The sequence below is a fragment of the Lactuca saligna genome, chromosome 6, assembly GCF_052625555.1.
Source record: "Lactuca saligna cultivar CGN05327 chromosome 6, ASM5262555v1, whole genome shotgun sequence".
Lineage (NCBI taxonomy): Eukaryota > Viridiplantae > Streptophyta > Magnoliopsida > Asterales > Asteraceae > Lactuca > Lactuca saligna.
This window is the reverse complement of record NC_136422.1, coordinates 170,579,337-170,651,425: the sequence shown is the minus strand read 5'-3', so window position 1 is coordinate 170,651,425 and position 72,089 is coordinate 170,579,337. Positions and strand designations below refer to the sequence as shown.

Genomic DNA, 72,089 nt, shown 5'->3' with positions numbered 1-72,089 from the left:
TTTTAACCGAATTAGGTTTTAGATGAAATTCCTAGATCTTTTGAGATTCATTGAACTTTTCAATGGCATGTTTAATCTCGATTATGTACTTCAAGTTTGTGACTAGGATACCGAGGATCACAAACAAGGTGTGAATAACCATGCAAATTAGCTTGGTATTCTCGATATCATTTATCACCAAATCAGTGTGCCGGTTAGCCACACACGCTCCATCGATCTATGATAATTTACGAGTTACCCATTGTTACCCTTCATTAGTCCATATTAGTGTGTCGGTTAACGACACACACACTCCACTAACTGACCAATAAGGTGCAATGTGCAATTTCATAGGTTAGCATCAAATTCACATTTTCCTAAAGTAACTAGGATTGAGAATTTATAAAAGCGTTTAGTTACTTTATAATTCATTATAATTTTAATAAGAGTTTAGAGTCCTATCCTACCCGTTTGGCTAACAACCGTCCACTAGTCAAGAGTGCGGTAAGTAAAAGTAGATACCTAATGGCGGTCATTTTACAAGCGTTCCTTAAATACCCCTTATAGACCAGCTTTGTGAATGAGGCCTACTAATTGTAAGACTGACATTTTCTTATACATATATATAAATTAAACTTTTAATATTATAATAGTATAAGGGTGTATTTTATAGATTTAAAATACTAAGTTGTTTAACTTTTAATAAATTAATCTTTTAATTTAATTAAATTTAAACCTATTTATGGGTTTATTAATAGTCTTTTAATTAAAATATTTAATTAAATAACTAACAAAATCCATGTGTGTGTACTTTTAAACCTTTAAAATGGTAGGGTTTTAGAATTTTATATCTCAAAATTAAATTTTTTAATCAAATTTTAAATTTCAAAACTTGAAGGCAAATTTTGGAGCATTTCAAAACTTCTAAATCAAATTTAAAACAATTAAATTAATCATATAGTTTTATCTTTATCATAAATTTGACCTTTTCTATCTTACTTGGTAAGAAAATTCAAATCAAATTTTATAAATAATTGATTTATCATAAAATCTCATGATTATCTTAAAATTTGACAATTATCTTTCAATTAGATGAGGATATCCTTTACCATATCAAAAAAATCGAATTTAATTAGTAAAAACAACATATGGTAACTATCCAAATCAAATTTACACCAAAAAATCCGAAAATTTGACAACGGAGGAGTCTCCACGTCATGTCATGCCATAACACATCGTGGAAGACAAACACGTTTTGTTCATCTATGAACACATCATGTTCATCAGGAAGAGAAAAAAACGATTTTTTTCTTTCAGCTTTGAACAAATCATAATGTATCAAATATAACAGAAAAACACCCTAGGCTCTAATACCATTGGTGAGTTTTGAGCATTACAACATTCCTATGGTGAACATGCAACCCTAATGCTTTGGATCTAGGTTTTTCTCAATTTATACATGAAAATCAATTATTCAAAGTAAAACCCTAGGTCTAGTATATACAATTCGAAATTCGCATATATATTAGGGTTAGAAGATTACCTCACTTCTTATATTGTAATAACAAGAACAATCCTTGCAGTCCTTGACTCTTGAAAGCTTAATACCCCAAGTGTTGCACCTATAATGGAGTCAAAAACATTCAACACAACAGGGATGACTTGGAGAGACTATGATTTTCGGCCAAGGAAAGTATAATATGCTTAGATGCGAAAATTCTAGGGTTTGAGGGTTTATATACGGCTAGGTTGCTTAGTCTTGAAGTTGGACTTGAATAAGTAAACCCTAGTTCCTAATTTAAGTGCAAAGCAACCCATGGACCTCCATAAGATACCTTGGACGAAATCTTATAAGTCCAAGCTATAAATTTCATCCATTACCATGTAGGCCCAGTTTCATAATTATCAAATGTTTTGCAAAACAACCCCTCCATTATTAATCGGTTCCTTTAATCCCAAAATTAATGTCAAATTAATTTTTGATTAATCACCAATCAATAATATGATTTCCAACTAATATATTAATCTTATAATTTATTAATAAAATCATTCTGAGTACCAATTTATTATTCATATAATAAATCATACTCTCTCTCCCTCTCTCTCTCTCTCCTCTAATCATCCTATCAAGTTGCATGAGTGAAGGCAACCCAAAAGGACCATGCTCATAATCAAATCAAGTACAAACCAAATATAGTTATGGCCTTAGACACCTATTCAAACAGTCGTGACCAAATCCGTCACCACATCATGGCAAACATGTTACCATGCCGTTTTAGCTACCTAACAAAACAGTCGTGAAATCCTCCTTTACCACGTTGTGGCAAGCAATATGTCATGTCGTGATTTCTGGATGAAAATAGCTTAACTGATTAAGATCTTAATCTATTAAGACCTTTGCTTAATCTTTCTAGAAGGCTTGTTAGGACCCTAAAAGCTTATAAAAGTCCAAACTTGATGGACATGAATGATCCATTAATATCCTCCACTCCAACTAGGTCAAATGATAAGAAAATGACCTAAAACTCATGCATGGCCTTCAAAACACTCTCAACTTTTAGATCCAGAAGATATGATACTCTAGGGATATTGGTGAATCATAAATTTCGTAACTTTTGTTACACCCATTCATTCAAACATCAACAATGAACTAATATATGCTAACTTTCTTCGATCTACAAGAAATGAACCATAAAGATTAAGGTCCCATTTGATAGATGCTGTCTCGGAAAGTGCTTTCTAGAAAAGTCTTGTCTAGGAAAGTTTTTTGAATGGGAAAGAAACCATGTTATTTGATTGTACATCTGACTGAATGTGCTGAATGATGAAAAATATTACCCTGCTTTTCTATAATGTGATCGATGAAGTTCCTGAATAATTATAAAAACATACAAAATCAAATTACAAAATAAAAAAAAATCAACATGCATCTTCTTTTTTATTTAAATCAAGATTACTGATAAAAAAAAGTTATACAACTAAAATAAAACACAAAAATGTCTATTTTTTTGTTACAAATTAACAGAGAGAAAAGGGCATCAGTGGAGTAGAAAGGAAAAAAGGAATGAAAAGTGTGTCTTTTTTGTAGGGAACAATTGTACAAAGTTTCATTCAGCCTATAAAGACATGGTTTGGGGCTTTTTGGAAAAGACATATCTTATCGGGTAAGACACGTTTTTTGTGCAAATCAAACAGTCATTCCGACCCATTCATCCAGAAAGATATGTGTGGACCTAAGTCTTGAAGACTTACAATGGTCCGGAAAATGATCACAAAGGTGGAGATGAGTTGCTTGATGAATCCTTGCACTAGAAATCTTTTTCTTCTTCCTTTAAAGATCACTAAATCAAAAATTAAGCTCAAAAGCTTAAAAGGATGCTATAGTTTGATCTTATGCACATAGAGGAGTGATGGAGGCTGAGGGTGGACAAAGCCTAACCATCACATCCTTTAAATAGGGTCTTAAGCCCAAAAAATTAGGGTTTGAGCCTGGGATGCCACCATATCGTGGCTACTTAAAATGTTTGTGGACAAAAATGGTTTCCATGTCATGGTGATCTTCCCCACCAAGTCGTGGCCACCAACTTGCACAAGATTTAAGCATCAAACCTCATACTTGAAAATTGAATGTTACAACTATCCCCTACTTGAATCAGATTTCGTCCTTGAAATCCGATGTTGTAAATAACTCGGATAATGCTCTCTCATCTCATCCTCGTGTTCCCAAGCCCAATCAAAACCCTTCCGGTGTTGCCATTACACCTTGACCAAACCCAACACCTTGTTGCGCAAGGTCTTTATCATTTTGTCAATAATGGCAATTGGTCGCTCTATATAATTCAAGTGCTCATCAATCTAAATGTCATCCAAGGATACCACGACAAAATCATCAGTTAAACACTTCCATAATTGGGAAACATGAAAGGTGTGGTGGATATGACTAAGCTACACAGGAAGATCCAACCGATAAGCATCCTTTCCCACCCGAGCAATAACCCCGAAAGTACCGATGTTATAACCTCCGTTATCCAAAATGGATCAGCTAATGACTTAAATAGATCAAAATTATGGTTTTTAAGAGAAAACCACATGCAACAACATGGTGGGTTGATGACTACATCATGGAATGACAAGTGAACGAAAAACATGACTGGCTTGTTTGCCACTGCATGACAGAGTGTTGTCCATGGAGTGGCAGTTTTTGCAGCCCAAGCCCATGATTTTTAGGGTTTTCCCCATATTTAAAGGCTCTAACTTTTGGTTTAGGGCATCTCCTTCAGTCTCCACCTCACTATTTCGAAACCTTTGGAGGTAAAAAGCTTGCACCTTGAACTTGTTCTTTCGAGATTCATGTTGTTGGTCATCATTGGTTGGTTTTGGTCCCATTTTTGGATGCTCTTGGAGTTTGAGGAACTTTAGAGCTTAATATGACATTCCTATGGTCATGGACTTTTGTTAAGTAAGAAAAAGGACTTAGTTTGAGAGTTCTTGGTCCCATATGCAAGTTGCGGTCATATTAAGGACTTAATGGACTTAGGGTTGGAGATATTACCTTGATGTGAAGTCCTAATGGATAAAGTTGGAAACTAATTCCATTAAGTCATTGAGAAGGATTACATCTAAATTTTTTAGCCTTGATATGTAAGGATTAAACTCTTAATGAAGATTTGAGGAAAACTGCCAGTAACCATGACGTAGCCAAGGACTGACCACGATGAGGTGAAGTTTAAAATCATGATTATATTGTCCTGATATTCCCACGATATGACCAAGGAGGCCCATGACATGGAAATTTCCTACATGTCAATTGTTTTGTCCCCACATGCCAACGACATGGCCAAAATGTCTCCACGTCATTGTGGCTGTTGACCTGGTTGACCATTAATTTTTTATGTCCGTTGATCGTTGACTTTTGACTAGTGTTACTTGAGATCAAAATTGGAGCATTTTTTGTGTTTCTTCGGTTTAGGTGAGTTTCTCACTATGCCACATATCCTATTGTATATCTTTTGCATGGTACGATAGTGTTACTGTTAGAGTAAAAGTATCCTAGTTTACTAGGATAACTCCTTATTTTGCATGTGTAGTGTAAGACACATAGTGTCATGGTATGATAGACTGGTAGCTGTTGACCGTATGATACTGTTAGGAGTTAATTTTGGCAAGGGTAACTGGGGAAGGATAATTAGGGAAGGCTAGTTAGGACTTGATTCAGAAGTTTCCAGTGGAAGGATAATTAGGGAAGGCTAGTTGCTAAGGTTATGTAATATGCTAGTATATGTTATGTGTTATGTTTCATGATAATGCGATAAAGGTTTCATCGATTATATTTAGTTTAGGTTGGATAGCCTAAGAACTCTTGTTCTAATGCCTGATTGTGATGTTTTTGTCTGATTGTTCGCTCTCGGGTGGACCATCTGTTCGATTGTCTTTCTGATCCATGACTACATATGACTTCATGAATTATATGGAATACCTGATCTAGCCCTTGACAGTTATATGTAAGAGCATGATCCATCCGTTGGCAATTGTAGAGAAGACTAGAATATGGCGCCTGGTAGTTGCATGTAAGACCAAGATCTTGATGGGTTTTGAGCACTATAACATCCCTATGGTGCATATATAAACCTAATGCTTTGGATCTAAGTTTTCTCTAGTTATACATGCAATTTTCATTTTCCAAAACGTGAAGCCTAACTAGCATACAACATTGATAATTGAAACATAAAAACAAGTAAGATGATTACCTTTTTGTTGTAGCTTGTAGAACTTGACCTTTCAAAAGCTTATCACCTCAAATGTGATGCCTCTAATGGAGTCACAAAACACCAAAAGCAAATGGAGGATAATGAAATAGAGGCTAGGAAGCACCAAAAACAGATAGGGTTCTTCTTTGAACTCTTAGAAGACTTTTTGGTGATGCTATGGGTTACATATATAGTGTGGAATTCCTAGGGTTTCACTTGTAAACCCTAATTCACTTCCTTGGGCCATTAGTGCAATAATCCATATGATAAGCCCTTTGGACAAACTCTTCATGGACTCCCACATAAAATTAGTCCATCCTAATCAGCATGGATTATTAGCTCAAACTATATGTATTACTAATTTACTTAATCAATCCCTGTTAATTTAATCAGTCTCTTTTAGTCACTAAATTAATTCCAACTTAATTCTTGACCAATACCAATTAAATTACATTATTTCTCAATTAATATATTATTATTATAATATATTAATAAATCACAAATAACCTATTTCTTAAATATCCATCTTATCAAATTGCTCTGGTGAATGCAACCCAAAAGGTCCATGCTACCATCGGGTCAAGTACATACCAATTATAGTTACGGGCTTAGACACCTAATCTAATAGTCTCCCACTTGGGTAAGTCTAATAACTATTATTTCAAGTATGACTTCAGAATCCGATTAGCAATCATAGCTCTCAAAAACCGATGTTGAACTTTGATCAATAACGCGTCCGTTAGATAAGGGATCAAATATTCCTCCATTCTACAAAATATCGTATGGAATGAGACATAGATTATAATCATTCTCTTTGTCCATGTGTTGTTTCCTGACTTCCGATTTTTGACGACTAACAACAGACTACATTGAACACATCAACTTCGTCCAGGCTTGGACAAGCACTTAGGGTGTCATCAATAAATCATCAAGGGGCTCATAGATATCGCTTTTATCACACATTAGGTAAAAGGAACGGATAAAATTCGACTCATATGTTTGCTTAATTTACTCATCAAATCACACATAACAATATGTTTTATAACACCAAGTTACTGGTGAATTTATGTATCATCAATGTGCAACCGACTTGAAAACTACAACTCATATGTATTTGTTTCAAGAATATAAGATATTATTGTGTCACAATCACTCATGATAAAATCCATTGAAGTGATTCAGATGAGCATGGGTTTAATCTAACACTCAAATCTTATTACTTGAGTATACATAAACACTGCAACAAACTTGTGTTATGTCTAAACACTTTAGACAATCTACAGTCAGATTCATGACGGTCATACCTCATTACTTACTTCCAAAGTATGATTGATTGTGGATGTTTGAATAATCTTATCATTCGGGTAGTCAAAACATGCAAAGTGAAACGCAACAATAAACTAATCCACTATGAACTCAACCATATTGATTATACATCATTCATTGTATAATGTTTCGAGTAATCAACTTAATACTTAAATTAAAACAATAGGTATCCTATGCTCCAAGAATGCACACTATGTTCGCCTATGGTCCTTACCTTGTGAAATAAATCAATTGAACACATTTCCAATGATCCTCATTTCACAATTCCCTAATCCTTATTATAAGTGTAAGAATACAAAATTCTTACCACTACTAGAATTTGTTCGAGTCTAAACTTACATGCAATGATCCTTTTGTAATGTCAAGGTACCAAAATCATAGAGACTTGGACAATGATATTACAAAGCATTACATTGGGGATTGGTTACAAAACAATTCCATGGAAATGAAGTCCCATATTCAAAGTACATTCCTTTGAACATCCTTCTTGCATTAAAGTTTCTAACTCATACAAAGATTCTTAATATCCAACTCCCATTATGGAAACATTTCCATAATTTCCATATAATTACCCATTCTAAATAGAACTCTATCTATTCATAATCATATCAATACGGTCCATCCATTACGATACTTCCAACTATCCATAAGCGAACTTCATATTGTCCTTGACAGTTGCTTGAAATTTTCAGTCATATCATGTTCTAGTACTTTCCCTCTTAATACCCTAGGTATTTGGAAATTAGAACCATCGAATGTTATAGCATATGTAATCGATCCTATATCCGAAGCACATGGGATACTATTCATAATGTCTTACATAAAGACATGATCCTAGCCCAGTCCTTTACTATAACATTCCTATACATATAGAATTTTTTATGTTGAAAACATTTCAACATTACATTCATATATATATATATATATATATATATATATATATATATATATATATATATATATATCCATGAATAAATAATTTTAATCTAACGTTTTAGACTCGAAATGAAGTATGAGCTCCTCTCCCTTAAAACTTTCTATAGCGAAACAACTTTTCGAACTCTACAACTTTGCAAGTTAAAACTTTGTTTCCTATTAATAGTATTGCTAACTCACAACACTTGTGTAATAATTGTGCTCCCATTAGCATAATAATTACATTAGTTATAAGCATAACACTTATGCTCTCACTAGCTTTGACATGTATTTAGAAATCAGCTGGACTTCTAGAAATCAATACTTATTGACTTTCTTACCAAGGTTCAGATTTCTGATACAAGATGCTTCGATAAGACTTTATCTAGGCTTCTCAAAATCATAGACCTTTTCTTAGATAGCTCATATGTATGTCTAAACTATTTCAGAACTTACAGCAGTAAGTCTCGAATTATTAGACTATTTGCCATTTCTTACAATTCGAACTATGAAAAGGGATGTCGTAATTATAATCGAATTTGAGAACGCAATTAACACAATTGCTATCTTCTTAAAATCTTCTTAGTGAAAGTTGTTCCTCACAATCATTTTCATGAAGTGGAGAGAGACCGTATGTCACCCAGATTTTATGGTGTATGTGTTCCTATCCATGTGAATTTTTCATAACATAATCGTAAGAGAAGGCCTGTAACAAATCCGAACTCATATGGATTGAACTTGTTCAATGTTAATTTCTTTCCATTCGGTAGCACAAGGGCCTACCATTTCTTCCAAGTTGTTGATCAGCTCACCAATACCGGTCAATGTACTTTCATTGATTAAGGTGCTTTTCCTTATGTAATCAATTGGGAACTCGTACAACTCACATGCATAGTCAACTCAACTGGAATGGCACGAAAATAAGAATTTGTCAACACGATAGGGTACAAACCTTAAGTCGCGTGCTAGTAATAAACAATAGGTTTATTCTTGATTAGTTCGTGAAACTTTTCAAGATCTTTAAGACTCCCACTAGCCTCTTGACATATAAGATTCTCTTCTCAAGAAACATTTCTTGACAAACAAATATTCAAGAGTTAATGTGGATTCTTATCAAGAATGACACTTCATATAATTGGTCTTTGTCTTATTCAAGACATCACAACTACCAATTACAAATGTACATGATTAAGAAAACTTTTCTACTCCACATTTCATGATGTGTTATAAACCTACTTAGGATATGTCACTCAAGACGCAATCTTAGAGTAACTCTAAGACTCCCTGTTGGCCCTTCCCGCACTTGCCACATCAGCCTCGTCTCTGTTGGCCCTTCCCGCTCGTATCAACTACCTTGGGTCTCTTTCCCGAACTCTCAACACTGGACGCAGAATCTGGATTCGTCTTCTTCTCCATCTCCAAATCAATCTTCCTCTCTCTAGCCCTCACCATCATGTCTTCCAACGTCTTGCAGCTAGATCGGCTAATAGACTGCCGAATGTCCCTCCTCAGCATCTCATGGTACCATGCCTTCTTCATCTCCTCATCCACCACATACTGTAGAACCAGAAGTGCCCCTCCCTGAACATAGAGGTGATCTCATCCATCGTCTCAGTAGTCTGACAGAGATCCTGAAACTCCCATGCCAATTGAGGCACCTCAATCACTAGTGAAAACTAGGCTCGGAACCTAGTCGAGAAATCACTCCAGGTCATTGAATCAATAGCATCATCATCTTCGATTGCATTCCCTACCTCCTCCTACCAATCACGCACCCTGTCCTTCAAGAGCCAGGAAACTAGTCTAACCTTGTCCCCCTCGAGAGAATGGTTGGTACAAAAGGCATTAGCAACATTTTCCAATCACTTGTTGCTTGCAATGGGGTCCCTCGCCCCATGATAATCTGGCGCTCCACATTCCCGAAACTCCATGAAAGTCAGGGAGCGCGTCCCAACCAAATCCTCAACCTCAGCACGAAAGGCGCTCAACCGCTCATCAAGAAGCTCCAAAATGCCCTCCTTGGTCGAGCCAAAAATCATAAGAGTCTGCTCAAGGATGCTACGTGTAATCTCAGACGAGATGAACTCCCTCGTCTGGTCATCAAGCTCCCCGACTCTAGAACCTGAGCCTAAACCCTCCCCGACACCAGAATTGCCCACTAGCCTACCTCGTAATACCACCATATTGAAAATAGACCATATAAACCATCAGAATATGCATCAAATATACACATTGGGGAAATAACAACTCCACAAGCTCCCTGGCTTCATTGCAGCCCTCCTTGAATCGAGTACGAATTCTCTGCTTCCAATAGTATGAGCCCGTACTACCTTCCACATTTATCCGTACTTTCCTCAAGAAGTGCCTTAACTCAGCCAAGTTACTTTATATCCAACAATTCCCTCACAGATAAGGCTCCCAGCAATAAATCTCATCTTAGGTTTTCCTAAGGCAAACTCCACACCACTCTCCGCCATCAGCTGCAGAAGAAACTCCCTCTAACTTCCTCTAACTATCTGACGAATACAATTACATATTACAAAAACTAGATAATTCTTTGAATGAGAGGTCTCACACTAGAACGTTTGGACTCAAAAAAAAGTTGCGAAATAGAGTTCAAACCTAACCCTATAAAATTATTTAGTTCCCATAATATGTAACTTAGCATATTCGTTCACTAGTTAGCTGAAGCTAGCTAAAACTCCTAAAAGCACAAAGCAAGCAGCATTCGAGCATCAAGTAATCATAACTAAGCATACCCTAATCACACCTTCATATTACTGATTGGTCAGTACTAGCATTCAAATCTATAAGCTCATATAGAACACATGCAAAGGCATCTCTCCTAGATCCTTAGCCATAAACTTGCATTGATCATAATTCACAGTTCAGACATATCATAAACATGTATGGGTATTTTGGGATAACTTACTTGAACTCGGTTGATTGCATGCACCACACCCTTTCTTATTTTTGAAAACCTTTTCTTAAATATGTTTATCATTTGAAAATGCACCAAATCCTCGGTTTGAGTTCAGACACCCCCAAGAGTGTACCCGAATCCCTCAAACCAAGGCTCTGATACCAACTTGTAACATCAAAAAATATGGTCCCAAAAATTTCGTTTTTATAATAGATAAAATAGTATTTTCAAATGTCGTCCATACGTCTCGACAAAATCAATGTATCAAATGTTATCAAAATCAGAGTAAATATAAAATGCGGAATCCCCATGGCATGTGTGGTGTAGTCAACTCAAGCCCTACCCCTTGGAACCGAAAGTACCTTAAAAACAAACTAAAATTCATAAGCACAAAGCTTAGTGAGTTCCCCAAGATACCGCATACCAAACATAAAACATAACGGGCCTCACCGAAAGAGATACAGTCCCCGCCACCACTCGCATAACGAGCCCCGGCTAATGAGATACAGGCCCCACCCACACTTGCATAATGGGCACTGCCCACACTCGTAATACGAGGCCCGCCCAAAAAGCATACATATACATGCACATACAAGTATCACACAGATGTAACAGCCCGGAATTTTCAAGTATTTATTTTGGATTTATTTATGGAAATTGTGAGTGGACTCGGCGAGTTGGAGCCCAGACTCGCCGAGTAGGACCGCGGATTTGGGCACGAGTTCGCGTCCGGACTCGACGAGTCCAAGAGTGGACTCGGCAAGTCCACGCTGTGTGGTGAAACCCTAATTTCCGGGGTTTGCGGCCTTATGGCCGTCATTTGTGCTCACCCAACCCTTAGAGAGAAACCCTTGTGTGCTTGAACGTTTTGAGAGAGAAAGGAAGCATTCTTGACCCTTGTGTGTGTGATTTAGCAAAGAATGAGAAGATTCTAAGCAAGAGGAAGCAAAGGAGGTTGCTATTTTGTGGATTTGAAGCTTAGATCATCAATCTAGAGGTATGATTTCGGATTACTTTCTGTTTTGTGATGAATAATGGGATCTAGGGTTTCTTATGGGCATTTATGGGATGATTTGATGCCAAATAGTTCCCTTCTTGTGTTGAGGCTCTGGATCTGAATCCATAGAGGTCCAGAGAGCCTCCTTCTTCAAGCTTTATGTATAGCAATGGAGTTTATGACCTTGGGTGGTAGTAGTTGAGACAAAAACATCATTTATGGTCATATAGAGATTGTATGTGCATCAAGATAGTGACTTTACGTGCTAAATATGCTTGGAAGGACTTGATCTATGGGTTAATGGACTGGATCTGACCTTATGAGCAAGTTTGAGTCATTACATGGCACGGACTCGCCGAGTCCGAAGAACAGACTCGGTGAGTAGTATGAATGTTGCCCGACCACACAGCGAGTGGTCTTTCCGAGTTGGGGAGGGTTGACTCATTGAGTCAGGGGGAAGTCTGAGTGGACAGGTGGTCTGAGTCAAGCTGGACTCGCCGAGTTGTTCTTGAGACTCAACGAGTTGAGTCGTGGTCGCCCCACAACTCATGCCAGGTGGAACTCGTCAAGTTAGGAGGATACTCGACGTGTCAAGGGAGGATTTCAGGGAAATCAGTGTATACGCTCAGAGTCGCCGAGTCGCTATTGTGCACTCGCCGAGTCCGGTCAAAGTTGACCGTTGACCGTTGACCTAAGTTCACTTGTTAAAGAGTAGTCAACCTTAGTTGGGAAAGTGTTAATTAGAGATGTATTGTGATTTAGGAGGACTTTAGCTTGGGGGATCGAGCACTAGTTATTTCAGGATACACGATTTACCGAGACGCGAGATGAGTCTTCTCACTATACTTTACCTTGAGTAGGTAACTAGAGTTATGTGATACAGTTCTTGTATGCTATATTTGTGTTATGTGTTGTGCTGCATTATTCTTTGTGATTTATGTTGTGCATGTTTACAGAGTTAGAACCTGAGGGTTAACAGAGTTTGGGTGCATGGACCCACAGAGTTATAGCCTCGAGTGGCTAATATGTGTTATATGTGGTATTTTGGGGAACTCACTAAGCTTTGTGCTTACAGTGTTTGATGTTATTGTTTCAGGTACTAGCGACGACCGCTGGAAGGCGTCGGCTTGATTCGTACACACACACACAGAGTATACATTTGTGATCTTGGGATTTTGTATTTACTTGAATTGGATAATTAATATGGTTGTTTTGTGAATATTAAATGAATTATGATTTATGAAAATTTGAAAAAAAAATTGTTTTGAGATTTACGGTGTTACAATTTGGTATCAGAGCCTTGGTTTGAGGGATTCGGGTACACCTCCGGGAGTATTTGAACTCAAACTGAGGATTCGGAAAAATATTTTCAAAAGAAAATTTAACTTTTCTAAGAGTAAAAGATTTTTAGAGAAATTCAATGAAGAAACGTGTGTACGATCAGTCAGCGCCCGAACGGTGATTTCCCAAAATACCCTTATATTATACGTTTATGGTGTATTCTCTTGTTAGAGTAGGCTAGGTATTCTTATTAGGACTAGAGTGCCCTGATTTGTGATGCCTTAGCCTAGGGAGATGTGAGCTGCTATGGGATGCTTGAGAGCGAATAGGTAGCAGCGAGAAGCTTATGAGAGATCTGTTAGAGAGTGATAGAGTACTTGGAATTTGGGATCCGAAGAGGAGGATTTTCGGTGTGTACTGAGACGGTGTGGACAGTAGTATTGGGCCCGTACTACTAAAAGCACCGGGGCGGTGCACGGTCCAAATAAGAATCTTTGGAATACCAAGAATCAAGGAGGGATGGGTTGTCGAGTGTGAGTACGCTCGAGCGGATTCTAATTTATCGTATGTTGTATTTCAGAGGTTGATCATGGTGAGGACACGTCATATGCCAGAGGGTGTCGGGGCTAGTGATGAGGAGATCCGACAGATCATTCATGAGGAGGTGGTTGTGGTCATCAGAGCAGAGATACCAGAGATGTTCGGGTCTATTAAGACCGCACTGATCGAGACTTTCAACGAGCGTTATGCCGCTCTTTCTGAGGCTGCGGTTGCGGCGGCCACTGCAGTTGTTGTTGCTACTAGGCCGCAGGGTGGTGACGCGTTGCTGTTCCGGGAGTTCAGCAACACGAAACCACCGGAGTTTGATGGGACCCAGGACCCGGTGGCGGCCATGAGATGGATTTCTGACATAGAGGGGTGTTTCTTCACTTGCTCATCTCCTGAGCATCTGAGAGTATGGTTCGCGCTAAACCAGCTTCGCTTGGGAGCGAAGGACTGGTGGAAGTTTGTCACAGCACACTTTTCGCCTGCTGAGGTTGCGGCAGTGACCTGGGAGAGGTTCACTGCCATGTTCCGAGATGAGTATGTTCCCCAGGTGGAGCGGGAGCGGTTGGCCCAGGAGTTTCTGACCCTCAAGCAGGGTACTGAGTCTGTTACAGTGATCACCAGGATGTTTCACGAGAGGGCGATGTTCTGCCCTGAGCACGTGTCCACTGAGCAGGCACGTATGAGTCGATATTTGAGTATTTTGAGACGGGACATTCAGGAGTTCGTGGCGAACTCCTCATACCGGACATTTGCCGAGCTTCAGGAAAATGCCCGGAAGAGGGAGATTAAGCTGGAGACCCAGGCTAGGGAGGAGGCTGAGTCTCATGGGAGGGATCGACCGATACAATTCCAGCCGGCAGCCAAGCGGGCCAAGCCCGTTGATCCCAAATCAGGGAGCCAGAAGGGCCGCACTTGTGGAAAGTGCGGCAAGGGTCATGTTGGAGTGTCTAGAGTGGGATCTTGCTACAAGTGTGGCAAGGAGGGGCATATGGCCAAGGACTACCCCAAGGGGTTTGCAGTATGTTTTCACTGCAACCAGACCGGACACCGGAAGGCGAAGTGTCCGCAGTTGCGGGGATCAGCTCAGGGAGCACCTCAGGGATCTGCCCCTGCCGCCATCAGAGCTACCGGGAGTGGGCCAGTGAAGGCCGAGGCGCTGAGGGCACGTGGGAGAGCATTTCAGTTGACCGCGGAGGAGGTCCGCGCAGCGCCCGATGTCGTGGCTGGTATGTATTCTTTCGTGTATTTATTATAATGTTGAAATATTATGCTTATATTATGTTATGCGTAGGTACTTTTCTTGTGAATTCCGTACCTGCCTTGGTATTATTTGACTCGGGTGCGAGTCGGTCCTTTGTATCTTTGACTTTTAGTCAGCACATCAGTATTAGTCGCGAGGCGCTGAGTCGGCCTCTAAGAGTTTCTATAGCTGACGAGAAGGCGATATATGCCACGGAGGTGATCCGTGGGTGCGTACTCGAGTTTTTCGGTGTTGAGTTCCCGATTGATTTGGTTCCTATTGCCATGGGGGATGTTTGTGTCATCGTGGGCATGGACTGGTTGAGCAAGTTCGGTGCGGTTATCGACTGCGAGCGACAGCTAGTGGTCATACGAGACCCTAGTGGGGGAGTTATTACAGTGTACGGTGAGGGTACCCGTTCTGGATCAACATTTTGTTCGGCCGCTAGGGTGAGGCAGTGTTTACAGCAGGGCTGTAAGGGTTTTGTGGCGTACGTGTCAGATACGCGGGTTGACTCCGGGAGGCCGAGGTCGGTGGAGGAGGTTCCTATAGTGCGTGAGTTTCCAGATGTTTTTCCAGAGGAGTTGCCGGGGGTGCCTCCCGTGAGGCAAGTAGAGTTCGGTATTGATTTGGTCCCGGGGGCCGCGCCTATTGCTAAGGTGCCTTATCGTCTTGCACCTCCAGAGATGCAAGAGCTATCCTCGCAGCTTCAAGAGCTGCTGGGGAAAGCGTTTATTCGGCCGAGTAGCTTGTCGTGGGGAGCGCCCATTCTGTTTGTAAAGAAGAAGGATGGTTCACATCGGATGTGTATTGATTACCGAGAGTTGAACAAGCTGATGGTCAAGAACCGTTACCCGTTGCCGAGGATCGACGATTTGTTCGACCAGTTGCAGGGAGCATCTTGGTTCTCCAAGATCGATTTGAGGTCTGGATACCATCAGGTGAGGGTACGATATGAGGACGTCCAGAAGACAGCGTTTAGGACGCGTTATGGGCATTATGAGTTTGTGGTGATGCCTTTTTGGCTCACCAATGCTCCGGCAGTGTTTATGGATCTGATGAACCGGGTATGCAGGCCGATGTTGGATCGGTCGGTGATCGTATTTATTGATGACATTTTGGTATATTCGAGATCTAGGGAGCAGCATCAGGAGCATTTGAGGGAGATCCTTGGAGTTATGAGATCGGAGAGGCTTTATGCCAAATTCTCCAAGAGTGACGTTTGGTTGCGAGAGGTCCAGTTCCTTGGACATCTTGTTAACCAGGATGGGATATTGGTCGATCCGGCCAAAGTGGAGGCAGTTATGAGTTGGGAAGTGCCAAGGTCACCTTCTGAGATCAGGAGTTTTCTAGGGTTGGCCGGTTATTATCGGAGATTTATCAGGGATTTCTCCAAGATCGCAGTGCCACTCACTAAGTTGACCCGGAAGGGTGTTGCTTTTTCATGGGGTCCCGAGCAGCAGGCTTCCTTTAAGACGCTTCGCCAAAGGTTATGCGAGGCCCCGTGTTAGCCCTCCTGGAGAGAATGGAGGATTTTGTTGTATACTGCGATGCATCAATTTTGGGATTGAGAGCGGTACTGATGCAGAGAGGGCATGTGATAGCGTATGCATCGAGGCAGTTGAATCCTCATGAGTCGAGGTATCCCACCCATGACCTAGAGTTGGGGGTAGTGGTGTTCGCCCTCAAGATTTGGCGCCATTATTTGTATGGGGTTCGGTGTACGATATACACGGACCATTAGAGTCTGAAGTATTTGATGGATTAGCCCAAGCTAAATATGCGGCAGAGGAGGTGGTTGGATGTGGTTAAGGATTATGATTGTGAGATCCTGTACCATCCGGGCAAGGCTAATGTGGTAGCCGACGCCCTGAGTCGTCAGGCGGAGAGTTCCCCGTTGCGAGGTGTATGTTTGCGTTTGACCGTGATGACTCCGGTGTTGGACACCATTCGAGGAGCACAGGCTGAGGCAGTGAGGTCGGAAAACCAGAAGAGAGAGCGAGTTGTTGGATTGGTATCGGAGTTCGTTACTGATGGTCGGGGGCTTATGACTTTTCAGGGGCGTATTTGGGTACCGTTCGTGGGAGGTACGCGTGCCATTTTGATGGAAGAGGCTCATCGGTCGAAATTCTCAATCCATCCCGGGGCCACTAAGATGTATTTGGATTTGAGGAAGGAGTATTGGTGGCCCGGTATGACGAGAGACGTTGCGTGGTTCGTCGAGAGGTGCTTAACCTGCCGTAAGGTTAAGGCCGAGCATCAGAGGCCGCATGGTAAGTTGCAGCCATTGGAGGTTCCCGAATGGAAGTGGGAACAGATCACCATGGATTTTATCACTAAACTGCCAAGGACTGCTCGGGGAGTTGATGCAATTTGGGTGATTGTGGATAGGTTGACGAAGAGCGCTCACTTCCTTGCCATCAGTGAGAGTTCTTCCGCAGAGAAGTTAGCAGAGATATATGTGAGGGAAGTGGTAACTCGGCATGGGGTGCCGATCTCGATTGTCTCCGACCGGGACGTGCGTTTCACTTCCAGGTTCTGGAAGAAGTTCCACAAGGAGTTGGGTACTAGGCTGCATTTTAGTACCGCATATCACCCCCAGATAGACGGACAGAGTAAGCGGACGATTCAGACCCTCGAGGACATGCTCCGAGCATGTGTATTGGATTTTGGGGGAAGTTAGGATACGTATTTGCCGTTGGCCGAGTTTTCTTACAACAACAGCCATCATTCGAGCATCTGTATGCCACCCTTTGAGCTGTTGTACGGGAGGAAGTGTCGAACCCCCATTTGCTGGGGAGAAGTCGGGCAGCATGTTATGGGCAATACGGAGATAGTGCTTCAGACGACAGAGCAAATCCAGCAGGTCAGACAGAGGTTACTGACTGCTCAGAGTCGACAGAAGAGTTATGCGAACAGACGCCGGTCCGAACTTGAGTTCCAGGTCGGTGATTTTGTGCTTCTGAAGGTCTCTCCTTGGAAGGGAGTGATCCGATTCAGGAAGAGGGGCAAGTTGGGGCCCCGATATATCGGACCATTTCGGGTAATCGAGAGGGTAGGCATGGTAGCCTATCGCTTGGATTTGCCAGCAGAATTAGGGCAGATTCACAACACTTTCCATATGTCGCAATTGCGGAAGTGTATAGGCGATGAGTCGGTAGTGGTTCCATTAGACGATATTCAGGTGGATGTGAGCCTGAATTATGCTGAGAGACCAATGGCCATCAGAGATCGGAAAATCAAGGTTCTGAGGAACAAGGAGGTACCTTTGGTCTTGGTTCAGTGGCAGCATCGGAAGGGGTCCGAGATGACGTGGGAACCAGAGCGTGAGATGCGAGAGCAGCATCCAGAGTTATTTGCAGAGTGAGACTTCGAGGGCTAAGTCTATTTATGGAAATTGTGAGTGGACTCGGCGAGTTGGAGCCCAGACTCGCCGAGTAGGATCGTGGATTTGGGCACGGGTTCGCGTCCGGACTCAACGAGTCCAAGAGTGGACTCGGCGAGTCCACGCTGTGTGGTCAAACCCTAATTTCCGGGGTTTGTGGCCTATTTAAAGGGCCTTATGGCCGTCATTTGTGCTCACCCAACCCTTAGAGAGAAACCCTTGTGTGCTTGAACGTTTTGAGAGAGAAAGGAAGCATTCTTGACCCTTGTGTGTGTGAGTTAGCAAAGAAGGAGAAGATTCTAAGCAAGAGGAAGCAAAGGAGGTTGCTATTATGTGGATTGAAGCTTAGATCATCAATCTTGAGGTATGATTTCGGATTACTTTCTGTTTTGTGATGAATAATGGGATCTAGGGTTTCTTATGGGCATTTATGGGATGATTTGATGCCAAATAGTTCCCTTCTTGTGTTGAGGCTCTGGATCTGGATCCATAGAGGTCCAGAGAGCTTCATTCTTCAAGCTTTATGTATAGCAATGGAGTTTATGACCTTGGGTGGTAGTAGTTGAGACAAAAACATCATTTATGGTCATATAGAGATTGTATATGCATCAAGATAGTGACTTTACGTGCTAAATATGCTTGGAAGGACTGGATCTATGGGTTAATGGACTGGATCTGACCTTATGAGCAAGTTTGAGTCATTACATGGCACGGACTCGCCGAGTCCGAAGAACAGACTCGGTGAGTAGTATGAATGTTGCCCGACCACACAGCGAGTGGTCTTGCCGAGTTGGGGAGGGTTGACTCAGTGAGTCAGGGGGAAGTCTGAGTGGACAGGTGGTCTGAGTCAAGCTGGACTCACCGAGTTGTTCTTGAGACTCGACGAGTTGATTCGTGGAGGCCCCACAACTCATGTCAGGTGGAACTCGTCGAGTTAGGAGGATACTCGACGTGTCAAGGGAGGATTTCAGGGAAATCAGTGTATACGCTCAGACTCGCCGAGTCGCTATTGTGCAATCGCCGAGTCCGGTCAAAGTTGACCGTTGACCGTTGACCTAAGTTCACTTGTTAAAGAGTAGTCAACCATAGTTGGTAAAGTGTTAATTAGAGATGTATTGTGATTTAGGAGGACTTTAGCTCGGGGGATCGAGCACTAGTGATTTCAGGATTCACGATTTACCGAGACGCGAGGTGAGTCTTCTCACTATACTTTACCTTAAGTAGGTAACTAGAGTTATGTGATACAGTGCTTGTATGCTATATTTGTGTTACGTGTTGCGCTGCATTATTCTTTGTGATTTATGTTGTGCATGTTTACAGAGTTAGAACTTGAGGGTTCACAGAGTTTGGGTGCACGAACCCACAGGGTTATAGCCTCAAGTGGCTAAAATGTGTTATATGTGGTATTTTGGGGAACTAACTAAGCTTTGTGCTTACAGTGTTTGATGTTATTGTTTCAGGTACTAGTGACGACCGCAGGAAGGCGCCGGCTTGATTCGTACACACACACGGAGTTATACATTTGTGATCTTGGGATTTTGTATTTACCTGAATTGGATAATTAATATGGTTGTTTTATGAATATTAAATGAATTATGCTTTATGAAAATTTGAAAAAAAAAATTGTTTTGAGATTTACGGTGTTACAACAGACAACGAGTATATCAATATACTCAACAAGGGTCGACCGTGGTGCCTTAGACCCACTAAACCCGGTGAGGAAAACTCACTTCGAAAAGCTGAATGAAACGAATGATCCATGACGGTAGGTCCTACAGCTCCTCGAGCTATCAATTACCAAATAAAAGTTGATTAACATTTGGGATCTACATCATAACCAAAAATTCCTACTTGGGATAAAATGACTATTTTATCCCTATCATAACACGGTCCAAGAATGAAACCCTAAATCACAATCTAATAGCCCAAAAGTTAAACAACCCAAAAAGGCCCAACATATGGCCCAAATTCTAATTGGGTCCAATCCCTTCGCATAGGCCTTAGCCTAAGGCCCAATAATGCTTCCTTAGCCCAAAGGTTCGATTCCAAATGGCCCATTAAGGCCGAAGACACAAAGTCCATGAAGGTAGCCCATCCGAGGCCTAAAAGACGCAAAGCCCAAATCGATTTAGTATGCGGTGTGTACTTAACTGTACGCTAAGCGTACAGGCTACATGGCTTGTACGGTCAACGTACTCACTCATTAAGCCATAATCCCAAAAAGCACTTAAATCCTTAAGACCTAGGGTTCCAATCACAGATTAGAGTCATATACAGTGTCTTAAACCATAAAATCGTAAACTTGGTGGCTTTGCATGCCCCAAATGAACCAAATCTCGAAATATCAAACATTTGTTCCATAAAATGAACCCAAACTCATGCATGGATGATTCAAAGCCTCAAAGATGGAAACTTTATGACTCAAGGACCAAATGAACACCAAGAGTAGCAACTCTAAGCTCCAGAAATGACAATAATCCACAAGATCTCATCTATGGGACCAAAAAGACCCAAAAACTCAAACAAAGAAGATCTAAGCATTAACAAAGCAAGTTCTGAGCTTTATACCTCAAATGAGTGCCAAATGATGAAGATAACCTGAATCTTCAAGCTCATCTCTCCTTCACCAACTTCTTCTTCTTTCCAATGCACCAAACTACCAAAAATGCACTCCATAAGGTCAAGAACACACCAAGATGATAAAGGGGTCGATTTTAGGGTTTGTGGACAATAAAGGCTGATAAAGAGGCTAACTAATGGGACTTAATGACATTATATAGTGCTTGAAACATAAAAATTAGGGTTTTTGGTCATGACCACGTACGCTGCGCGTACCTCTTCGTACGCTAGGTGTACATGCATGCATCCGCATTCCTTAATGGACCACTGCGCCCCGCATACACCAGCCTTACGCCCAGTGTACGGCCTCAGCAAGCCCACTCAAATAAAGCCAAATACCACTAAGCCCACACAACTTGCATAATTAAATAATTAGATAATTATTAAATAATTAAATAATACCTTGAAACCATCGGCCGTTACACGGGGCCTGATGAATATGTATCTTAGTGATTATTGCATGTGTATATGTGTCTATATGTATACCGAGCGGGGCCCAATGGCAGGCGATTCTGATGGATGTGATGAGGTAGGGCCCATCACATGATATTGACATATATGTACCGAGTAGGGCTCAATGTCGGGTGGGGCCTGATGGGTGTTGGGCAATGACCCCTTTTATGTTAGATATGTATGGTATGTAGTGTTTTAGGGGACTCAATAAGCTTCGTGCTTACGGTCTTTAACTTATGTTTCAGGTACTTCCGGATCCAAGGAGAAGAGCTCGAGTGATCACATCGCACACACCATAGTGTTCCATATTTTATTTGAGTCTGATGTATTTGGATGTGTTAGTCATACTCTGATTCTATTATGGTTTTATATTGAACATGTTTTAATTGACGGTTTTATCACATTGAAAATTAAAATTTTTGGTCTTAATTTTTGGGACGTTACATCAGTTACGTTTTTTAAAACATAATAGTTTGGGCTTGACATTATTGTCATGTCATATCACACATTATTTACAATATATATATATATATATATATATATATATATATATATATATATATAGAGAGAGAGAGAGAGAGAGAGAGTGAGAGAGAGAGAGAGAGAGAGAGAGAGAGAGAGAGAGAGAGGTGGGTTTGGAAGGGGGTGCAAAGGGTGGCCCTGCTGGGAAGTGAAGAAACAAAATCCAGCTATTATTGCTGTGCCAACTTCTCAGATGCAAAAATGGTAGCAGCGGTGCCTCAGCATTTGCAGGTCGCCACTGCATCCAACACACATAAGGACACAACCATCATTTTCATTACAAAGATACGTCATCTATTATTGATGGTGGCCAATGTCTTCATAATATAAAAGTCCCAATTTTTCCATCATTGTTCACATATACGATTACACATGTATAGTTATTATTAACAAATAATATCAAAGTAACATCCTTTAAAATCCCGTTATGCATATTTTTTGTGTATAGAAACATGGTATATATATGTGAAGTATAGGGATATTATGAATTGCGTAAATGTGTGTGTTTATGGATGATTATGTTTGTAATTGTATGTACACGTCTTTATGCAAAGGTGATGATTTATGCTGCGTGTACGTGCGAACATACATGTTTATTAGTACTGCCAAAATTTAAACGTCAGCCTTTACATTACTCATATCTTATATCAGTAATAATAATATAATCTAACATGACTTGGATAATATTAAGATCTTTAAAAAGGAATCCTATAGTCGTGTGACGACCAATGTGGATTCGTATGTCCAGAACCAGACAAAAAAAAGTTCATCTCTCTGATTGTGTCAAATGTGTAAGTATCTATTATTCTTACTTTTACAATAATACAAATTACAAGACGTCTTAAACTAAATTCACAACCATAATGAGTAATGATATATATATATATATATATATATATATATATATATATATATATATATATATATATATATATATATATATATATATATATATATATATATATAATTAATATAGTTACATAAATGGTCTCTATAGTTTTAGATAATCTGTTTGTTTGGTTAGTAACAGGTCTTTTTTTGGTGTTCTGAATCTGTTTCGATTTAAGCATGTATTCTTGAAAAACGTGTTTTTTGAATTCGAGTTTTTCTAAAAGTTAAATTCTAAAAAGTTGAACATACCTTATAATTTGGAGGTAGGGTTTTATTATTTATTAGATAATATATAAAAAGGGTCATAATAATAAATTTTCAAGTCTTAGTTTACTCTTCAAAAAAGTCTTATTTGAGATAGTATGATATAGATAAATATAAGACCTTGTGCACACGTTGTGAGGTACACTAAATCATTTAATCAAGTGTAAAGTAATGTATATTTTGATCACGTAAACTATAAACGGTCAAAGAGATTTTATGATACCAAAAGATGGATAGTAAATAAAGCATTGTTTCAATGCTTCTTATTTGCACAAGTGTTGAGACTTTCCCCTGTGGACAAAAGAAGAGCTTTCACTAGTAACTTCTGATCACGACGACTACCCAAAAGCATAAAAGTGACTCATTATCACATCTCTTAGCCCCCACATTATTGCTATTTCGCTATGTGTCAATATCATGTACCATGGACCTGACCAACCAAAACAACGAGTCCATAACTTCCAAAAAGGTGGCACGAATGCAAGTAGTTTTCCCTCATTATTGGTCACATAACGTTTCAATAAGTCGTTTTGACCTAATAAGAGATAACAAAAGAATCCACTTTATATATATATTATATTACAGACAATTTATCATTCAAACATCTTATCCTTTAATAAATCTTTTAATGTCGTATAGCTTTCGAAAAGAAAATTCTTTCAAACATCTAAACTTGACCAAAACTTGTCTTAAAATGCACAAATCGACTTTGTATCAATGGTATTTAGGTGTCGATTAACAACTTAAAGTATAAGTTAGTGGAAAACCGACATTTTCAAAGTGCAACTAAAATTTTAAAATATGTGCACTTTTTGCCCACATTGTCTTAATCATACAACATATAACCTTTCTAGATTTCCAATAGATTATATATATATATATATATATATATATATATATATATATATATATATATATATATATATATATATATATATGCCACATTGTCTTAATCATACAATATATAACCTTTCTAGATTTCCAATAGATTATTCATATATATATATATATATATATATATATATATATATATATATATATATATAATACTCTATAGTGATTGCAATATAAAAAAATCTTCAATATTATTTTAACATAATATTGCACTATGTTCTTGTCTTAATTAAACAATATATAACCTTTCTAAAGTTCTGATAAATTATTCTAGAATATTATACATAAAAACCTAACAGTATATAGTAATTACAATATATAAAAAATTGTAATTTATTTTAGTATAATATTACACATAAATTTATATTATGTTTTAAAATTTTAATAATATTCTAATAAAATATTATAAATAGTATTTATTATGATCAATATTATATTAGAACATTAGAATTAATATTTTTATTTATCATTTATTCTTTTTAAAATACTATTTTTTGATATTTAAATTGATGAAAATTAATAAAGTTGTTTCCTCTTTTCTATTTATTTATTGGCTCTCGAAATATCTCAGAAACATATCCACATGTCTCATGAAAGTAGCATCATCTCAAACAAATATATATATATATATATATATATATATATATATATATATATATATATATATATATATATATATATATATATATATATATATATAGATATATATATATATATATATATATATATATATATATATATATATATATATAAACCAACACACTAAAAGTCTTTTGGCAAGAGCAATACGAGAACCTACAAATAGAGGAGTAAGTCAAGGTGATTCGTAAGACAAATAACATGAATAAATCATAAAAATAAGCATACAAATTTGAGAACCTACAAAATAGGAAAACAATGAGTACTGCTTCAATATGCGTGTTGAAAACCATATATGAAATAAATAAGGAGACAAGCATATCAACTTGAAACGTATATCGACGATAAGGATTATAAAACAAAACATGTAAGAGGGAAATGATATTTATTTGTCCTCATGTTAAGCCTCTATGCCCTCTTATTTAAGATAATGTATCCAAAAGAGCAAGCTCTTCCATGTTTAGCCTTATATTTAGATACTCTCCTCCTACTTCCTTATAGGACGTCTTGTAACATTCAGTTTCAAGATGTTTCTTATTTATGGATAGCGGACCGCAGTTTAATCAAGTAAGATCTCGAGCTTCAAGACATCAAGTTTGGGCCTTATTAGATATTGATAATGTTTGTTAAGCGATTTAATCCTCGAACCGTCTATTGGAGCCAAAGGGGAAAATAGGAAAAATGATATTGTGGACTTTCTACATGTTTTAATGAATTAAGTTATGTATGATTTAAATCAAAAGTAACTTGATAGAATTGTGGGATTTTTAATACATTCATGTACATATAAAGATCACTAAAAACGGGTTTAGAACAAAGAAGTTATGATTGTTTGAAGCTGGAATGGAATTCATGAAATGCGTCACCATGGCGTGGTCAGAAGATCACCGCGATGTGGTAAGTTGTGCATCCCAAGTCCATAAAATTAGGTTTTCCCCCATATTTAAAGACTTTGTTTCTGTGTTTTAGATCATTTTTCAAGCTTTATCACATCAAGAGCTCATTGGGAGCAAACCCTAGCCTCCTTTTTCATAGATTGAGCTCCTCAGCTCTCCTTTCATCCATGTTCTTGTGATTTTATGGATTAAGAGTGCTGTGTTTTTGGAAGACTTAATTTTGAAGCTTTGCAACTAAAGATATCAACCCTCATTCCATTACTGGACTTTTGTAAGTCGTAAAGTTCCAAGTTTTATTGTGTTTATTCATTTGATCTTAGAGTATTTGGTCTTATTGTCCCTTTGAGGCTTGTTACATAGAGTTTAGAGAAATCTTAAGCTTTTGATAGATGTTTAGGTTTAGATCTGGTTAATTTGGTAGAGTAGAGAATACATGCAAGAGCTCTCTCTACTCCATGCATGGCGAAAATTGAGTTTTGGACATCTTATGATCTAGGGATTTAGATCTTGGTTGTTTGGGGCTTCTTAATGGATAAAGTTAGAAACTTTATCCATTTAGATATTATAAGGAATCAGATCTGAAAGTTGGATGTAATGTCTCAAAAATATCAACAAAATTTTCATTTTTAAACCATAAAATCCGTACAACCATTTGATCCAAACCAAAGAGTAAAATGTATTTTCAAACTTCATAGTAAAACAACAATAATCAGTGCTGAAAAGCCATCATGGGGATGTTGTGCATTCAAGTCGGGCCCTTCCCTTTGGAACTGGAAGTATCTGAAAATGTCAAACCACAAAACCATATGCATGAAGCTTAGTAAGTTCCCCAAAATACCATATACCATACATATTGGGGACCACCCATGCATGGGGCCCCGCCCTCACATCGGGTCATACCCATCATATCAGCGGGCCCAACCCAACATATAAGTAGGCCCAAACTAACATACAAGTGGGCCCCACCCAGCATACCAATGCAAGAGTCACAAAAACAACTAGCATCCTACATAGTATAGTGAGAAGACTCGCCTTGACGACAAAGTCCACATCTAACAGCTCTCACAACTAACAAATGGGTACTAAGCACCTCCTAATAAACCATACAAGGTAAACCCTAAGTCTACATTCTAAAAATAGAGATTTGAACAAAATTCAAACCATGCCAAAAGTCAAAGTCAATTCCAATAATTATCATCAATAAGTTTCCACGTCCTGGCCTCCCTATGGCCACGTTGTGATCACAAAATGCTAAAACAATTAGGGTGATCCCCAGTCGCCACGTCGTGGCAACCAAGTCGTCTATCCTAGGTAAAGGGTACCTATTTTTTTTTATCATGGCTTCGTTTGGCTCTTTGTAGTCGATAACATTCTCATAGTACCGTCATTCTTCTTTACGAACAATATTGGAGATCCCCGGGGTGATGAAATATGTCTTATAAAACTTTTGTCCAATAATTCTTGGATTTGTGTCATTAACTCCTTCATCTCCATAGATGATAAACGATACGGTGCTTTCAGAATCAACGTCGTGCCTGGCAATAAGTCAATCCTGAATTCCACCAACCTTTTTCGTGGTAATCCTGGTAATTCATTCAGAAATACCTCAAAAAAATCTCACACTACAGGTATATCAGTCATTGTCCTCTTCTCCTTATTCGCTTCTATTACGTATGCTAAAAATTCCATACATCCTGGTATTCTCTGGCTTTCATCGTTGTGATGATTACAGGCATCACTCTACTCCTATCCTCGTATACGATGAATGGCACTCTTTCAACGGGATTGGTACCATCTTCCTTACACATAAGATCTCCGTAAGGATTTCACCCAACCAATCCATGTCGAGAATTACGTCTAACTCACTTAACTCAAAAGGTAAAAGCTCTCAAATAAATGTGTTTCCATTCAAGTTAATGGTTAAGGTCTCTAACCTATTGCTAATAAATACATTCCTACCACCAGTTACTGCTACTAATATAGGGGTACTTAGTCTAAGTGGTGATAATCTAAGTTTCCTACCAAATTCATCTGATATAACTAAGAATGTACCTAAAGCAACATCAGTTTCTTCCTTTGCTTCATTGAGGGTCATTTGGTAGCTTCGATCCGTGGGCTTTGGTGGCATGATATTTGGGATTGGTTTCTCAACTTTTGGGAACTTCGCCTTCATGTACCCCTCATCCCCACAATTGAAACATTTTTTTTCCTTTTACCGTGCAGTTTGTTTAATTTGTCATGGCTTCTTGCACTTGAAGCAGATGACAATGTCGCTGAAATGCTTCTTCTTACACTAGTCGCACCACTTTCCTCCTTGGCTGCTCCCAGGCTTGTTGTTTGACTTCGAAAACTTCTTCTTTTTGATGTTGTTGTTGTTACTTCCCTCAGATTTACTCTTTTCACTGAATTCAGCTCTATCGGGAATCCTTTTCTTGATTATACTCTCTACTGATTTTGTAGCTTGGATAGCTGCTTCAAAAGTTGGTGTCTGCTTAATCGACACAGAATACTCCCATGGCAATCCCTTGGAGTACCCATCAATCTTGGCCAGATCATCAGGTACCACACGCAGTGCAAAATCTATTTTATCAGTGAAAGAATCGGTGTACTCATCAACCGTCATGCTTCCTTTCTTTAGTGTTAGGAGTTAATTCTCCAATTCCAACATATCTTCAGCTAAACAAAACTTCCTCTTGAAGTGGATCAATAACTCTTCCCATGTCAGCTGCAATGGCTTGTTAGCGCTTAACATCATACCCAAAGTGTTCCACTAGCGGATCATTGCACCTTTAAATTCTCTCACATCGTAGGTGGTTTGAATCTTTCCAGTGCAGCCACATGTGATGAAAGATAGCTCTATTTATGAGATCCAATATATCACTCGCACTGGATCTTCCTTTCCATTAAATGATGATGGCTTGCAAGTCATGGAATCCTTATACTTGTTGTAGCCCCTAGTTTCATCATTCCTCCAGAACTCTGATTCTCCCAATCCTTGGTAACTTTCTGATTCATTTTTTCCTTCCTGGACTATTTATGGATAAGAAGGAATCGACATGTTCTTGAATTACTCAACGACTACTAGTTTGTTTACCACCGATGCTTCACCTCTTGCATTGGCTAATTCATGGGCTAATAGCTCCCTAAATTCATGTCGTTGTTGATTGAGCATTTCTTGCATACATCGATATTTGAGCAGTTCTTGTTTTGACATTTTGAGGTGTTGAACCTCCTTTTCTATTGACAAATTTTCCGCTCCTAGTAATCGTCATGTCATTCTCGTAACGCCCGTAGATCCGGGCTAGTCAATTTAGAGGCAATATGGGTCGAAAACGACTTTTTGGCAAAAGATTATTTAGAATAAATAATTTTAACCAAGTTATATTATATGTCACAAGGTTTCCGTACATATAAAGAACGCCGAAATCCGAGTTATAACGAAGAAGTTATGACCCGTCGAAGTTTCGCGACAGAACCGGCACGATACCGGGAAGCGTAAATAGTGAATTTACGATAGAGCGAGATTTAGTCTTAGCGCTCTAAACGAAAGTCGTAGAATATGTTAAACTAAGAACATCAATAAAAAGAACGCCCAAATCTGACTTCGTATGAGGAAGTTATGATTTTTCTAAGATTTAGCATAGCAGTGCACAACCCGAAATCTGAATTTTAGATCGGTCGATTTTTAGCCGACGGGATCTAAATGAATGTTGTAGTACTCGTAAATACCAACGCGTAGATATAAAGAACGTCGATAATAGAGCTTGTATGCGAAAGATATGGACGAAGCTTAGTCCCTACTTTTCGAGCGCGGCGAAATCGATACAGTTTTGTAAATCCGAGATAGAATGAGAATTAGCCAACGAGGTCTAAATGAGAGTTGAAAATCTCATTAATAGGAACTCAACGGTAAAAAGACAGACAAAAATGGGGCTCGTATCCGAAAGTTATGGACGAAGCTTAGTCCCTACTTTTCGAGCGCGGCGAATTCGATACAGTTTTGTAAATCCGAGATAGAATGAGAATTAGCCAACGAGGTCTAAATGAAAGTTGAAGATCTCATTAATAGGAACTCAACGGTAAAAAGACAGACAAAAACGGAGCTCGTATGCAAAAGTTACGGACGAAGCTTGGTCACTACTTTACTATACACTTCCTATAAATACAATGGTGAACTCCTCATATTTTCTTCACACCATAAGCCTCTCTTTCTCTCTCTCTAACTTCTCTCTAGCCTCCCTAAACCCCTCCCAAGTCTACGGAACCTCCCTAGCACGAGAAGAAAGCCCCAGAGCGCCCGACGGCTCCGAGAAGAAAAGCTTTCGGCTTGGAAACGCTGCTCTAGTGAAGCCCAGTTTTTAATAAAAACTCGCTGTAAGTGAGCTACGCCTATACTATATTTAATATAGATTTTATTTAATTATAGTAACATTATTAGGACATTAAAATAATTATTTGGGCTATTATTATGAGTTATATTGAGTGTTATTTAACGCTTATATAATAGTAATAATAGCTAGACTATTAATTAGTCGTGGTTAACGTTAAAAACTAAACCCTAGTGGTATTGATACTAGGTTTTGTCGAGGAAAATTGTTTTCAGATAACGAAGTGTTGTCTGAGTTCGGAATCACCACCTAATCAGGTGAGTGCATAGTCCCTTTCATCTTACACATAGATATGAAGTATTTTATATAAACTACGTGCTATGTGTGCATATTATCTGAATACTTGTTGTCTATGCTGGATGAACGTTTTATACATGTTTTAAATGATGTAAACTGTATAAAGTATTTTATATACGAATATGTTGGGTATGATGATGGGTAGATGAATGATGAGAGATAGAAGATGACGTGAGTATACATTGGCAGCTATAGACTTAGTGCCTATGGGACAAACACCGGTAGCTATGGACTTAGTACCTGTTAGACGTTGGTAGCTATGGATTTAGTACCTGTTGGGAATTGGTAGCTATGGACTTAGTACCTATTAGTTAGACACTGGTAGCTATGGATTTAGTACCTGTAGGAATTGCTAGCTATGGACTTAGTACCTGTTGAGCACTGGTAGCTATGAATTTAGTACCCGATAAGTAAGATATAGCAGCTATGGAATTAGTGCTTTACGAACGAATATTGGCAGCTATGGATTTAGTGCCAGTCCTATAACCCTGGAAGTAAGGGACTTTGGAATAAACGAATGCAGAATAGATGACTCTTAGGAGTAAAGAAGATAACGGGGATGGGTAATTGGGTTAATTGTTTGATGATTGAACATAACAATTATATTATTGTGGGTTGAAAACCCTATGTACTCACCAGGTTTCCCAACCTGACCCACTCAGTTTATTTACATCACAGGTGGCGATATGAAGTGACATTACACTGAGAGATTTAAAGAGATGTAGATCATTAGTGTAAATAATTGTAAGTTCTGTTTATGCTTATGTTTCTGTATTAACGATGACATCCCAAATGTTTTAAGATGAATAAAAATACGTTTCTTCGAAAATGTTTTAATAACGTATTTATCGTGTTTTTCTGGGAACAAATTCTGCAACCTTTTTATAAAATGAAGTACTCTGATTTTTATAAAGCATAAACAAAATTGGTCTTTTCTGGCCGTGATTTTGGGGATGTCACAGTTGGTATCAGAGCATTAGTTTAAGCGAACTAGGAATATGGATTTATTTCTAGACTTAAACTTAGAATGCTAAGCGATGATTGTGAGGTGTGAGCACTAGCTTATTTTAGGAATGATGCCTAAATTGCTTTTATGTGCTAAATGCTTTGTGCATGATATGTTGTTAATTGTTCGGATCTATGGTCTGTTGCCGACCGGATCTGGAAACCTTATGTGTTTAGGATTCTAAACGTACGACTACGGTATTAGAACTAGCATGTAAACGTTTCGGAGCGATAAGGATGATTTAAACGTCAAGTAAAGGTCTAAATTCACCTTATTCGGTGTATAGATCGAGATGGTAAGGACCCGTAGCAGAAACGTAAACGCAAATAGGAACAGGAACCAACCCCCAGTGGTTCAGCAAATACCTGTTGTTGAAGAAGTTGCGCCTGAGCCAGTCACCATGGCTGGAGTTCAAGCCATGATTCGGGCTATGTTAGCTGAACAAAGGGAAGAAATGAGACAGATGTTGAATAGGGACGAACCTACCGTACATGTTGAACCGACGAAGCTAGTTCCCGAGCAATCTGAGGAAGGGAAATACAGCCGCCAAGTGAGTCGAGTAGGGACTCAAGGTGAGCAAAGGGATGGCCCAGAAGGGAGAAACAACAAGGATGGGCGGATGTACAAGAATTTCTTGGGTGCGAAACCACCAAGCCTCTCAGGAAGCCCGAAGCCGGTTGAGATTATGGATTGGATCTCTGAGATGGAGATGGTGTTTGAGAGCTGCAGCTGTAACGAGAAACAGAAGACTGTCTTCGCAGTAAGACAACTGAAAACTGGAGTCTTGAGCTGGTGGAAGCTATTGGCAGATACGATGCCACGAGGAGAAGCCTTAAGGATGTCGTGGGAAGAGTTTTTGGAACAGTTGAAAATGCAATACTGCTCGGAGATAGATGTGATAGACCTAAACAACGAGTTTCAAAACCTGAAGAAAGGGAAGATGAGTGTTGATGAGTATGCCACCGCATTCACCGAAAGGATGAAGCTATTCCCCTACTTGGTGCCTACTGAACTCTCCAACATTGATAGGTTTGGTAACGGACTGCCCATTGACTTTGGCCCAATGGTCAAAATGGCAACTACTTTGAAAGCAGCTGTTAGGGCAGCTAAGAACGTAGAGGCCCAGATAAGAGAAAAGGGTCTAGAAAAAGATAAGGTAGGAGAGAAGCGGAAGTTTGAAGGATCTTCAAGGCCGAACAAGGAAAGCAAATTCTCAAAGATTGGAGGAGCAGATGGAGGTGAAGCAAGATGGTGTGATAGATGCAAGAAGAAGCATGGTGGAAAGTGCAACGAAGAAGTGACTTGTTACAAGTGTGGGAGGATAGGTCACTATTCCAAAGACTGCACGCATAATGACAAAGTATGTTACGGATGTGGAGGCAAGGGGCACATGTCCAGAGACTGCCCAAGGAAAAATAAAGCAGCAAGACCAGAAACGCCACCAAGGCCGAGGGCATTTCACATGATCCTTGACGAGGCAGAGAACCATGCAAGGAATCAAGAATGAGGACTTCTTACCCGAAGATCGGATTATGCAGTAGCCATAGTTTCGTACGATGTAGCCTAGTAAAGGCATAGTCTAGGGTGAACTTGAACACCTATGTAATAGTTTCGAGAAATAATGAAATCTTTGTTTTGTTATCTGGTGTGTGAAATTGTTGTGTGATTTGCTGCATGGCGACTTGGGAAATTGCAAGATGATACTTGGGACGAGTATGAGTAGGTGTGAATGGTAGTAGAGGCCTATACTACCGGAAGCACAGGACTCACACTTGGATCAGGGAAAGTCACAAGGTTACCAAGAAGCCAGTAATTGATTTCGTTTTATTCAAGTATGTCGTTACCATTGTTTCGGTAATGACTAAGAAGATTGTTGTTATCCCGACCCTAGTGGTCATATCACATTGAGTCCGACTACGATGAGTAGGTTACGTGGTTCAGAGAACCAAGTTTGATATAGCGTCCGACTTAAACAAACGATTAAAATCAAAGCGATCAATAGAAGTATCGCGCTCGTTGGTAGCTAGAAATGCTACATGTTAAAGTATGATTATATCACATTAGAACATGAAGGAAGGCTTAGTCTGTTTTAGAATTTAAGAGACCTGAGTCTAAATGTGCATCACATGATGATAGGCCACTATTTGGAGTCTAATCTGAGGTAGAGAGCAGGTGCACGATCAAGTATTGCTTACAATCAATAAGTCTAAGAGATAGACTTGAAGGAATAAAGAAGTTATAATTATTACCTAGGATGAAGAGATAACGTATGGAGTCATTATACGATCCTTGTTTCGTTGATGATTCCGGGACGTAATCATCCTAAGGGGGATATAATTGTAACGCCCGTAGATCCGGGCTAGTCAATTTAGAGGCAATATGGGTCGAAAACGACTTTTTGGCAAAAGATTATTTAGAATAAATAATTTTAACCAAGTTATATTATATGTCACAAGGTTTCCGTACATATAAAGAACGCCGAAATCCGAGTTATAACGAAGAAGTTATGACCCGTCGAAGTTTCGCGACAGAACCGGCACGATACCGGGAAGCGTAAATAGTGAATTTACGATAGAGCGAGATTTAGTCTTAGCGCTCTAAACGAAAGTCGTAGAATATGTTAAACTAAGAACATCGATAAAAAGAACGCCCAAATCTGACTTCGTATGAGGAAGTTATGATTTTTCTAAGATATAGCATAGCAGTGCACAGCCCGAAATCTGAATTCTAGATCGGTCGATTTTTAGCCGAAGGGATCTAAATGAATGTTGTAGTACTTGTAAATACCAACGCGTAGATATAAAGAACGTCGATAATAGAGCTCGTATGCAAAAGATATGGACGAAGCTTAGTCCCTACTTTTCGAGCGCGGCGAAATCGATACAGTTTTGTAAATCCGAGATAAAATGAGAATTAGCCAACGAGGTCTAAATGATAGTTGAAGATCTCATTAATAGGAACTCAACGGTAAAAAGACAGACAAAAATGGGGCTCGTATGCGAAAGTTATGGACGAAGCTTAGTCCCTACTTTTCGAGCGCGGCGAATTCGATACAGTTTTGTAAATCCGAGATAGAATGAGAATTAGTCAACGAGGTCTAAATGAAAGTTGAAGATCTCATTAATAGGAACTCAACGGTAAAAAGACAGACAAAAACGGAGCTCGTATGCAAAAGTTACGGACGAAGCTTGGTGACTACTTTACTATACACTTCCTATAAATACAAGGGTGAACTCCTCATATTTTCTTCACACCATAAGCCTCTCTTTCTCTCTCTAACTTCTCTCTAGCCTCCCTAAACCCCTCCCAAGTCTACGGAACCTCCCTAGCACGAGAAGAAAGCCCCAGAGCGCCCGACGGCTCCGAGAAGAAAAGCTTTCGGCTTGGAAACGCTGCTCCAGCGAAGCCCGGTTTTTAATAAAAACTCGCTGTAAGTGAGCTACGCCTATACTATATTTAATATAGATTTTATTTAATTATAGTAACATTATTAGGACCTTAAAATAATTATTTGGGCTATTATTATGAGTTATATTGAGTGTTATTTAACGCTTATATAATAGTAATAATAGCTAGACTATTAATTAGTCGTGGTTAACGTTAAAAACTAAACCCTAGTGGTATTGATACTAGGTTTTGTCGAGGAAAATTGTTTTCAGATAACGAAGTGCTGTCTGAGTTCGGAATCACCACCTAATCAGGTGAGTGCATAGTCCCTTTCATCTTACATATAGATATGAAGTATTTTATATAAACTACGTGCTATGTGTGCATATTATCTGAATACTTGTTGTCTATGCTGGATGAACGTTTTATACATGTTTTAAATGATGTAAACTGTATAAAGTATTTTATATACGAATATGTTGGGTATGATGATGGGTAGATGAATGATGAGAGATAGAAGATGACGTGAGTATACATTGGCAGCTATAGACTTAGTACCTATGGGACAAACACCGGTAGCTATGGACTTAGTACCTGTTAGACGTTGGTAGCTATGGATTTAGTACCTGTTGGGAATTGGTAGCTATGGACTTAGTACCTATTAGTTAGACACTGGTAGCTATGGATTTAGTACCTGTAGGAATTGCTAGCTATGGACTTAGTACCTGTTGAGCACTGGTAGCTATGAATTTAGTACCCGATAAGTAAGATATAGCAGCTATGGAATTAGCGCTTTATGAACGAATATCGGCAGCTATGGATTTAGTGCCAGTCCTATAACCCTGGAAGTAAGGGACTTTGGAATAAACGAATGCAGAATAGATGACTCTTAGGAGTAAAGAAGATAACGGGGATGGGTAATTGGGTTAATTGTTTGATGATTGAACATAACAATTATATTATTGTGCGTTGAAAACCCTATGTACTCACCAGGTTTCCCAACCTGATCCACTCAGTTTATTTACATCACAGGTGGCGATATAAAGTGACATTACACTGAGAGATTTAAAGAGATGTAGATCATTAGTGTAAATAATTGTAAGTTCTGTTTATGCTTATGTTTCTGTATTAACGATGACATCCCAAACGTTTTAAGATGAATAAAAATACGTTTCTTCGAAAATGTTTTAATAACGTATTTATCGTGTTTTTCTGGGAACAAATTCTGCAACCTTTTTATAAAATGAAGTACTCTGATTTTTATAAAGCATAAACAAAATCGGTCTTTTCTGGCCGTGATTTTGGGGATGTCACAATTCTATAGTCGTAGATGTGAGTAGCTTAATACGGAGATTTTATATATATATATATATATATATATATATATATATATATATATATATATCACATAATAACAGTTAAAGGTATCCTCTTATATTATGTTAGTGCTAGTGTCTAAAGCAACTAAGGCATTTATCTTGAAGCATTATATCACACACCTCACTGATCATACTTAGATTCTATGTTTAAGTCTAGAAATTTAGCAAAATTCCTAGTTTTCTTAAACTAATGCTCTGATACCAACTGTGACATCCCCTATTTTTCAGAACCATTTAAAATATTTTCTTTACGCTTTATAAATTGAGATGCGGAAAATCCTGGTTAAATAAAACATTTTTAAGATAACAAAAGTTATTTTATTAAAACCTTTGAGGATGTCATTCGTTCATATTCGAACGTACATTACAGGTTAAAATATAAAAGGTCCTGAAACTACTTATTAGAGGCACTTCTTTTTATTCCACTCAGCATCTTAACTAGACTACAACAGCCTTGGTTCCACTACCTGTGATGCATAAAAATGAGTGGTTCAGGTGTTATAATTCCATGCTAGCAACATAATTCACTAGATCGCCTAAAATAGTCAAGTGTTATCATATACTTTATTCAATGACCCAGACATACTTGCTAGTTATCTTATTTGGACCCACCAATTTTGGTCATCCAAGAAATAGGAGGAATACGACACTCCGCTACCTGATCTCACACTCTACCCCAAAATGAGACCTATCAAAAGTTCGACTTATTGGTAACTAAACACCTTTTACAAGTCTTATTATAACTAATACAGACTTATACTAAAGGGAATCTATGGTCAATACAATTCCTAATATGTTGTACAATCATACTTAATATCATTAACACAAAATACAAATAATATAGCTAACACATAATATAAATAATTTTATTAAAGTTATGTACTTGATAGTAACTACAGACACACCTGAAAAAGTGTCTGGTGATTAGAGAATCGGACAGAGCTTCGCCTTGCACCTTTTCCAAAAGACCTTGATGTACATAATGTTAAGTCCTAGTCTAACTTCATACTTCAATGAACTATTATCCTAAGGGTTTTTATTCTTCAACAATCCCAACCCTACATCAAGATCTATCAAGTAAGGATCAGTCATGAAGTACAGTCGGGAGACAGGACCATTTCAGCATATAACCTTTCTGAAATCCAACAACCAAGACAATTGACCCTTCTAGCCATCTCTCCAGTATGTAGATAAATCAGTATAACGAATTGGAATCATTGATAAATCTTAATTATAAGTTCCTAGTAACGACTTATAACTATAATCATAAATTACACGAAAGCATAGTAAGTGAAGCTCACTTACAGAGTGTTCTTGATGGAAACCAAGAACTAAGCAGGCAGAATGCTGACTCAGGAACTTATACTTGGATGTTACAACTAGCTGAGCATTCAAGGGTGTCGCAAGGCTTCGCCGCAAGCTAGAAACTCAAGGAAAAAGAGTTTATAGGAGAGAGAATTGAGAGAAAATAGTTCTAGGGGTTGGATGTGAGTAGCTTATACATAAATGAGGCATATATATATATATATATATATATATATATATATATAAAAGATTTTGAAAAGAGTGTCGCCTATGCCATAGGGGTGCACCGCGCCTAAAGGGGTTGTTGGCTCCATGGGCCTTCTGCCACGTGTCGTGATCTAGTTGCGCCACCTCACCTCCTTCTAGAATGTGGCACGTGTCACATTCCTATGGAGTGTGACATCCCCAATTTCACGGCCAGAAAAGACCGATTTGTTTATGTTTTGCTTTTAAAATCAGAGTAATCGTTTAAAGAAAACTGATGTGGAATTTGTTCCCAAAACAAAATATGATAAGAATTTATCAAAGCATTTCTTAAAGAAATGTATTTTCATTATATAACAAAATCTATGGATGTCATGTTCCGATACAGACACATAAGCATAAACATAACTTACATTTATTTACACTAATGATTTACATCTCCTTTAATCTCTCAGTGAAATATGTCTTTGTATTAATACCTGTGATACAAAGAAAACTGAGTGGATCAGGCTTGGGAGCCTGGTGACCATATAGGGTTTTCGACCCACAATAATATAATTATTATATTCAACCATCAAACAATCAACCCAATTACTCATCCCCGTTATGTTCTTTATTTCTTAGGACTTTACACTAAGAATTTAATTATCCTTCATTCATTCATTCCTAAGGAATTGACACAAAATCCATTGCTATATAAGGTGCATCTACCAACATCATCCTTTAAGCGCCTCTGCCAGGATTACGTCATACACTATGAGGCGCGACTACCAGGTTTATGACATTCTCTTTTAGGCGCATCTGCCAACATTATCCTATAAGCGCATCTGCCAGGATTATCCTTTAAGCTCATATGCTAGTATTATGACATTCTTTATTTGGTGCATCTACTAATATTATTCTTAAGCGCATCTGCTAGTATACATTCTCTAATTGGTGCATCTACCAATATTATTCTTAAGCGCATCTGCTAGTATTATGACATTCTCTAATTGGTGCATCTGCCAATATCATTCTTAATCATCTTGCATACCTCATCATTTATCTCATCATTTTATCACATATGAGCTATCTCATCTACCCATGTTCTACCCAACATATTTGTAGATATAAAATACATATACATTTTATCTCATTTAAAAACCATATAAAACATCCATTCCACACTTATTTCAAATAAACAACAGTATATAAACACATAGCATGTATTTGATAGCAAATACTTCATAATTATGTGTTAAAAGAGAGTGACTACACACTCACCCAAAACACATACTTAATACATTCAGACAATACTTGTATTAAAATTGTGTTTGTGAAAGGGACTATACACTCACACATATAAACAACAATATATATAAACACATAACACGTATTTCATATCCAATACTTAATATTTATGTGTTAGATGAAACTAACCATACACTTACTTGATCAGAAGATAATCGGACAACATTACTGCTTATAGAAGTAGTATTCTTCGGTAGATCTAGAAGGTCTTCACAAAGATCGGGCTTCTTGCGGGTAGAGCTTCGGCTCGGGAACTCTACTTCTCGGGATCTTCGGGGCTTCGGGACTTGCTTCGGGTCTTGGAAATGATACCGGGGCTTCGGGATATTTTTTGCACGCAAAACGAGGTAAAAACGTGAGGAAAAGAAAGAAATGAGCAATAAAACTCGGGTGCACTCGACATCTATTTATAGGGGCTGAAACCCCAAATTACACTGGGCGTAATGTGGGTAAAGCCGGTGACTCCCCCTCTTTTGGATAATATCGGAATTTATATTTAAATTAAATACTTTAATTATTTAATAAACTTCAAAAAATCATATCTTCCTCATACGAGCTCCGTTTTCGATGGTCTTTATATCCCCGCGTAGGTGAGACTACGATCTACAACTTTTGTTTAGACTTCGTCGGCTAATTTTGACTTTATTTGTGTTATATTATTTTAGTAGGCCGGGACAGGAAAACTCCGTTATAAATTCATAACTTCTTCATCCGACGTCCGTTCTTCTGTCTTTTTACCGTTACACTACTATCGACAAGATCTTCGATTCTCGTTTATATCTCTAAAGCTAAATATCACTCTAACGTAAATTCACTTTTTACGTCATTCAGCGTTATGCAGGTTCTATCGCGAAACTTCGGCATGTCATAACTTCTTCGGTATAACTCGGATTTTGGTGTTCTTTATATGTACGGAATCCTTGTAACATATACTACAACTTAGTTAAGTTTATTCCTTCAAATTAATATTCCATCAAAAAGTCATTTTTGACGCTTAACGTCTCTAAATTGACTAGTCCTGATCTACGGGCGTTACATGGAGCCACGTGTCGAGATTTTATGGAGCCACATTGAGGTGTCTCTCGAAGGAAGGAGGCTCCCAACCATACCATGTGGCACTCTCTCTTTGTGTCACGTCATTGTGCGCGTCGCGAACTTCGCATATGTAATTTCCCAGATATTTAAAATGGCGTAGTTTCTTCATACGAGCTTTGTTTTTGACGTTCTTTATATCGACGAAATATTATTCATGAGATCTTCAGTTCCCATTTACATTGTTTAGGCTAACAATTAACCGATCAAGATTTCAATTTCGGTGCGCATATTGATGTGTTGAATCTTAGAAAAATCATAATTTCCTCTAATGAAGTCAGATGTAGACATTATCAATATCCACGCTCTCGGTTTAATGACTAATAAGACTTTTGTTTAGATCACTTAGTCTAAAAAGTAATTTATCAAAAATTTCACTCTTTACGATATGGAGAGTTGTGTCGGTTTAATCACGGGACTTTGAAGGAGCATAATTTCTTCATTCTAAGTCGGATTTGAATGTTCCTTATATCTTAGGAATCCTTATTACGTATAGTACAACTAGGTTAAGATTATTTTTCCTAAATAATCTTTTATTTTTGATGTGTACTTTAATCTTATCTATTATATTATTTAATACTTATACAATTTGCATAAAATATCGTATAAAACACATAAGCACATAAATATATGAATAATCATTTCGTATTAATTCATATAAAGGTTAAAGTAGTTGAACAAATTGACTACAGACTATGACTAATCTAGCAGGAAACACAGGTGTTACACAAAAGCACCAAAATGAGCTAAAAATCACCAAGAGGGATTAGGGTTAGGGTTTATGAGGTTTGAGAGTGATGGAGGCTAGAAATGAAACCCTAAATCCAAGATTGGGGGGTTTAAACACGAAGGAAAACCCTAAAAGATCATGTGATTAGGCTGCAACCCTTTCCACATCATGACCATACTCATGTCATGTCGTGACATTCTTCTGGGTACGCGTTCTCATTTTGGCTCGTCATGTCGTGACCATCCTATGGTCACGTCGTGACACATAATTTTTCCTAAAATTCATGCTTTTGACTCCTTTATGCCCTACACTGATCCAATCTGGAAAACGGGTGTTATGTTGGAAGCTTGGACTTAATGAATTAAGTCATCTTGAAGTTGTTGGAACAGGGCAGCCGCGACGTGAGTGTTCAAGGGATGCGGTACGGTTTCTGGATTTTCAGATGTGCGTCTGTTAGTGAGAATACTCGGTTGTTTTGTCCTTTTATGACCACGATGCAATCAATGGGTTTGATCACGGTGCGGTGGTCAGCGATGGTTGACCGTTGACCATTTACTTTTTAACCAATTTTACTTTTAGTCATACTTGGTTATAATTGATTAATTTACCATGGACTGGTTTCGGTTTGACATTGGTGACTTATGTTAGTTGTTCTGTTGTTGAGGTTGTTGTTGATCTTCTGCTGTTTAGTTTATGTAAATTTTCTCACTATTCTTTATATTGTAGTATGTATCCTCTTTAGGATAGGATGTGTTTATGTTGTGGTATGTTGTTAGATAAGTAGACTAGTTAGTTTGTTGCATGTGATGTTGGATTGTTTGTGTAGCTGTTTTATATGTATGTTGACATATTATGTGTTGAGTTGTAGGCGACCCAACATACCACAACATAAACACATGCATCATGCGAAACCTAATAGCTACCCGGTAAAATTTATCATTTAGATTTAATGGCTTTAATGAAAAAAGTAGTTATCTAAATCATTTTAACCTACTAAACCGAATATCACATAAACATTGTGGAAATTTCTTTTAAAAGATGATAGCTTCGGATCAACCAAAATAACAATAATAGTTCAACGGTAAAAATAAATAAAGGACATTAGTTTTTATGTAATATGTATTTTCTTATACAACGGAATCAACATACATTTAGTATTTTTTAAATGTGGATTAACTAATGGTGGAGAACACGTGTAGGATTACCCTAAAAAGGGTTGCTAAACTTATTTACTCATACAAAAATGGCTTGTGTTTATTTTGTTCCAAGTGTAAAGAAAGCATAAACTTAGTGGTTTGACTTTGTAGTGGTTTGTGGTTTGACTATGTGGTCGGTTTTCAATGAAAGCGAAGTATGAACAAATGAGGCAAAAGCAGTCCAAGAAGCTATGAACACCGATCAATTTATCAAATAAGTAACACTTGTGTTCTTTATCTTCATATCTTTAGTGGGTGGGTATCTCCTAAAGGTCAACTACAGCATTATCATATCAAAAAATTTGCAAGTATCGTGGATAAAAATAACGTTTACAACTCAAAATACATGAACCAAACACAATTAAGACCACATGATTTCTCATATTTTACGTATAATGGGCCGTTTTAAAATTATCTTACTTATACGCATCAAAATGACAATAAGAACCCAATGAAAATGATAGAAATAACATATCTTAGAAGAAATATCATTAAATAAGAATTAAGTTTCAAAATTATTACATCTAGATACCTCAAACAACTGTTCTATTAAATAACAAAATCATAATTAAATGAATTCTTCAACTATACATACGTAACGTATGTTATATTTTCTAAATAATATTCAAATTATTTTTCAATAAATAACATGCCAATAATTTGGTAGTGCCCACGATTGTGAAGATACTGAATGATAATTATTTGAATTACCTTAAGTCAAACATTTTTTTTAGTTCCAACATTCTATTGGTAATCTTCGAACTTGGGTGACCAAGTCAGACGCATAACTTGTTATTTTTTGTATTTAATCTATTTGGAATCATTTGTTATGGTTTATATCAATAAGTATTATACTCGTATATTCTTTGGATATATCTTTTATAATGATTCAAATATTTATATTTTAAAAATTATGTAATAAATATTTTTAATTTATAAACCTTATTAAATAGAAAACTTATAGTAGTAGCTAATAATAATAATAATAGGGTGTTGTCACAAACAACAAGAAATAATATATTTTTTTCACTGATTATTATGTTAATTTAAAGGTAAACCTAAAAATAAACGAAATCATATTATATGGATAGTGGGTTGGTAGTGGTACAGGTGGTACCACCACTTCGAGCAAGATTGTTTCATTAGATCAAGTGGTTGGGTTTGCCACCAATCTGGTCGAACTCATTCTTTTCTCGTTCACTTACTCGTGTTATATGATTCATTAATTGTATGTTAGGAATCGGTGGGAGAGATGGATTATTTGTAAGGGATGGAAGTAGTGGGAGATGGAGAAAAAATGATGTGGTGCTTAAATGACAAAATAGTTGAAACTCTAAGTAAATAAATCTAAACAATTAAAAAATTATTTAAAGGATCCCCAAAGTTGAATAATATTGTATTTGAATATAGAACAATTCATTTTGAAATGCTTAATTTTTAAATAATAAAAACTAAATTTAATAAGATTGAAACAAAAAGAAGAGTTTGATGGTTGTATTTTCTTAAAAAGAAAGTTCAAATTATCCGCATTGACAATAAAATTTGATTACCAATTTACCGTTGAATGAAATTGTCCAAAGGGGGTGTACTCACCTTACATCTCCCAAAGGGGGTGTACTCACCTTACATCTCTTACCATTGAATGAAATTGAAGTGTTGGAAAATAATTAACTTAATTATTTTATAATGATTATGTTAATTAACTTTACAATTAGTTAAAAAGAGAAATAAAACGATAAACAAAAAATAAATAGAGTTAAAGATAAATAGATGAGAAAATTGTAAATTTAGCCAAAAATATTAATTATTTTGTGGAAAATTTCCACAAAAAAAAAAAAAAAAAAAAACTTAAATGACATTTTTAGCCACCAAAATTATAGATGGATTAAGTTTATCTGTGATTTTGACAACTCATCTGTGAACGTACAAGTCGCTAAAGCACAGACATGCCTTAGTGACTTGTATGTTCGTAGATGGACTAGTCCATCTGTGAACATAGTTGTGGCTAGTATAAAAAAAATTGTTTTATTTTTCACTCTTTTTTGTTGGAAAACTCTTTCTGGAAAATTTGATTACGTTTAAAACTTCAATTTTATACTTGTTTAGTTGTTATAAGGATTGATGTTTCTAATTACTTAACATTAATCTGTTTTAGCCTTTAATTATTTTTGGCCGTTTAAATTATTTTAGAAAATAATTTAACATTAATATGTGTTGAAGATATAATTATTACTTGTTTAGGTGTTTTTAGAATTTGAAGATTTAACTTAACACCAACAGGTTTACCGAGAACTCTATACAAACCAACAACACATTATGATTATGTGGGATTTTACATAACATAAATTCTTTATCTGGATTCTATGTATAACTGAGAGAGTAGATATAAATTAGAAAAGAGTGTCGACGATGTTTAGTCTAAAATTTTGAAAATAATACACTTTGTGTGTATAACTTGTTGATAATAAGGTTGTGTCGTAGTCGGACCCTATCAATTTCGTAGTCAAAATAAATAAATAAATAATCCAAAATTGCAGTTAAAATGGAGAGGAAATCGCAGATGAGTTTAATCCATCTGCGATTTTAAAGGGGCGAAGGAGGTATTTATACAACATCAACAAAAAATTAATAGTAATAATAATAAAACATCTGCGAACATACAAATTGTTAAAGCATATCTGTGTTTTATCGACTTGTATGTTTGCAGATGGATTGCCAAAATCACAGTTGGATTTAATCCATCTACAATTTTAGTGGCTAAAAGTACAATTTTATCGGCTATTTTCCATAAATTAATTATCATATTTTACTAAATTTACAATTTTCTCAAAATACATCCAGTCGATTGGATAAACCTTTTGAGGATCCACGTATTTATTCACTCCATTGGATCATAGATGTATTCGAAAACGGATCCACATACCTTTCAGAAATGGATTAGGAAGTGGGGTAGTGTCAGTTCACAGTTCACACCCACCGCAACATACGATGATGGTATTGTAGAATGTTGGACATAAATTTCTATAGAAAATTATTATATATTTACAAACAAATATCTTTTTAATCCTTTCTTAAATTTTAACTTTGACAGATCCATTAAACAAGGATGTTGATAAGTGATAACGACATAATAATAATAATAAAAATAATTTGATGATGTCAATATTGTAGGATGTTGGGTCATCTTTTTCAGCAATCGTCATCCAAAAATCTGGTCCTCATGGATATATGATTTGAGAAAGGTCCAAGTCCAAGTTCAAGTCCAACAAACTATACTTTTATAATTCAAAACAATGACACTATCCTTACCATATCATATCGTATCGTATCTACATAACAATCACGTTACCAACATAACAAAATAAAGCATGAAAAATCTACCTTCAGTTTTTGGTCAAAAAAGCAACCAACCATTTTCAATTTTCAAAAAACAAAATATTACCACATCACACGCATCTCCAAAAGTAAAATTTGTTTTTGGTCTTTTCCTTTTAATGATGCTTACAAGCTAAGAACATCTTCAATTTTCATTTACTTAACGTGAAGTGTATGCAACCACACCATCTCATCTCATCTCATCTCCACTACAATTAACAAATAATCTCTAAAACCAAAAAATATATTAAAATCAATAATCTTACATTTTAATTTCCTTTTTCTAAACATCATCTTCTTCTTCTTCTGGGAGTTGTATTTCATCAGCATCTTCGTCTTCACTATCATAATCAACTGCAACTATAATCATAACAATTAAAATTAGTCTTTCAAATTCTCCAACTTACTTTAAATAAAATATACAATACCTGGACTTTGACTGGGGTTGGGCCCACTCTTATCAAGAAGATACCCGACTTCTAGAAACTCTAATAGAGATTCCGTTTGAGGATTACGAATATGCCCTGACATTTAAATAAAAATAATTTATTTTAAGAAAAAGAAAAAAAAAAAAAGATATGTTGTAAATATAAAAATATACCTGAAGAGGAATGATTAACGAGAGTTTGAGAAGAATTGTAACAAGGAACAGTGCGAACAAACTCAAAAGGCTTACTACTCCCTCTTGATTTCAGCTTACTCTTTACCCATTTGCGACATTCTTCCATCTCAAACTCTACACCCCTAAAAGCAACCCAAATAAAGATTCTTATTATGAATTATATAAATAAATATAAAGTATGATGCTATTTTTTGCGATTTACACATACCCAAAATTCATTGGCATTTTAGTGAGGGGGAAAATGGAATTGAATCTACGGGTGATTGCTAGCCACTCTTCATCATATTCAATCTCATATGGCCCGGGATCCGATTCAACTTCAATAATCTATTGGATTCAAAAAAAAAAAAAAAAAAAAGTCAACGAGAAGCAGGGGATAGTCAACTATGATGATGAAGAAAGAAATTCCACCTGTAAAAATTTACGCCTTGGGATACATTTATCAAGGGCAAGAAACTTTGTGACTTGACCTCCATCTTGATGTTGAACTAAAGCAGCAAATTTGCAATGTAAATGAGCAGAAAACCAGAAAGGAGGTTTAAGTTTCTCTAGCAATTCTGCAGCAGCTTTACTTCCCAAACTTCTCTCCTCAATCTGAAAACCTATGTGTTAAGGGCTTTCTTGGAATTATATAATTTGGTTTCAAAATAGAAGAGAATCAAATTACCTCCTTCTCGAAATAAGGTTTGTCACGAACAAGTTTTTTCCAGTTTCCATGATCAGTGATGCCAAGTGGCCAATCATGTGACAGAAAAATGTCAACAGGTTCTTCAATTTGCATGAGTTTGTGAACATCATATTCCCTCACATGATATATTGACTTTATTTCACTATTGTTATATGGTGCCCTTTCAAAATGTCCTGTATAATTGTTGTCAGAATACATGTACAAATTTTTATTTTTATTTTTTTGTAAGGTTTTAAGATATAAAAGTAACCTGAACGATAATCTCGGGACTTGTAAATTCCAGAAATGCCCCCGATGCGAATACCCCCAAATTTCACAACTCCTGCAAATCCCAAGAAGTATATATCAGGTGCTGCCCATCCTCCATAGTATCTAGAGAAACAGGTAATAATACGTTAATAAATAAAAAGATTTTATTTGAAATTAGCTATAAAGAAAAAGAAACTCACAATTCCCAGAGGTAAGTGGAAGCTTCATGATTTCCTCCAATGAAAATAGTTGGAAATGGAGCTGCTTTTTCTCCTGAGTAGTATTTCCAGAAAGAGTTCATGCTTCTATATTTAGGTGGAACACTTAAGCTTTCTAGATCCTTCTCATTCCTAACAGCCTGAACAAAAATAAATAAATAAAAAACATGTGATTGGTGTTTGGAAGTTGAAAAAATGAAGGACAAACCTGGAAATCACCACAGCATATTAGAAGATCAATTTTTGTCCTCTCAACTTCTTGTAAATGCAAGAGAGTTGCATATACATTATCCAGATCCCCATGCATGCACCCTTCTATTGCAATCTTCATGGATATCTGTTGAGTTAAATGGGTGTGAGAATCCATGAAATACAAATTGGTAAAAACAGAAACTAAATATATGATTATGTTTAGTGTTTGATTTCATATTTTGTTTGTTTCTTACTCAGGATTAGGTTGAATTGGTGATTTGAGTAGTTTAGGGACGATTTGTGGATTACATTGTTGAGTTATTAGTTACTGAAATATCAAGTGTGTATGAAAGCATGGAATTGGGGAGACTTTGTTGTAAGATTGACAACTTAAAAAACCTGAGTATATGTTTGAGTTTGAACATTGTGAAAGGATTAATCATTTGACACTTGTATTTCATGTACACAGTTTATGTCTTTATGTGGATGCATTATTATTATCATAGTGGCCATATCTACAACTGCTTGTAGGTGGTAATTTGCATTCGCTCACACCATACACTTGTTTAAACCATGATTAAGACGCATTGGTTAAACAAACCCTAATATATGAAAATTAGTTATCCTAAGCAATTGGAATATCAAATAGATGAAATCATGTCACATTCTCATCACTTAATTTGAAATAATGAAAAGGTACGCATGACTTTCTACTTAAAGATGCGTGGAGTCTCCTGAAGAAGTACACAAACAATGTAATTTGGCTCACTTGGACATTTTATCGAACAGATGGAGGGCATAGCTTAGCAACATAACTTCGAGGACGACCTATGACATGCATACCTCAGTTTACAGTAGAGGGAGGGCAGGAAAGTAGACACAAGATCTCGACGGAGAAGATGACGGGAAGTTGAAAACGCCGGCGACTGAATGATATTCGGAATGTGTGGGTTTAGAATCTGTCGCGCCAAGGTTTTCTAGAGGAGAACACATAAGGGTGGAAATAACTGTTAAGTGATTTTTGTACTCGTTTTTAAAAATCAAATTTCCTTGTAACAATTTCTTACTCCTATTTGAAGTTGAATTGTTTTAATGTTAGAACTAGAATTTACAAAATTTTAATATAAAAAAGAAAATGTTAGGGTAAATTACATAATGGTCCTTTTGTATATATAGTGAACTTAGTCCAAAAAAAAAATTGTTAGTAAAATAAGCAGCTTTGTTCAACTTTTTTCGTTACAGAGTTGGTCCCTATGATTTAAGCTTATTACAATGTTCATCCTTTTGGCCAATGTTGGATCATTTGCTACCATGTATACAGTGGCTGACGAAATAATAGGTGCATCGAGAATTTTTTTTCTGATAAAATATAACAACATAAATTGGTCATTCCATTATTTAACAACCACCAAAAGTAATTTATATGCAAAAGAGAAATGCTTCATTAATGACTGATAACTTGCATACGTGTTTTTGTGTACAAAAAAAAATACAATGAAAACTGTAAATAATGATAGAGACTATGCTTTAGCAAGACAAAATGGTTTTTGGCTTTTAAAAATTGTTTTTAGGTTAGTTTTTTATGTGAATAACAAGAGACAATTGTGTTGGAAAATTTAGTATAAATATTTATATTTTTACTAACTTTGGACATATATAGGGACCAAAAATGTCATTCAATTAATGATTTGTTTCCATTACACATTCAACACAATTCAATTGTGAATAACAACAGACACACTTGATTTCACTTTTTTTTTAAATCAATTGAAAAAATCTGATGAATATAAGCTTAAATCAACTGTGTTCCAATTATTTACCATTGGAAAACAATGATTTTTCATTGTTCTTGTTTTCTATAATTTTTCATTGTTCTTGTTTTCTATATTTCGAGATTGTTAAAATTTGGAGTTATCTATCTAGATATCTATTTGATATGTTGGCCCTAATTGATTGTACTTTGAAGTTTTTTTTTTCTTGTTTTCTTTATTTCACTTGACACTTCTAAATTGAATTTGGATTAAAAATTGGAGACTGTGATTACGAATCTATCTATGCATATTTTATGTTGAGAAAGTGTTTGGAATTAAGAGTTTTCTTTATGAGCCAAAAATAATGTTTGGAATAATAAAGCATTTTTCATAAATTGGTCACTCTTTAATTACCAAAAGCTGCTTATTTCATTACTTTTAAGAATTTGACCAATATACCCTTAGACCTTTAACCTCCAAAAGTCGGCTCCTCAAGCGATTACTTTCAATAATTTCAAGATTTTGCATTGTGTAGATACCTAACAGAGACAAAATTCAAGTCGCCTGTGATTGTATACAACTACCCAAAAGATTTTGCATTGTGTAGATACCTAACATGAAAGTTAATCGTGATAACAAAACAGTAGTTGCCATGGATGTTCTTGTCCCAAAGGTGATGTGAAATCTTTTGAGGACTCATACATCAAGTTTTTTGGGCTCCTATTTGGGCTTTTAATTAGCCTAATGTTAATTCTCATAGTGAACAACTAAGTGGATTCATTTTAAAGATGGACTATTAATACATATTTATTTCATCACTTTCTCAAACTGCAAATTGGGTCTATATGGTTTGCAGTTTTCTTTTTTGGATTCGAGATAAAATGTTTAAAGTTGCACAGAATGTTCCTATACCCCGTCGTTCCAGGACGAAACTTTGTGTGAGACAATCTTCTACATGATGTCGACAAAACAAGATGACAAATTATTATTTGCCAAAAAATAAAGTAGGTTTCATAGATGGTTTAATTCACATGCCAGATGAAAGATCATCGTATTGAATGAACAAAAACAATGCAATGTTGTGGTAAGAGAATGGCTTGCTAGTGTAATGGATAAGGAGATTAAACATAAAAATTAACCGATGTATTTATAACCAAACCATTACAGAAAAAGTGAAAATGGTGATGTGGTTTTTTATTTCCGTTAACCAAATATAAGTCAAATTGTCATGTTTCATTTATTTTTGTAAAACCCCGGTGACATAATGGATACTTCAAAAATATCAGACAAAGTCACAAAACTGCAAGAATGGTTCTTGTGATATGTTCATAATTGTCATTTTGGTCCAAACAAGATTGGACTAGCACCAATGGTCTAAAAATTTGATTTTGTTGTGAGTTTGGTCCAAAATTTTAAAAAACTTTATATGAAGACATATTTTTCCTTGGTATTTTCCTTTTTCCTTTCTTTTAATTACTTTTCCATTTTTCTAATTAAAAATAAAAGACAAAAAAAAAAAAACAAAAAAAACACCCCACCACTACCCCGCACCTTATATCCCTAACATAGTTGACAATGCATGGGGCACACTTTATGTCCTTAAGGGCACATCTTGATGCCCAAAGGGAGCCTCACGCTAAAGCTTCACGAGGATGCTCCAAAATGCCTCTAAATGCTTCAACTTTGATTCCAAATACTCAAGTCATATTTTAATAATAAGTGAATTACTTTGCGTAAGTTATACTGTTTATGAGATATGGCACTTAAGTCTTTACCTCTTTCGTAGAACAATGTGTTCCAAAGCCACATATCGAAAGGATATAATACATATAAAACATTAACTTTACAGACTTTCTGAGATACAACCTTAAACTTCTCATAGACTTTTTTTATTAAAGAGTTAGAGGGCAGTACAAAAGTGTAACGTCCCAAAACTCATACTTTTTAATAACTAAACCATCTGTTCCATTTCATTAAAAATAAAATTAAGAAAAAAAAAAGATCATTGTAGTAATAGAAGTAGTATTCAAAATATCAAAAAACAAAAGTGTGAAATCTCCGGTAGATGCATGCAATCATGTCTGGCCCTTCCCCTTGCCACAAGAGGTACTTGAAACATTTAAACTTAAAATCATAATCACAAAGCTTAATGGGATCCCCAAAATACCACATACAACATACATAAACTAACAAGTCTATTTCAACCCATGTGAATGATGTGGTCCTCCTACAGTCTTACAATCACTTTATTTGTGGCAGTCTTTCCTACTATGGTCATCTCATAGTCTTTCATGCAATTGTCATGGTCCTCCCATGGTCTTTCATACAGTTTCCATGGTCCTCACATGGTATTTCATGCAAAAGTCACAAAAACAATCTTCGTATACTACATAGTATAGTGAGAAGGCTCACCTCGCAAATCAAAGTAGACTACACGAATGCTTGCAAGACATAAGGCTGGTACTACACACCACCCAACGGTAATCAAAGGGTCAAGCCTTATTCTACCATCTAAAATTATCAGGTCGACCAAAAGTCAACCAGGCCAAAAAGTCGACGGTCAACAGTCAAAGTCAACTCGACAACCACCACGCCATGGCAAGGCCATTGCCATGTTGTGGTCTGCTTCCATCAGAAAAGCGATAGATCAGTCCACCATGTCGTAGTCAGCACATGACCATGCAGTGGGGACGTTGATAGCTCCAAAATTCCATTAAGTCCTTAATTAGCTAAGTCATTTGCTCAAACTTTCTAGAAGGCTTCTTGACACCCTAAAGGCTCATAAAAATCCTAACTTACAGACATACATGTCTAATGCATGGCATGCACCCAAGTTATGTCAAATGGTATGAAAATTGGCATTAATCCTTTGTATGCCCCCAAACCACACATAAGTTCTAGATCTGAAAGTTGGAACACTCCAGGGACATTCAAGGTTGATAAAGTTGCAAGTTTTACTTGAATTTCATCCATAAACTCCAACCAAAACCGTAAAAAAAGACTCAAAATGCCATAAAATGCTATATCTATGAAATCAAAACCATTAAGCAGGGAATTTAAACACTTACAAAGGTCCATGAGATGCTCAAAGAGGTTGGGATAATGCTTGCTTGCTGATCTCTAGCTTAAAAGTTCCTTTATTCTTCCTTCAAAGATCAAAAACCACCAAATTTAGCTCAAAATGGAGAGAGATGGATTAGGGTTAGGATGAGAGTGTTTATGGACCGATAAAGGTTGAGGGTGGTCGAAACTTTAGCCCTCACATCCTTTATATAGGGCCCAAAGCCCGAAACTTTGGGTTTTGTGCAAATAGCGGTGCCACATGTTGTATCATTTAACCACCACGACGTGGTGATGTGCCACCACCACGCCATGACAAACGAAGCATCACGTCGTGGGGAGGCAAATCCCAAAAATCAACTCTTAATGCAAGAGAGTTTCAAAGAATAACACCTGCTTTCCTTGTGTTCTTCTCCGACGCTCGCCCAATGTATCACCCATCCTGATATCTTGTCGTTCTCTTAATCAAATTTTGGCTTTAACCGGTAAAAAATAGAGTTAATGGCATTGGCTAAAAAAAGAGGAGAGAAGTGAGCCTTGAGGTACACTCACTTCTCCATTTTTGTGTAGGTTTTTGAGATTCTCAATCTTCTTTTTTTAACGGTATAACTTGTGAGATTCGAACTTAAAGTTATTCATTTTGGAATGTTGAGTAATTCCCAAATTGTCACCTCTACTAGAACTAATGAACATTTGTGGCAAATAGTATAATCATTACAATACTCTAAATCCTCATTCTAGATTGCTTGTGGGTAAAAAAATAGAAGCAACAACAATGAACAATCACGTAACAAACTAACAATCCCACTTCATCAACCATCGTTTGTAGTTTTCTCCATTCATGGAGTTAGATATTTGTATTGTCTAGACTAAAAAGACAACCTTTCAATTCCACATAAAAGAAGCAATGATAACTTTCGTTTTTGTGGTATTTAAAGTTTTACGTGCGACAAGATAGAGATCATAATCTCAACCTAATAGATGATGATATTAGATAATCATATCCATGTTTAATTAGGTATAGGATATAATTTCATTGCAAAGTAGTTTATTTATTTATTTTAAAAATAAATAATTCTCTAAATCCAACTCAATTTGGCGATGTGTTGTCGTGTAAAAACCCGATTCAACGCAATTCCTTTCGACAAGGATTTACCTTCACCCCCAAATCAAATGCAATGAACGCGCTTACAACCTGGTATCGCTTGTTGTTTTCCAATCAATTCTAGAATTTTCAGTTCATTCTTCCACTTCAACTTCCAGATCCAAAAACAAACCCTAAATTCTATTCAACGTTCATCGCCTCAATTTACTCCAATTGCTTATTCCAATTATCACAAATCAAGTAAAGAATTCCATCGCTCTGTGCTTTGTATTGATCGTTTAATCACTTGAAAGTTGAAACTGTAGAATAGTTTTTTTTTTCTTTTCATTTTGCTGCATTCGAATCTGATTATTGGAACGAAAGCGATGGCAAGATATGGAATATAATACTGTTTAGATTGGATTACCTATGATCGATGGCTTCGATTCGGAGAACACTTTCGCCGTATCAGGATCGTTCGCATCAAAATGGAGGGAATGTTAGTCCGTTTTCAGTGAATTCACCTTCGCATAAGCTTAATTCCACCAGTAGATTCGCCTTGGGAGTTCGGAGATTTATAGGAGGTGAAAAACATAGTCTTCCTCGGAAAGGTTTTCGAACGTGGAAGAGATCGATTTATAGTTGCTTATCGTTTTTCTTGGTAGGGTTTTTGTTAGGTTTGGCACCGTTTGGGGAATTCGAAGATGTTAGGACTCCCGATTTTTCATTTGAAGTCAACCGCCCTCCGATCCTAGATGTGAAGGAGGACATTGTGGTAGATAAGGTGGAGTTAGCTGTTGTGAAAAGAGAAAACGTGAAGGAGAGGTTTGATTATGTTGCTAGGAAACAGGTCATTGTTGTGACACCAACTTATAATCGAGCTCTTCAGGCTTATTATTTGAATAGACTGGGACAGGTTCTTAGGCTTGTACCTCCTCCAGTTCTTTGGATTGTTGTCGAGATGAATGTGGCTTCTACAGAAACTGCAGATATTCTTAGGGGAATGGGAATCATGTATCGGCATTTGGTATGCACCAAGAATCTTACCAATATAAAAGATAGAGGTGTTCACCAGCGGAATACAGCACTTGAACACATTGAGCACCATAAGCTTGATGGAATCGTCTATTTTGCAGATGATGATAATATCTATTCACTTGAATTGTTTGAGACTTTGAGAGACATCAGGTACATTGTTTGCTATTGTTAGCATCTCTTATTGTTCTATTGCTAAACCCTTATCTTGTGAGTATGTGTGATTGTGATTTAATATGTTACAATCAAAGATGGGGTATGTTTGCTTCAATTACCGATTACTTTTGGTCATTAATCTCTAAGATGTTTCTATTCGTTTACTTTGCTGATTGCAGCCGTTTTGGCACATGGCCAGTTGCAATGCTTGCACAGAGCAAAAACAAGGCAGTTTTGGAAGGTCCTGTATGCAATGGCAGCCATGTAATTGGATGGCATACAAATGAAAAAAGCAAAAAGCTTCGAAGATTTCATGTTGATATGTCGGGATTTGCATTCAACAGCACCATCTTGTGGGACCCAAAGAGATGGCAAAAACCCATTTCACCTTCAATTCGTCAATTAGACACCATTAAAGAGGGATTCCAAGTATGACATCACATCATATATATATATATATATATATATATATATATATATATATATATATATATTCTTTTTCAAATCAACATTCACTTAAATGTATGTTTTTTTTTATGGTATTATTCTGGGATTTCAGGAGACTACTTTTATAGAACAGTTGGTGGAAGATGAGAGTCAAATGGAAGGTACCCCATTTGGGTGTTCTAAAATCTTGAATTGGCATCTTCATTTGGAAGCTCGTGAAGTGGGGTACCCTAGAGGCTGGTTGCTTCAGAAGAATCTTGATGCTGTTCTCCCTATTGAGTAAAAGGCAATGAATGTCACCTCGAAAAAGGAGCTGGAAAGAGGTATGTCTTAAGTTTCATTAAACTTCATTGCATATGCTTGTTGTGTGTCTGATATGATCAATGATGGAATGGAATCACACATGAATGGAATGAGTAATTACATTCAAGACTCATTAAATATCATTGAATGTTTGGTGTTTGTTTGGCTTTGGTACGATCGAATGGAATCATAAATGAATGGAATGAGTCATTACATTCCATTGTCATGTTTGGTTGGATTGAAGGAGTGGAATGGGCCTTTCAATCATTCAGCTTGTTATGTACAATTTAAAAAGTAAAGGAAATTTTATTGATATATAAATTGCATGTAACCATATTTCATATCATTTGAAATAATATATAGTAGTATATGTGCTTCATATAGCTAAAAAAGTTTAAACATCACTTTAAAAGAAGTGTTTACGAAAATTAATAAAGCAAATAAAATTAAATAGCATGAAATCTTAAAATAGAATCTAAAGTAAACTCCTGTTTCTTAAAGTTGATGAATATTTGAAGTTAAAAAGAATGGTTCCAAATATTCTGTTGAATCTTTTTTCTCATTCCAAATCTACTTTTTTTGGGGTCTCTCCAAGGGCAAAATGGTCTTTTTTTTTTTAATAAAAGAAAAAGGTGAGTTATCTAGATGTAACGATCCAGGGACCAAAATCAATATGAAACCTTGCAGTAGGGACCAACATTGACAAAGACTAATTTTTGGACGTAAACCATAAAAATGACATACTACAGGGACCAAATATGTAATTTCCGTTTATTTGTGTATCACATCATTCTACTTTCATAGTTTCATTTCATGTATGTCTTTTACATTTAACCTTAAAAAAGTTATCCAATCATAGCATTAAAAATTGGTTTTTGATATTCATCAGTTTCCACAAAGAAAAGCAGCTCTGCCTTTTTTTTAGAAGCAGTGCAAAGAAGGAAGGGAGACAAAAGGACACGTTATTTCAGAGTTGGTGTTAAGTTCTGTTTCTGTATGATGCTTATTCTTTTACTATATGAGATGGGCAATTGCCTTTTTGTGAAAATTCTTTTTTTTTTTTTTTTTTTTTTTTTTTGAAAGATGGGTATCTTGAAATGTGGTAGAGTTGTTTTTTGTTTTTTGTACTTAAAAAAAATGTAGACTTTTGAAATCTTGTTAATTCAGCGTACTTTCTTTATTCATGGTTTTTGAGTTGTTTCTATTGTTTATTCAATGGTTTATGTCAAAACCTTTTCATATAAGTGAAATAGAAATGATCTTCTCTCATAATCTTCCTCCCAAATTGGAGGGATTTGGAGAAAAATTAGGCTTCCTAATCTTCTTATCAATGAATACATGTTTGTTTCCTAATTTTCCTTTACCTTTATTTGATTATTTCTAACTCAAGAACACAAACATGTAAAATCCTTTCTTTTCTTTTCTCTCGATATTTTTTCTTATTTAAGGAACCAGGTGTAAGCATTAAAAATATCAAGTTCAAGAGTTGAAAATGATGCTAACTAATAATCTAGTAATTAGAATTCTAGCAAATTTATAAATGGAGACATATGGGGTACATGAAACACCTGTAATGTGTAGTATTATAATGAAGAGTTGGGAGTAGTAGAATACAAAACTGGATATTGTAATCAAGAATTAAGAACGTGAAGAATAAGGAAAAAAAAAATCATATATTAGTTATCTAATCACGAAGACTAAAAACAATCCATTATTGAACGTGATTCAGATTCAGACTCTGTTTCAATTTTATATTTTTAAACGTTTAAATTTAAAAAAAAAAATGTATAAATAAATAAATAAAAAGAAATCGAACTCATGTACATAAAGAGTTCTTACTTTGACATATAGCTTTCTTTATAAAGTCTTGTGAAAACAAAATTAGTAACCTTATTTGGTTTCTAATATATTTTTAGCATGACAAATGACACAACATACATTTTTTTTCGATATCTACATTGTATTATTTTTATGTTTTAAATTGAGCATTGTATTTTCCAACTTTATTTAATGTTGACATTTTCATTTTTGTTCAATGACACAAAAAGACACTACACTTTTTTGACTTTGACACTATATTTTCTAATTTTTTTTATAAAAACATCATGTTTTCCATTTTTTACATCGTATTTTCCAACTCTACATAACTCTCTGTAAATAATAAATCCAATCATTATAACTAAAAGACAACTTCAAATTTAGTTCTTGTAGTTTGCAAAAATACTTTGGATAGGATCCAAAAAGTTTCTGACTTGCATGAAATGTCCAAAATCAAAATTTTTCTGTGGTTTTGGTCCAAATAAATATGAAAAAACCATTTTACCCTTGTTGTTTCTTTTTTACATTTTTTATTTATTTCAAAATTTAAATAATTATTAAAAAAATAAAAAATAAAACTACACCCTCATCCCTCTCCATCAGTCCTCTCTCCCTTTCTCTTTCCTTTTCTTTTTTTACTCTCTCTCTCTCTCTCTCTCTCTCTCTCTCTCTTATTCTTACTCCTAACATTTCACCTGCAATTTCTAGATGAACAAACCAGACCAGATCCATCATCACCCACCTCCAGCAACCTTGCCAATCTCCAACCACCTCTCCCATCGTCGACATCCATCGCCCACTTGATCCCACCTAAACCAGCCATAGCCTCTCTATCTCTCTAGATTTATGGGTATGAACATTAAATTCATATGAAATCATTTCTGGTTCTGAGTACCAAATACTATTCTGTAAGCTCCCCATTCTTGACCCTATTTAATGGAACCTACAAATCAGCTTGTCTCCCCAATGCTATGTCCTAATCACCAACAACCAATGTCCCTAAATTTAAAGCTCTAGCCTTTCTCAGCATATCCAAGAAATAAGAATCATCAGGAAACTCGATTTCTCAAGAACCAACCTGCAACAACAAAATCCTTTGAAAACTCCCACTTGAAATGCTTCAATGACGACATCAATTCAGTCTCCTTCGGTACAGAGTAAGATGAGAAGTAGATATGAGGGATGGGGGACAGGTGTTGACTTTGATTTCAGTTTCAGAAAGAGGCATACAAAGCTTTTTGATTTGGATCTTATGGGGGGAATAATTTCCAGAAGGAAACCTACACTACACATACACATTGTAGATTGGATTTTGTAGGTTTTCTTTTGTGATAGAGATTGTCGTGTGTATGTTCATCAGAAATTGGTGGAGTAACCAGTGAAATAAGAGAGAAAGAGTCAAAGAGAAAGAGAGAGAGAGAGGTGATAGAGAGAGTACGGCGGGGGTGGGGGTGGAAAATTCTTTTTTTTTTTTTTTTTTAAATCAATATAGCATTAAAATACTTATAGAAAAAGAAAAAAAAAATCAAAAGAGCATATCTATCATTTTAAGTTTTTTTGGATCAAATACTCAGAAAAATTTTGATTTTGGACCTTTCATGCAAGTTGAAAACTTTTTGGATCCTATCCAAAGTTTTTTAAATATCACAGGGACCAAATTTGTAGTTTTGTCTAACTAAAATATATATAAAATATTGTTTTAAATTTACTTTATAATGGTCAATTCCATTCCCTTATGAATCTCAATCAAGAGAAGGAATTATATTTTATGATGAGTGTATCAAACTATCAATATTATTTCTATGTTGCAAACAAACAAAATATTTTCATTATGTTTAATGCTCAATCAATGGAAAACAAACAAACATTATACCTTTTAAGATGATAAAAAAAAAAAATACAACTTGTAGTAAATATACTTTTTAAAGATAATACAATATGAATAACACAAGAATCATCCTAATCTTGCTTCTCTTCTTAGAACCTGTGTCAAAAAGCAAAATAATTCACACTACATTTCAATAACATAACTTTTAAAATAATAAAAAGCCAAGAAATTTTTTTTCTAAAAAAAAAAAAACCTCTTCAGCAAATTTGATTAAAATGGTGGTCCGAGGGCGTTGTTGACCATCCACAGGAACAAAATGAGCGGTAACAACAGCCGGGAAGCCAGCATTATCCAACACTCCCTTCAAACACAACAAAAAAGGGCAAATTTGTAAATTCTCAGAACTTAATGTGCAAAATCTTATTGTTTGACTTTCTCTATTAACTCGTTCTTTCTGTATTAAGTAGAAAAAAAAAGGAAATAACATTTTAAATTCTTACCCTTACTACCCCTGCAACAAAAGCACCACAATTGAAGGATCCCATGTCCTTTGGAACAGAAATAAATCTATAAAAAAATTTAAAAAAAAAAAAAAAATCGATGAGAAAAGAAATTTTGTGATATTAATAAAGGGAAAAGAGAAACTTACCTGTTTACTAGAAGCTCCTTTTCACTAATCATATATTCATCTTCATGTTCTGTGCCTTTTTCAAGTGAATCAGCTACCTAAATGTAACATTCTTGTATAATTATAAATAAACATTTAACCACTGAATTTATATAAAAAAGCAATATAAGAATGAAACTATTAAGTACTATATGATTGACATTTTTAACTATTTACAAACAATAAGTTCAAGATTGGTTCCATATAAAACCCTAAAAGAAAAAGATTTTTAAAAAAAAAATAGAAATTTCAACAAACCTTTCCAAATAAAACCTTCCATACAGTAGTATGTATAAAAGACAAAATGCCCAACAATCGTGTCTCCCTTCTATTACCCTGCATCATTAAAAACAAAATTTTAAAATTAATTTACTCCATGAAATCATTTATGTGGAAATAGATCAAGTGTTTGTTACAATGATTGCTTTATTTACAAAAGAGTAGATTGTTATTTAAATAGTAGTTTTGTAATTATATTTAGTATGTTAAATATTTATGAAATTTGGATTAAAAAAAAAAAGACTTATGTGACCTTTTCTCTATTGCAAAGTAGTTCAAGTACTCGTGTCCCAACAGCATAGCCAGCATCCTCCAATCTGATCACATAAAATTGTATAAAATTCGTTGAAAGAAAGTTGATGTTATAAGAAAAGTCTTATTGATTTTTTATATTATACTAAAATGCAGCTTTGTTTTTATTTATGGACATGACTTAATGTGATAACTTTATATGAAGGTGTTTCCTTTTGACTTGTTAGAGAAGGTTATTGAAATGAAGCATTTCCCATTGAGTTATAACTTTTTACAAATTTGCCCTCGTTCTTTTTTCCTTCTATCAATCTTTTGATTTTCATTGTGAAACAGTAAAGACAATACTATTAGAATGGAGAAATTGAGATAGATTTTATCACAAATTCCCACTAAGTAATTTCTAGTTGTAAGATTGATTATCCCTTTCATGCCATTTGGTTTTGAACTGAAAGGAGGACAAAGGGGTTTTCTGAAATTGGAAAAAAAAAATGACATTTTTTTTCACAAAAAACATTAGATTGTGGATTGTAAGTTATGAATCATGATGATGATGGTATGATGAACTTGGAATTTATCAACTTTACCTCTTTTCTAGTTCTCCAATGTTGTCAACTTGTGTTTGATTGTACTGAACAAGTTCTGAAAATAAGTAAGCAAACGCACCCAAACTGACCTGAAAATCGAACACAAAATCTCTTCAAAACCCTAAAGACAAAATACCCAAATCACAATCTTCTAATTCGACAATTATAAATATAATTGCGGCCAACATTATCAACTGTGACACATGATCAAGAAAAGAGTAGCCTGAAGTGCCCTTTTTTGGTCCTAACTCGTTTTCGATAACTATCTAGAAACCCTAAAAAAGGTTGATTTGAGATCTGGGGAGATGAGAAAGTAGGAGAAATGAAAGGGAAGAATATTAAAACCTCTTGTTTGCCCTTGCTAAGGGGCTTGTCGAGCACATTTGTGTACTGCTTGATCTTCCCAGCTCCGATCATCGTCTCCTTCTTTCTCGGAGTCGACTCCGATTTCCGAGTAGTTTCCTGGTTATAAATCGTTTTGATCGTCGGTTGCTATTTCAAGTTTATAATTTGGGCGTTGCCATTTTTTAGTATTTAGTATTTACTCATATTTTTCTTTGAGTTAATTGCAAATATCCATTCTTGAATCTCCACAAAAACCTTTTCTTTTGCATTTTATAAAATGTGTCTTATACTCCTGTTAATCGAACCATTACATTATATACATATTAATATGGGTGTTGTTTAGGAACAATATACTTTATGATGGTTAGAATTTTACGATGGTATTTTGTAAAAGGTAGCGATTTTAATTTCTGTCATCCTCTAACCTTTAATTGACGGAAGATAAATATGGTGACTGTCATTATGTTCCAATAGATCATTTCCACTTACCACCCACCTCTCTCTAGCACCCATAACGAATTCTTTAATCCTAGACCAACTTCTCTTCGGAAAAAAAAATATTGCTTCTTCGGTGTGAAACTTCTACCATTTTCTTCTACGAACCTTTCGTTCTTGGTGTTGTGAATTGTGATTGTCAACTCTCTTTTCTTTGGTGTTTTAGGTTTGGTTTGTAATGAAACTTTTGTTTCTGATTTCTTTTGGGATGCTCTCATATTGCAATCGGGAGAGAAACTCATAGGCATATTTAACAACAATTAAGAACGAGAGAAAGTTCAATGTTATCAATTAAGACAAAGATAATTGTGAGCGTCTTTTTGCTGATATTGACATTGTTGATAGTATAAAGAAGCAGTGTTGCTGGTGCAAATCAGCGTTGCTGGTGGGTTGGAGTGGTCATGGTACTGTGATTTTATAAATATCAGCCCTAAAACTTCTTATTTTCTGCCCTATATCAACCATGAAGGTAAATCTTTGAGTCTTAAGTTCGAATTCTAAAATTGGTTATGCATGTTAGAAATTAAACCTGTATATACGAAAGTTGTCACATTCATATTGCAAATTCACTTTCAATATTTGAATTACAAATATGTTTGGTTCAAAGTACCAAAATTTCAAATGAAAAAAATGGATTGGAATGAACTTAGTTAGGGTACAAAAGGTTGATGTTGAGTGTTTAAAAGTTGAGGAAAATGATGATAATCCTTTAAATGAACTATGTGTTGATAGGGCTGTAAACGAACTGAACGTTCGACGAACCATTCGTGAATCGTTCGGCGGGAAGTTCGTTTGTGTTCTTTTATTTAATAAACGAACGAACATAAACACAAAATATTATTCGTTTAGTTAAACGAACGAACATGAACAATGATCTCGTTCGTTTAATTATGTTCGTAAACGTTCGTTTATATTATATGTTTACATTCATTTATGTTCATTCATATAAGTTCATTTTATGTTCATATATGCTTAATTGTGTTTGGTTACATTAGTGTATTATATATTCATTTATGTTCATATATCTTCAATTATGTTTTTTTTTAATCTTTTTTTATTTATGTTCGTTTTGCATGTTCACGAACATAAACGAACGAATATGAACAATGTAATTTGTTAAACGAACGAACATGAACAAGAAAACTCGTTCGTTTATCCGTTCGTGTGTCGTTTATTTGTTCGGCTAACTTAAACGAACGGACATGAACATGCATCGTTTGTGTTTGTTCGGTTCGTTTACCGACCTAGGTGTTGATGAATACCTATGGAAAGAGAACAAAAAATCATGAATAATGATATATTTGTTTTTTTACATCAATATAAATCTATAAGGAACAAAAAAATGTGAATATTGATATATTTATTATATTTTTCAGTAAAAAATAGGTCTTTAACTTTTAAAAAAAAAAAACAAAGAATTGAAGTGAGTTTTTTTTTTTTTTAATTTTTTTAATTTTATTTTTGTATATCAATATAAATCTATAAGGAAAGAGAACGAAAAATCATGAACAATTATATATTTGGTTTTTTTGAGTGTTTTCGATTTTTTTTAATTTAATTTTTGTATACCAATATGAATATCTATGGAAAGAGAACGAAAAATCATGAATAATGATATATTCGGTTTTTTACATCAGTATAAATCTATGAGTACCAGAAAATATGAATTTTGGTTTATTTATTAAATTTTTCGGTAAAAAATAGACTTTAACTTCAAACAAAAAAAAACAAAGAGATGAAGTAAGTTTTTTATTTTATTTTAGTTTTGTATGTCAATATAGAATTCTATTAAAAGAGAACGAAAAATCATGAACAATGATATATTCGTTTTTTTTTTAATATCAGGTGTATGTGTGTTAATTGTAAGAATCTACAACTTTTTGTTTTGCCATTGTTCGCTTTAAGTTCTGACATTTTAGATTGGTTCATTGGTTCCTTTGAATAATAATAGTTTTCCATTGAACTTTTCTCTATCTCTCTCTCTCTCTCTCTCTATATATATATATATATATATATATATATATATATATATATATATATATATATATATATATAGGTTCAGGTTCATTTGAGACCATTCTAATTTTATGAGACCGTGAGACCAAATCTAAAAATAATTTTAAAATGCAAAATAAATGGAAAAATCCAAAATTTGTTTTTTTAAATATTATTTTCGGAACTTGAATTAACTAAAAAAAATTTTTTAAAAAAAATTATTTTTTTTGAAAAATACGTGAAATATTCTAAATAGAATATTACACTGTACATATTCTAAAAATAATTTTAAAATGCAAAATAAATAGAAAAATCAAAAAATTCTTTTTTTAAATATTATTTTCGGAACATGAATTAACTAAAAAAAAAAAAAAAAAAAAAATGCGTCTCACGGTCTCACAAAATATAGGTGTCTCAAATGAACCTAACCATATATATATATATATATATATATATATATATATATATATATATATATGTGTGTGTGTGTGTGTGTGTCAATTTTTCAAAAAAAAAAACAAATATTCTGTATATAATTATAAAAATAAAAAAAATAAAAATATTATTATATGACAATCTAATATTGAAAATTAAAATAGCACAGTTAATTAGTCAAAGAAATAATAAATCTTTGTTTATTAAACATAATTAAAATATCAAATAAAGAATTATGAATAAAATAAAATGTTACATAGAAAAAAATATATAACCACAACACATGTATTGTGAAAGTAATAATAATTTAACCAATTGATTGTTTTGTTCATATTGATTTTTTTTTTCTAATTTGTCCTAGTATTGTTATTGTCATGTATAATTGTAAACGGTTGACACTATAATTGTAACAAAATTAGTCTTAAAAAGTTGAAAAAATGGAGTTTTAAACTTTTTCCAACCACTCTTACGCACAGTTGACCCAAAAAGTCGTAAGGAGCCTTATGGTCCATTGGTCCTGGCTCGATCTTATTATTGAATATTGAAAGCCCGGTTATTACTTACAAGACTCACACCACATTCTTCTCAACTACAAAAGTAGAGCTGGGCCCATCCATAAACCTTTCCCTGACCTTCTCAAACCGGCCGGCCTATTAATAAGTTTATGGGTCAACAAAAATCAATGAATATATATGAATAGATATTTATAAACATAAATGAATTAAACAAGAACATTATTCCTTTTTCATGTTTGCTAATATATGAATAAAAAATATTGTTCATTCATTCATTACGTAAACAAATATAGATAAACTTTTGTTATACTGGATGATTCAATGAACATTCGGTTTGTTTTTAGCCAAAATCTCAAATGGGTGGAAGAAACAAGCTTTCAACCGAAACACATTTTGTACTCTATTGACGTCACTTAAGTAAGTCTTCCAATAAAAGTATTAGAACTGTTAATGAATCGAACAAACACGAACAATAATTTGTCTATGTTTGTTTGTTCGTTTAAGTTGGACGAACAAACAAACAAATATGAATGTATAAATGAATGAGATTTTTGTTCATATTCGTTCGTTTAACAAATTATGTTGTTCATATTCGTTTATTTATATTTGTTAATATGTGAAACGAACATAAACAAATGAAGATAAACAACCAGAATTTAACATATATAACAAGAAATAAACATATAATATAATAATATGATAAAAACGCTTGATCATATATAAACATAAATAAACTTAAACAAATGAATATAAATGAACATAAATGGACAACATAAACGAACGTTGATGAGCATAAAATAACAAACAATATTATTGTTTATGTTCATTCATTTAACTAAATGAATAAGAATTTGTGTTCATGTTCATTAATTTAGTAAATAAACACACTTCCACCCGAATAGTTTGTTGAATGTTTGGTTCGTTTACAAGCATAAAAAGTATACATTCATCGATTGGCTTTATCTAGTTTTAGTCGGTTTTATTTTGAATAGTAAAAAAATACTTTTGGTAAATTCGGTTGGTTTTAGAGGTAAACAGTACAATCCATGTAATTGGTTTCTGATAGGTTTAGAATCAGTTTTCAAAAAATTAAGTAAAAAACCATTTTTTTTCCACTTCAAATTTTACAAAGATACACACTACTACATTATTGTACATCACCACTTGTTAAATAAGAGAGAGAGAGAGAGAGAGAGAGAGAGAGAGAGAGAGAGAGAGAGAGAGAGAGAGAGAGAGAGAGAGAGAGAGAGAGAGAGAGAGAGAGAGAGAGAGAGAGAGAGATTTTTTCTGTCAAATTTTACAAAGATACACACTACTACACTTACATCACCACTTATTAGTGTGTGTGTGTGAGAGAGAGAGAGAGCATGATTCTACCACCACACCGCACTAACTCTTTTCCACACAGCTAGGGACGGTGTTCATACTGGCCACGTCACCACCACATTTTGGTGTGGTGGGTGTACCCCAAAAGTTTTAACATAACTTTCTAGCAACGTTTTCTGGTAATCTCTTTATTTAATTGGGTTTCAAAAGTGTACAACATACGTATGTGGTTGTTCCAGGTATCGCACAAATATTCGGTTTTAAAAAGATCGGTTTCTTTAGATCGATTTCAATTATAATCGATGTGATTTTTTTTAAAGTGAAATTTTGTAAAAAAATAACTACTTTTCTTTTTCGGTTTAAAAGCTGGTTTATTTTCTTTTTGAAGGTACAATTCTCGATTAATTTAAATACCTATATTAAATTGGTGGTTCGGTTGAATCAGTTATGGAAAACCAATTTAGTTTTATTGTGCCGCTTAAAGGAAAACCGGTCATTAAAAAGAATAATTTGGTTTTAGACTAGACGGAGTGGTTGCAGCTGATGACGCACATCCTTATGCCACATAAGCACAAACACCGTCCCCTGGGTGCGGTCCAGGTGCGGCTGAGGCCGCACTACTAACTTTGGAGGGAGTGTTTCTCGGATGATTTTGATTGGTCACGCCTTTTGACCGTTGCTAACTGTCATAATTTGTTTATTTTAATTTTTTTTTTTCCGTTTAATCTTTAACATCTATTTAAACATCTCAACCATTCATATATGTTTTTTTTATCTTTCTATTACAAAAAATAAAATATATAGAACAAATAAACATATATGTGTAGTGTGTATACACGTATTATGGAAGAAAAAAAATACCCCTGTAAATATGGAGCAAGAAAATATTTTTTGCCTTTATGATATGGAAATACTTCTTCGATATGTTCGGCGACAGCCATCATCCTTATTTGCGTATCTAATCTTGCAATGCGTAACGGATCAAAAAAAGCGCATTCGGAATTGGGAGACCTAGAAAAACACCTGTATATACTACATAATGTTAGTAAAATTAATTATATCTAAATGTTATTATACCATATTAAATATATAATAACTTACATTGCAAACAAAAGTATAATACTATAATTAAGCCAACCCCTTAAAAATAGTTGTAACACCTCGCTATATAGGATGGGAAGTCGAACTTTGTCACGATACATCCCTCTTGGTAAAAAAGTATAAGTGTTATGTGCATTCTTAAAAAGGTCTGCTACTCGAAAAGCAATAGCTTGAATTTTAGGACTTTTTGTTGTACTTTGCTCAAGGGTATATAAAGAGCAGGTTCTAAAAATGTAAATGGTTCGGGTTCGGGTTCAGATTCAGATTCGGATTTGAATTCGGGTTCGGTTTTGTGATCGGGTTCGGGTTCGGGATCGCGTTCACGTTCTAGCCCGGGCCCGGCTCCTAGTGCATTTAAATCAATTTGTGGTGGATTCATAGATAATATCTAAAAACAAACATAAAGTATTAGCAGTACATATGATTGTATATAAACATTAAACATCTAAAAACAAACATAAAACAAGTTTTTTTAAGACTAACCATATCAAATTAAACCACCTTGAAAATGCTCATTAACATCCATTTGATGATGATAAGGAAAGTGGTTTTCCTCAAACTAAAATAACAAACAAATTGTTATAATATTAACAAATAAAACTAATCGACTACGACTACTTGTGGACGATAAAATGAAGGTGTGGTGTCATCAACGTGTACCTGTGGAGAAGAGTGATTCGAGCCCATTCTCGTACCATTATTTGACCTTCTTGGGGTTTTGTTTGCAAGCTAAATAGATTGTAATATTTAAATAAAACTATATTAAAATATATTTTTGTATTTAAATAGAAATATACCTTTAATGCATATCTCGGCCACTGAACGATGCTACGAAGCAAATGTTTAACAAATTCAACTTCATCCATTTGTGTTACTACATGCAAATGCAAGTTCTCATATATTTCTATGATCTCATCAACTTGAACTTTAACACAACCTTCATTTACTGGTTTTGAATGTATAACCATTTTTGAGGTTGGACATGCCATACCAGAAGCTACTTTCAACTCAGTATCAGCAACTTTTAATAGCAAATCACATGCTGTCATAAACTGCAAATCATACAAAAAAAACTATAAATCTAATATAAGTTTATATAAAAACTATTAATATATTACCTCAATAGGTGGATATTATACCAATCGTCCACCAGACACACCATTAGATTCACGGAATGTTGGGTTCGTGTCGACCCGCGGTATCGAGTTTCGACTTTTTTTCACATTCTTAAACAATTCACCCGAAACCATAGTAGGCCCAATGATATTGGTTACCGTCCATGATTGCCCCCCATGCTCGGGCCCCAAAAAGCCTAACTAACAGGTCTTCCTCATTTTGATAATAACTCCCATCAGCTATCATGTTTTTCTCTTCTCGTTCCTATATAAAAACGTACTTGGTAACATTTATTTACTAAAAATAATCAAAGTCTCATTATTTAAAAAACATAATTGTTACCAAAATTTTGAAATTTTCAATTGTCTTTTGTGGAAGATCATACATCTTGGTTTCTTTGTCTTTTATTGCGAAAGACATTAAATACAACTTAGACCGTTCATTTTGTATACATTCTAGAAACTCATATTTTGCTACAAGTTGAGGCCATATAATATGTGTTTTTTCTTTCAAGACCCGGCCATCCACCTCGTCCTACGCGATTTTGGGATTTCTTTTTAGCACTATTTTCTTTAGCTTTTGCACTTTTTGCCTACACACATATCAACAAAATATTATTAATTATTTGTAAACATACTAATAATATTTTCAATAATAATAATAATAAATAAACAATTAAAACATACCAAAAACTCAAGGGTAGTTTTTTGTGCAACAAATCTATCACATACATCGCGAGGTATAAAGGTATATATAGCACATGCATTTAATTATTTATTGACAAAATTTGAAACTAGCATTGATTTAAAAGTTGATGCAACTTTCACTGCTCTCCTCTTCATATAATCTTTCATGTCACCAAACTCGATATTCCACTGCTTCTACAATTTCAAAACAAAAAATGTTAAACATAATAATTAACTAACAAATTATTCATATTTGTAATAAATTAAAATATAATACCTTGGTATCCAACCATAAATCATCAAAATATTTATCTTTAACTTTATCCAGATCTTCATCTATTGGAAACCTTTGTTGAACATTCATGCCAAACCAAGACATAAGTTGGGTTGACATGCCACCATTTGGGATATTATTCTCATTGAACTTACCATTATACTCTTCAGGACGATAATTTATCTTGAATGCAACAATACCGTGTTGACCTCTTTTTCTTGTTATTGGTCATACCTCGTCCATTTTTATAACCTAACAACATCATACAAATTAAAAATAATTTTATCCATGATAAACACTAAAACGTGATAAACACTAGAGCAACAAAAACCATATTCCAATACAATATTCCAATACAATAGTATATTACAAGACAACAAAAACATAATCCAACATAAAAGTTATAGATCCAATGAAATTGGTAGACCCCATATATGTGGGCCAAATATTACATTTATTAAACAGAATAAGACATCAGATAGTTTCTTCTTATATTCTAAAGATATTCTAAAGATTCCTGATACTCTCTTCTCATATTCTAAAGATATTCAAAAGATTCCTAAGTATAACGTAAAGTAATAGCGCTTTTTGACAAAAAGAAAATCAATACTATACTGTAAAGACAGTCACGTGTTCATCTTATCATATATTCTAAAGATTCATCGTCATCTTCTCATATTCTTAAAGATTTCTAAAGTATAAAAGGACAACAATCGATATATATATATATATATATATATATATATATATATATATATATATATATACCTTATTCAACAAAGAAACTCGAAAATGCCAACGTATTGAAACCGAGGCTTGTGGAGTGATTTAGGCATCAGGGGCGGCCGGAATAGAGGTCGGCGTGGCGATGTGAATGTTGTTTGATGTAGGGTCGACTATGGATGTTTTACAGAAAGAATGGTTTACGAATTCGACTATGGACCACAGAAGAGCTTGCGCGCAATGAAAATATTAGAAAGCTAAAACGAAAATTTTAGAGGGAAATAGATGATTTGGGGCAGTTTTAGGTTTTATGATGCGATTTGTGTGGAATTTGGTGGCGGTTATGGAGGGTTTTTGGAAGCGGTTTCTGGACTATTAATTTATCTTTTGATGCTATTAAGGGATTTTTAATGCGGTAGCAATTAAAACGAATGAAAAAATGACTTTTCAATGCGGTAAAATTAATAGACAATCCTCTGCCACGTGTATAGAAGAGAGTGGAAGAAAGCCTTATAAAGACAGGTGAAAAAAATAAAAAACACATATCAAGGTATTCGTAACCCACGATCAAAAGTTTAACAAACAGAAACCAAATGGATGCTTATGTTTTATAATGGTGTAAGAAATATAAAATCATATCATTTTTCACATAAAACAAAAACGGCACAAGCTCCTAAAATTTAATGTGAGCTAGTAATTAATATTTGATAAAACTCAATAGGAGCACGTAAGTTGATTTATTTAATGAATTAAAATCATTTTTTATTTTTTTAATGGTAATTTAGACGTTTATTATTCTTTATCCATCATGGTCTTCCTCTCGGTCGAATGGTTGATAATTTATTGAATCTTTTGATGTTTTTTTCTATTTTTTGATGCATTTTTTATAGAGGTAATTTTTGATGCGTTACTATATTTTTTGATGCTATTTCTATTCTTTTGGTGCTTTTGAGGCGGTTATACGATTTTTTAATGTTTTTTGTTTTTTTTAATGTTGTTTATCTTTTGATGTTGTTATAAATATTTTTTAGAGTTATTTTGTATATATTTTAGGGCAGTTTCTTGATTTGTTGAGGCGGTTTTTGAAGTTATACGTATGTTACCTTTTTTTGAAAGTGTATTTGTTTATTTTGTTAACAGTACGAGTAAAACTCTTAGTTGTCTATTTTATTAACAGAACAAGTAAAAATTTTACACTCTTCTTGATACATTTTAATGTTCTCCAATGCAGACCATAAGTATATATTTAATGTTATTCATTGTATTTACTTAAAACAACTACTCTAATTTAGTTCGAGATTATTATTCTATGAATGGGTAGTAATATAGAAACATTGTAATTATCAAAAGATAAGGACAATATTGTAATAACTCTATCAATAGATAGTATTTTATACAAAAATAATGTAACTGCAATAATAAAAAATGCATAAGAAAAACCCCATTCATCACCCTTAATCAACGTATGTCTCTTCAATGTTAGATCGCACGAATGTTGTGCGTTCGACATTATCGTAATTCTCAGGTTCAATACCGACCGAAAATGATGGTAGATCATTAAAGTGGTCGTATTCTTCCTCATCAACGACATTATCAACACCAAGAATACGTCGTTTACCTTGTAAGACGATGTGCTCTTTTTGTTTTCTCGAGTCTTTGATAAAGAAAACTTGTGTGACATGTTTTGCGAGAACGAATGGTTCAGATGCATAGCCATCAGTTATAAGGTCGACGAGTGTAAAACCATCTTTGTCAACTTGAACACCTGTACGGTTATTCACCCACTTGCATTTGAACACGGGAATAACGAAGTCAAAATAGTTCAACTCCCAAATATTTTGTATAACACCGTAATAAGAATCTCTGGCTATTATTATCAAAGTATCATGATTTCGTCTGTCGCATTCGGTAGTTGATGCTATCATTGTAACTCCACTATTTTGCATTGTACTTTTTTGATCTTGATCTTTGGTGTAAAAGGTATACCCGTTAATGTCATACCCTTCATAAGATTTAGATCTACAATCTGGCCCATGTCCCAATCTTTTCACAGTTTCATCAACATTAGTTTCTGCTACCTTATTTTTCAGCCACCTTGAAAACTCTTTATTATAATTGTTTATGTACCACATTTGTTCCTTGCCGGGGTATTTCGACTTCAACATGTCCATGTGTTCATTAATGTATGGAGTAAGACATTTCATGTGTTTTAGGACCACTAAAAAACAAGCAAAGCTTAGTGATAGAATGTCAGACGTCATCTTGTAAAATTCCACGAATTGCGATAGGAATCATATGTGTCATCAAAACATGACAATCATGAGACTTCATTCCAAACAATCTACAGTCTTTCATTGACACAAATCTTTTAATGTTTGCAGAATAAGTTGATGAAACCTTAATATCATTTAAACATTAACAAAACTTTATTTTTTCTTCTTTGGATGTAGTATAACAAGTAGTTGGGAGATAAACATGGTTAGCACTCTGTTCGGGAGCAAGATCTTCACGTATCCCCATCTCGACCATGTCCTTTCGGATATTGAACTCTCTAGTTTTATGCATCATACCTAATAATAAGCATATCAAGCTCTCACATACGTTTTTTTCAATATGCATAACATCTAGACAATGTCTAACATCCAAACAATGTCTAACATCCAAATGTCTCCAGTA

At 35.4% G+C, this 72,089-nt stretch overlaps 3 protein-coding genes across 3 annotated transcripts; 1 reads left to right on the top strand and 2 right to left on the bottom strand.

Moving 5' to 3' along the window:
* Positions 1-45,295: 45,295 nt before the first annotated feature.
* Positions 45,296-48,186, bottom strand: DBR1 (debranching enzyme 1). Its single transcript, XM_078958831.1, has 10 exons — positions 47,982-48,186; positions 47,155-47,283; positions 46,929-47,086; positions 46,730-46,851; positions 46,459-46,652; positions 46,203-46,385; positions 46,000-46,118; positions 45,771-45,913; positions 45,598-45,693; positions 45,296-45,529 (listed from the first exon to the last, which is right to left on the bottom strand). The coding sequence occupies exons 2-10, from the start codon at positions 47,275-47,277 to the stop codon at positions 45,453-45,455; spliced, it is 1,215 nt and encodes a 404-aa protein (XP_078814957.1). The 5' UTR covers positions 47,278-47,283; positions 47,982-48,186; the 3' UTR covers positions 45,296-45,452.
* Positions 48,187-53,044: 4,858 nt separating this feature from the next.
* IRX9-L (Nucleotide-diphospho-sugar transferases superfamily protein) lies at positions 53,045-56,158 on the top strand. The gene is made up of 4 exons (XM_078960226.1): positions 53,045-54,221; positions 54,404-54,653; positions 54,784-54,994; positions 55,864-56,158. The coding sequence occupies exons 1-3, from the start codon at positions 53,470-53,472 to the stop codon at positions 54,952-54,954; spliced, it is 1,173 nt and encodes a 390-aa protein (XP_078816352.1). The 5' UTR covers positions 53,045-53,469; the 3' UTR covers positions 54,955-54,994; positions 55,864-56,158.
* A 2,484-nt stretch (positions 56,159-58,642) lies between these two features.
* Positions 58,643-60,925, bottom strand: LOC144999800 (uncharacterized). The gene is made up of 8 exons (XM_078958959.1): positions 60,748-60,925; positions 60,403-60,491; positions 59,820-59,883; positions 59,546-59,623; positions 59,270-59,346; positions 59,121-59,187; positions 58,874-58,981; positions 58,643-58,776 (listed from the first exon to the last, which is right to left on the bottom strand). The coding sequence occupies exons 1-8, from the start codon at positions 60,817-60,819 to the stop codon at positions 58,747-58,749; spliced, it is 585 nt and encodes a 194-aa protein (XP_078815085.1). The 5' UTR covers positions 60,820-60,925; the 3' UTR covers positions 58,643-58,746.
* Positions 60,926-72,089: the final 11,164 nt, after the last annotated feature.

What these genes read in the sequence shown, in the direction of transcription:
- DBR1 (XM_078958831.1), bottom strand. Translation starts at nt 47,277, where the DNA reads ATGAAGATTGCAATAGAAGGGTGCATGCATGGGGATCTGGATAATGTA. An exon ending in AACCTTATTTCGAGAAGGAG is followed by an intron (nt 46,386 to 46,458) that starts GTAATTTGATTC and finishes ATAGGTTTTCAG; the next exon opens with ATTGAGGAGAGAAGTTTGGG. An exon ending in CAAGGCGTAAATTTTTACAG is followed by an intron (nt 46,119 to 46,202) that starts GTGGAATTTCTT and finishes TGAATCCAATAG; the next exon opens with ATTATTGAAGTTGAATCGGA.
- IRX9-L (XM_078960226.1), top strand. Translation starts at nt 53,470, where the DNA reads ATGGCTTCGATTCGGAGAACACTTTCGCCGTATCAGGATCGTTCGCAT. An exon ending in GAGACTTTGAGAGACATCAG is followed by an intron (nt 54,222 to 54,403) that starts GTACATTGTTTG and finishes TGCTGATTGCAG; the next exon opens with CCGTTTTGGCACATGGCCAG. An exon ending in CCATTAAAGAGGGATTCCAA is followed by an intron (nt 54,654 to 54,783) that starts GTATGACATCAC and finishes CTGGGATTTCAG; the next exon opens with GAGACTACTTTTATAGAACA.
- LOC144999800 (XM_078958959.1), bottom strand. Translation starts at nt 60,819, where the DNA reads ATGATCGGAGCTGGGAAGATCAAGCAGTACACAAATGTGCTCGACAAG. An exon ending in AAGGAGCTTCTAGTAAACAG is followed by an intron (nt 59,188 to 59,269) that starts GTAAGTTTCTCT and finishes ATTTTTTTATAG; the next exon opens with ATTTATTTCTGTTCCAAAGG. An exon ending in TTGTTGCAGGGGTAGTAAGG is followed by an intron (nt 58,982 to 59,120) that starts GTAAGAATTTAA and finishes TTGTGTTTGAAG; the next exon opens with GGAGTGTTGGATAATGCTGG.